The sequence below is a fragment of the Hemiscyllium ocellatum genome, unplaced genomic scaffold, assembly GCF_020745735.1.
Source record: "Hemiscyllium ocellatum isolate sHemOce1 unplaced genomic scaffold, sHemOce1.pat.X.cur. scaffold_3039_pat_ctg1, whole genome shotgun sequence".
In the NCBI taxonomy this organism is placed as follows: domain Eukaryota; kingdom Metazoa; phylum Chordata; class Chondrichthyes; order Orectolobiformes; family Hemiscylliidae; genus Hemiscyllium; species Hemiscyllium ocellatum.
The window spans coordinates 1-58,994 of NW_026868288.1; the positions used below are offsets into that span (position 1 = coordinate 1).

Here is a 58,994-nt window from a genome sequence, read left to right on the forward strand (position 1 = left end):
TTTGCAGCTGTGATCTCCAGCATCTGCAGACCTCATTTTTTACACGACATTGGTTAGGCCACATTTGGAATATTGTGTGGCAGTACTGGTCTCTCTGCTGTAGGAAGGATGTCATGGATGTTGTGAAACTTGAAAGGGTTCAGAAAAGATTGGCAAGAATGTTGTCAGGTTTGAGCTGAACAGGATGGGGCTGTTTTCCCTTGAGTACCAGAGGCTGAGGGGTGACCCTACAGATTACTATAAAATCATGAGTGGCATGGATAGGATAAATAGACAAGGCATTTCCCTGGAATGGGGGAGTCCAGAACTAGAGGGTAATAGGTTTAGGGTTGGGGGAGATTTAAAAGGGCCCTAAGGGGCTACTCTTATATTCAGAGGGTGGTGTATGTAAGGAATGAGGTGCCAGAGGAAGTGGTGGAGGCTGGTACAATTACAGCATTTAAAAGGCATCTCGCTGGGTATATGAATAGAAAGGGTTTAGAGGGATGTGGGCCATGTGCTGTCAAATGGGACTAGATTGATTTAGGATATCTGATTGGCATGGATGAGTTGGACCGAAGGGACGATTTCTGTGCTGTACATCTGGTAGACAATGGTCCTCAAAATTCTGTTCCCATTAGGCTCTCCCTTAGCTCTATTGCACATGATAGCCAACCCAATTTAGTCCCAGCTGCCAGCACCCGGCCCATATAGGGGCCAAGTGATGGCAAACGTGACTAGATTAATTTAGGATATCTGGTCAACTCGGACAGATTGAGCTAAAGGGTCTGATTCTGTGCTGTGTGACTCTAATTGTCTTCAGTGAAAGCAGAAGTGTGGTTGTGAAGGCTGGACTTTCAGAGCATGTTTTGCCCTGACTGGAAGCAGCTGAAAATGTGTTGCTGGAAAAGTGCAGGAGGTCAGGCAGCATCCAAGGAGCAGGAGAATCGACATTTCAGCGTGAGCCCTGCAGTCCTCCCTTTCTCCTGACTGGGAGCAGAAGAGTTTGACTGAAGTGTATTGGTGTTAATGCCTTGATGTCTCATTTTGCTCCCACCTTCCTGGGGTCGTTAACCATTTTGTGTCTGGTCCTTCCTCAAGAAGCTGCATTGCAGGTTCACCCTGAATTGACTTTTTTTTGCTTCCAAAATCAGACCTGCTCACTCTTAACAGTATCCCAGTGTGGTGAAAGATATTAACTTTCAGGTGGAGGCATCAAAAATTCAGAGAGATGTCAGTCTTGAAGTTTTTGCTTTTTCTGTCCCTGTAAGATCCTGAATCAGCACCTTCAGGGGAATTAGTTAGAGCGGAGTGAGAACAGAGGGGAGAGAGTGGGATAGTGCTTTCAATTTTGTGGAACAGCAAAAGAATATTCCACAGAAAGTAGAATTGCTTGTTCTGAATTTCTACCCTGCACTGATAGTGATGACTTTTGTAATCTTTTTGCAGAGTATTTGAAAATCTGAAGACCTGAAGTTTCAAAATCAGCAGATGAAGGGCTTATGTCTGAAACGTTGACTCTCCTGCTCCTCGGATGCTGCCTGACCTGCTGTTTTTCCAGCGCCACATTTTTTGACTGATTCTCCAGCGTCTGCAGTCCTCACTTTGATGTCAATGTCTGACAGTCACTCAATCCATCGGGACCACAACAATTTTTGACTGTGTGATTTCTGTGAGAGGGATCAACGCTTTTTGGTTCCTGTTTTGAGGACGTTTTCAGCATCAGGTGGGACTGGGCGAGAGACCCCACTGTTGCAGCGCAGTGTGTGTGGAGCCTGAAACAGTTATACGGCCTGGGAAGGGGATTTCACGGCAGGGAGGGGCTCTACACGTGTTTGTGTGCAGCTGAAGCTGTGGCCATGGAGAAAGCTGAGGAATCCCGCCCTGTGGAGAAACCGTGGAAGTGTGGTGACTGTGGGAAAGGCTTCCGTGTCCCCTCTGCCCCGGAGACTCATCGGCGCAGTCGCACCGGGGAGAGGCCATTCCCCTGCACCGAGTGCGGGAAGGCCTTCAGACATTCCTCCCACCTGCTGGCCCACCAGCGGGTCCACACTGGGGAAAGGCCCTTCAGCTGCCCAGAGTGCGGAAAGGCCTTTACCAACACCTCCTCCCTGATGAGGCACGAGCGGATCCACACTGGGGAAAAGCCCATCAGCTGCCCCGAGTGCGGGAAGGCCTTCAGGTATTCCTCCAACCTGCAGAGCCACCGGCGCGTCCACACAGGGCAGAGGCCCTTCAGCTGCCCCGAGTGTGGGATGGCGTTTACCCACGTCTCTGCCCTGCGGTGCCACCAGCGGATCCATACAGGGGAGAGACCCTTCAGTTGCCCCGAGTGTGGGAAGGCCTTTACCCACGTCTCTGCCCTGCGGTGCCACCAGCGTGTCCACACCGGGGAGAGGCCCTTTAGCTGCTCTCAGTGCGGGAAGGCCTTCAGCGATTCCTCCCACCTGCTGACCCACCAGCGGGTCCACACGGGGGAGAGACCGTACACCTGCTCTCAGTGTGGGAAGAGCTTCACCTGCTCCTCCAACCTCACAGCCACCAGCGGATCCACACGGGGGAGAGGCCCTTCAGCTGCCCCGAGTGTGGGAAGGCCTTTCGCGATTCCTCCATCCTGCTGAGGCACCAGCGGATCCACACCGGGGAGAGGCCGTTCATCTGCTCTCAGTGCGGGAAGGGCTTCACCTACTCCTCCCAACTGCGGAGGCACCAGCGAGTTCACGTGCCTTCACAGGGGGATTGAAGGAGTGACAGCGAGACCCATTATCGATTGGACTATCAACCCGGTTCCGGGGACTCCCGGGTTTGAATCCCGCCACGACAGATGGCAGAATTGGTATTCGGTCAGAAATGTGGACTTCGGAATCTAACGATGAGACCGTTTCAGGGAGGGGGTGGTGCAGGGGAGAAAGCCCCCATCTGATTCCCTCTCTCCCTTGTTAGGGAAGGGAACCGCCATTGTGGGAAAGGATACACTCAGTCGTTCCAGCTGCATCCTTTACCCGGTCTGGCCTACACGTGACTCCAGACCCACAGCAGTCTGGTTGACTCTACACTGCCCCTTCCTGGCAAAGGAGCGGGGAGAAACTTACTTGGAGACAGGGTATGGGTTGAAATTGCTGAGTGAGGCAATACTTCCTTCGGGTTATGGCTGTACCAAGGATTCAATTACAAAGGGACAACTTGGTGCTGATCAATAGTAAAGACAGTGAGGGGGGGCACAGGGGAGGTGTGGTGTGTGGACTTTCACCTTGAGCTGTTAAAAAAGCAACTACTTTTTGCTGGGGGGATCTGAAGCTGTAACAAAGTTGGGTTGCAATAAAGGTTACCTGAACTTACCACCAGGCTCAGACTCTCATTGAAAGCTTTGAGCTCCAAGAGGTTTTTGTTTTAAAGCTGCTCATTTCTTTCAGCCTCTTGCACTAAGTTTAGAACATAGAACAATCCAGCGCAGAACAGGCCCTTCGACCCTCGATGTTGCGTTGACCTGTGAACTATTCTCAGCTCATTCCCCGACACTATCCCAAAATCATCCATGCGCATTATCTAAGGATTGTTTAAATCTCCCTAATGTGACTGAGTTGACTACCTTAGCAGGTAGGGCATTCCACGCCCTTACCACTCTCTGGGTAAAGAACTTGCCTGTGACATCTGTCTTAAAGCTCTCGCCCCTCAATTTGTAGTTATGCCCTCTCGTACAAGCTGACATCATCATCCTAGGAAAAAGCCTTTCTCTGTCTACCCTATCTAATCCTCTGATCATCTTTAATGTCTCTATCAAATCCCCCCTTAGCCTTCTTCTTTCCAATAAGAACAGATACAAGTGTCTCAGCCTTTCCTCATAAGACCCTCCCTCCAGACCAGGCAACAACCTGGTAAATCTCCACTGCACTTTTTCCAATGCTTCCCACATCCTTCCTGAAATATGGGGACCAGAACTATGCACAATATTCCAAGGGTGGCTGCACCAGTGTTTTGTATAGTTGCAGCATGATATTGCGGTTCCGGAACTCAATCCCTCTACGAATGAAACCTAACATACCGTATGCGTTCTTAACAGCACTATCCACCTGGGTGGCAATTTTCAGGAATCTATGCATGTGGACTCCAAGATCACTGCCTTCCTGTTATTCTTCCCAAAATGAATCACCTCACATATAGCTGCATTGAACTCCATTTGCCACCTCTCAGCCCAATTCTGCAGTTTATCCAAGTCCCCGTGCAACCTGTAACATTCTTCCAAACTGTCCAGTACTCCACCGACTTTAGTGTTGTCTGCAAATTTACTAATCCATCCACCTATGCCTGCGTCTAAGTCATTTATAAAAATGACAAACCGCAGTAGTCCCAAAACAGATCCTTGTGGCACACCACGAGTAACCGGACTCCAGGCTGAATATTTTCCATAAACCACCACTCGCTGCCTTCTTTCAGAAAGCCAGTTTCTAATACAAACTGCTAAATCACCCTCAATCCCATGCCTCTGCATTTTCTCCAACAGCCTGCCATGTGCAACCTAATCAAAGGCTTTACTGAGGTCCATGTAAACCACGTCAACTGCCCTACCCTCATCTACATGCTTGGTCACCTTCTCAAAAAACTCAGGGGTTTGTGAGACATGACCTGCCATTGATGAAACCATGTTGACTATCTGAAATCAAATTGTTGCTTGCTAGATGATTATAAATCCTATCTCTAATATTCCTTTCCAAAAGCTTTCCTTCAACCGAAGTAAGGCTCACTGGTCTATACTTACCTGGGTCATCTCTGCTGCCCTTCTTGAACAAGGGCACAACATTTGCAATCCTCCACTCTGGTACTAAACCCGTAGACAATGACGACTCAAATACCAAAGCCAAAGGCTCTGCTATCTCCTCCCTCGCTTCCCAGAGAATCCTCGGATAAATCCCATCCGGCCCAGAGCACTTGTCTACTTTCACTCCTTCTAGAATTGATAATACCTGTGTGCAACTAACCTCGATCCTTTTCAGTCTAATATCTTGTACCTCATTCTTTTCCTCTCCAATATTCTCCTTTTCCTGAGTGAAGACCGATGAGAGATATTCATTAGCACCTCTCCAAGCTCCACAGGGCCCACATTCACTTTCCCACTTCTGTCTTTGATTGACCCTATTCCTACCCTAATCATCCTTTTATTCCTCAGATACCTAGAGCAAGCTTTAGGGTTCTCCTTTATTCTATGTGTTAAAGACTGCTCATGTCCTCTCTTTGCTCTTAACTCTCTCTTTAAATCCCTCCTCGGTGATCTGGAACTCTCCATCGTCTCATCTGAACCATCTTGCCTCATCAACACATCAGCCTCCTTCTTCTTTGTAACAAGAGATGCAATTTCTGTTGTAAACCACGGTTCCCTTACCTTATCACTTCCTCCCTGCCTGACAGGGACATACCGATCAAGGACACGCAATATCTGTTCCTTAAACCAGCTCCACATTTCAATTGTCCCCATTCCCTGCATTTTGCTACCTTATTCTATGCATCCTAAGTCTTGCCTAATTGCATTATAATTGCCCCTGCCCCATCGATAACTCTTGACCTTTGGCATGGTCGTATCCCTTTACATCGCTAAATGAAACCTAACTGAATTATTGTCACTCTCTCCAAAGTGCTCACCTACCACTAAATCAAACACCTGGCCTGGTTCATTACCAAGCACCAGATCCAGTGTGACCTCCCCTCTTGTCGGCCCTTCGACATACTGTGTCAGAAAACCCTCCTGCACACACTGGACAAAAACTGATCCGTATGACGTACTAGAGTGAAAGCATTTCCAGTCAATGTTTGGGAAGTTAAAGTCCCCCAAAATGACCACCCTGTTCCTTTCATTCCTACCCAGAATACTTTTGCTAATCCTCTCTTCCACCTCCCTGGAACTCTACGGAGGCCTATTTAAAAAAAAAACTCCAAGCAGTGTGACCTCTCCTCTCCTGTTTCTAACCTCAGCCCACATTACCTCAGTAGACGAGTCCTCATCAAAAGTTCTGTCAGCCACCGTTATACTATCCTTGACTAACAAGGCCATGCCTCTCCCTCTTTTACTGCCTTGCCTGTTCTTAATGAAAGATCAAAACCCTGGTACCTGCAACATCCATTCCTCACCCTGCTCTATCCGTGTCTCCGAAATGGCCACAACATCCAAGTCCCAGGTACTTAGCCGTGCTGCAAGCTCACCGACCTTATTGCAGATACTCTGGCGTTGAAGTAGACACACTTCAAACCACTTCGCTGTCTGCCAGCACATTCCTGTGACCCTGAAATCCTGTCCCTGTCCTCCCTACTCTCATCCTCCTGGGCACTGCAGCTACACCCCCGGTTCCCATCCCCCTGCTGAGCTAGTTTAAACCCACCCGAATAGCACCAGCAAATTTTCCCACCCAGGATATTAGTACCCCTCTGGTTTAAGTGAAGACAGTCCTGTTTGTACAAGACCCACCCTCCCCAGAATGAGCCCCAATTATCCAAAAGTTTGAAACCCTCCCTCCTGCACCATCCTTGCAGCCATGGGTTCAGCTGATATCTCTCCCTATTCCTTGACTCGCTATCACGTGGCACGGTTAACAAACCAGAGATAACCAATCTGTTTGTTTTAGCCCTCAGCTTCCACCCTACCTCCCTGAAATCCTGCCTTACATCCCTATCCCCCTTTCTACCCTATGTCGTTGGTACCTATGTGGACCATGACTTGGGGCTGGACACCCTCTCCCTTCAGGACCCCATAGAAATGATCTGAGACATCATGCACCCTGCCACCTGGGAGGCAACACACCAACCGTGAGTCTTGTTCGTTCCCAACAAACCCTCTATCTGACCCTCTAACTATTGAGTCCCCAATGACTAACACTTTCCTCCTTTCCCTCCTTCCCTTCTGGTGCAACAGGGACAGGCTCTGTGCCAGCGACCTCAGTCCCAGTGCATACCCCCGGTAGGTCGTTTTCCCCCCTCAACAGTACCCACTGACTTATACAGCAGGAAGGAAATAAAAATAAATCGTCCCTCCTCTCCAAGGAACTTCTGCTCTCCGACTTCAAATTTAAAATCTCAAATCAGTGACTCCCCGCTCCTGGGTTGCTGCTGCTGCTGAAAAATAGAAAATGTCAACTTTTTTTGTGGTTAGCACTGCTGCCTCACAGCACCAGAGCCCCGGGTTCAATTCATTCCCCCACATCTGCGCGGGTATCCTCCCACAGTCCAAAGACTGCGCGGGTTAGGGTGTTTGGCCACGATAAATTGCCCCGTAATGTTAGGTGACCGGGAATGGGGCTGGGTGTTTTGCTCTTCGGCGGGTCGGTGTGGACTTGTTGGGCCAAAGAGCTTCTTTCCACACTGTAGGGAATCTGCTCTAAAGTTCTGGAATTTATATATTGATGAACTGAAACCTGCAACCCATTCTAAAAGATGAAGGACTCAGTAGCAGTCCAGGTTTGTTCGAAATATTGCATCGGTTGCATGACACTGTGATCTTTTGCTATTAATTCTGTGTCTTATGATCCTGCAGCACAGCTCCCCGCAGAAGGAGCAGCGCTGCAGAAGCTAGTGCTTCCAAATACACCTGGGTGGGCGGGGTTTACGGAGAGGCGGGTTTTAGCGGGAGGGCGTGCTCATTGGCGGGGCATGTCTCGTGAGAGGGTCGCGAGTTAGTAGGCGGGGCGAGGCTCAGCGGTAGAGCGGCGCGTCGATCCTGGAGGCGACGGCTTTGTGGGCGGTTGCGCGTGGGGGAAGAGGGCGTGGTTTAGACATCGCGCGTGGAACGCGGCGAAGGGGCGGGGATTGGTGCGAGGGGGAAAGAGGTTTGGTTCCAAGAGGCGGGACTTTGTCTCGAAGGGGCGGGGTTTACGTCCACTGTTCGGAAGGGCGGGGTTTACGAGCAGCCTTCCGAAGGGGTGGGGTTTACGTGTTTCATTGGCGCCGGAGGGGGCGTGGCCATCCCGAAGACGGAACTGTGTCCGCGGCCTATTGCCTCCGCTGGAGTCTCGGCTGCAGCAAGTAAGGTAAAGCTTTATCAATATTTCCTTTTACAGAGTTTGTATTCAATAACCAGTAATGGCTACTCAATATCATCATAAGGTCCCAAAATGCCATTCATTTCAATCCATTGCAGATAAACACTAAGAGTTAATTTTCTACGGGATTCAACAGCCTCAGCACTAAAATGGTCTCACAAGGGAACGGCTGTGAATGTTATTACTTGGTGTCCTGTTCACACAGATTCACCGATGCTGAGACAAACCTTCTTAATTGCCTTACAGTATCCTGTTATCACTTGGTGAGCCCAGGTGTCCCTATCTTTAAGTTCTCTCCTCTTTCTGAGCCTTCCTGCCTGTTTATTTTCTAGTGCAGTAAATGTATTCAATAATTCAGCATTACATTATAGTCTGAATGTTTAATGACAAGTTTTAAGGCTGGAGACTTTATCACCCAGATGCCCACACCCTCATTCCTGCATTTGATTGCACCGCGATCACTGAAAGAGAAGGCTAGTCCAAATGAATGCCCTTCAAGGTGGTCCAGCCATCAACATCCTGTAGAGCGGCACCACCATCTTCGCAGCTCATCTGGTCATATTTATCATCACCATCGACATGTGTGGGTGAGCCATCGGAACGCAAAAGGAGCATCTTCTGGGACAAATCTATATCACTAAGGGACCTCATAAGTTTAACAATTAAACACCTAACAAGAGCAATACTGACAAACAGAGGAAAAGTATTCTACCATACATGGCTAAATTGATAAGCCAATTGTACCATGAGCCCAATCTGCAGTTTCCCCAACTGGTCTCTTCAGTCATTCTGTCAAGGAATACCTAGATCTCTTCTTGTATCTTAGTAATATTGCCAGTGAGATCAGGAATGCCCATAGTGCATTTATCTTGGACAATGGTGCAGACCTCACCCTCCCGGGCGAGTATATAGTCTAAGGCATACCGATTCTGCATAGAGTAAAGACACAGGTCTGATAATCCCACTTTACTCTGTTCCAGAGCCTCTTTAGTCTTATTTTCTCGAATGGTCAGGCCACAAAAGAGGGAATTGCGGTTCTTTTGACTTGTCACCCCTGCCGAACCTTCCAACCTCAAGGTATTCTGGATTCTGCATCCTATTGGGTGTCCTGTATTGTCACCCAGTCTGTTCCAGATCCATGTGCCACATAAGGCCTGCTGTACCCCAGCTAGTGTTACACCAGCTGTTTGTATACACAGACCGGAGCTATTGGAAAGTGATATTTCTCTTCACAGGGTCGGCAGTAGCAAGTCTGACGAATAGAATGGAATCGGGGACTGGGGACAGGGCAAGTAAGTCATCTCCCGATAGAGAGGAGTAACATACTACTGCCTCTGGGGTGAAGAGCGTTCTGTGGGCCTGTATAAATCAGTTGTTTGTGGATTGTGGAGTTTCCCCTATCAGGCTTCTCTTTTCTCGAGTCGGCCCGTCCTGCAAAAAGGGATGGTATTCCTGGGCGCCCTTAAAATATTTACCATAATAACGGGGTTGATCATTTTTATCCTCACTAGGCTTGTGTCTGCAGGTAAAATTTTTAAAAATGGTAACAACATGGTAACTGCCACTGATTTCTACTGTCCAGATGGACCATCTGGTCTTTCTGATGTAAGAGTCCATTGCAATAATCAATCTTCATCACGTCCCACACGTCAAAGGCGTCTGTTCCGGTGCACTGGACGACATCTCCTCAGCATGGGTGGTGGATAATCTCTGATCATTCCTGGTCGCATCCATACTTAGTGGCTTTCCCCATCAGGATGTTGTACATGATCAGAAAGATGAAGTGATAGGCGATCCCCCACATGTCCCTCCTCTTAGTTCAAGTATCTGTAATAAGGTTAACATTAGAACAACAGCAAAATTCAAAAACCCAAATAGACATGGTCCACTCCTTTTGTTGGGATTCCAGTATTCTCTCCTCCTCTTTCCCCAATTTTGATTGGTGCGAGCAATCAAATTACAATGGTGCAGTTGGACCCAAGCCGAGAGCCCAGCGACTTTGACTGTCGTAGGGGTGGGAAGTAAAACCTGGAAGGGGCCATCCCAACGAGGTTGGAGACCTTTGCCAGTCCAGGTCTTGACGAGCACCAATGAACCAGGCTCTACCCGTGACAAGGCTGAAAGGGAGGGAACATCGCTGTTGGCCGCACGCTCCTGGGATTGAAAGGCACACGTGACACTAATTAGAGCAAGAATATTACCAACCATTGCTTCGGTCATGTAGTGGATGTGGACTGAGTAGGGAGCCGAATCATTCCAAGGAGTATGGACGGGGTGACCAGAGAGACTCTCTCCTGGAGACAGTCGTGTCCTGCCCGCAGACATGGATCGCATCTGAAATAAGGCCACAGGGATTAGCATAACCAGGAAAGGCCAGACTCAGCCTGCAATCTCCTTCCTGACCTCTCTGCCCCCACCCCACTCCAGCCTATCACCCTCACCTTGACCTCCTTCCACCTATCACATCTCCATCGCCCTCCCCAAGTCCCTCCTCCCTACCTTTATCTTAGCCTGCCTGGCACACTCTCCTCATTCCTGATGAAGGGCTCTGGCCCGAAACGTCGAATTTCTTGTTCCTTGGATGCTGCCTAACCTGCTGTGCTTTAACCAGCTACACATTTTCAGCTCTGATCTCCAGCATCTGCAGACCTCACTTTTTACTCAGCCATTAATTTGGCAAGTTTCGTCTTGACTCTGGTTAAAACATTCACCGCCTGAGGATGATAAGCACCATGCAGTTGCCGACAAATACAAAGCTGGGAACAGAGTTTTCTGTTAATATTACCTACAAAGTGTGGTCCATTGTCCGAGCTAATGCACGCAGGTATACTGAAGCGGGGAATTATTTCCTTCAACAAAATCTTCACCACAGTCTCAGCAGTAGCGTTAGGAGGAGGGTAGGCTTCAGTCCACTTCGAAAAGACATCAACAATAAGCAAAACATATTTATAGCAACTCAACTCATTTCTACAACTCAATGAAGTCCAGTTGAAGTGTCTCCAAGGGACCCTCCAGCAAGGGAGTTCTCGTAGAGATACTTGAACTAAGAGGTGGGGGATCGCCTACCCACAGACCTGTTTGATCACGTACAACATCCTGATCAGGAAAGCCACTGACTGACTATCGATGTGATCTGGAACGATCTGAGATTATTCTGATGTCATCTGGTGCACCAGACCAGACGCTTTCAACGTGGAGTCGCTGTGGAGTGGGTGTTATCAGTGGTGGGTGCTGGTACGATGACAAGTTAAAAGGCTCCTGGATGGGCATCTGAATATGAAGAGTTCAGATGGGTCAGGGCCAAGTGAATGCAAATGCGACTGGAGTCATAGAGATGTACAGCACAGAAACAGACCCTTCGGTCCGACTCGTCCTTGCTGACAAGATAGCCAACCCAATTTAGTCCCAGCTGCCAGCACCCGGCCCATATAGGGGCCAAGTGATGGCAAACGTGACTAGATTAATTTAGGATATCTGGGCAGGTTGGGCCAAAGGGTCTGTTTCCGTGCTGTGTGACACTAACTGTCTTCAGTGAAAGCAGAAGTGTGGTTGTGAAGGCTGGACTTTCAGGGCATGTTTTGCCCTGACTGGGAGCAGAAGAGTTTGACTGAAGTGTATCGGTGTTAATGCCTTGATGTCTCATTTTGCTCCCACCTTCCTGGGGTCGTTAACCATTTTGTGTCTGATCCTTCCTCAAGAAGCTGCATTGCAGGTTCACCCTGAATTGACACTTTTTTTTTGCTTCCCAAAATCAGACCTGCTCACTCTCCGCAGGATCCCAGTGTTGTGAAAGATATTAACTTTCAGGTGGAGGTATCCAAAATTCAGAGAGATGTCAGTCTTGACATTTTTGCTTTTCTGCCCCTGTAAGATCCTGAATCAGCACTTTCAGGGGAATTAGTTAGAGCAGAGTGAGAACAGAGGGGAAGGGAGAGTGGGATAGTGCTTTCAATTTTGTGGAACAGCAAAAGAATATTCCACAGAAAGTAGAGTTGCTTGTTCTGAATTTCTACCCTGCACTGATAGTGATGACTTTTGTAATCTCTTTTTGCAGAGTATTTGAAAATCTGAAGACTGAAGCTTCAAAATCAATGGATGAAGGACTTATGTCTGAAACATTGACTCTCCTGCTCCTCGGATGCTGCCTGACCTGCTGTTGTGCCAGCGCCACATTTTTTGACTGACTCTCCAGCGTCTGCAGTCCTCACTTTGATGTCAATGTCTGACAGTCACTCAATCCATCGGGACAAAACAATTTTTGACTGTGATTTCTGTGAGAGGGATCAACACCTTTTGGTTCCTGTTTGAGGACGTTTTCAGCATCAGTGGGACTGGACGAGAGACCCCACTGTTAGAGCTCACTGTGTGTGGAGCCTGAAACAGTTATACGGCCTGGAAAGGGGATTTCACGGCAGGGAGGGGCTCTACACATGTTTGTGTGCAGCTGAAGCTGTGGCCATGGAGAAACCTGAGGAATCCCGCCCTGTGGAGAAACGATGGAAGTGTGGGGACTGTGGGAAAGGCTTCCGTTCCCCGTCTGCCCTGGAGACTCATCGGCGCAGTCACACCGGGGAGAGGCCATTCCCCTGCTCCGACTGCGGGAAGGCCTTCAGAGATTACTCCCATCTGCTGGCCCACCAGCGGGGCCACACGGGGGAGAGGCCCTTCAGCTGCCCCGAGTGCGGGAAGGCCTTCATATTTTTCTCTGTCCTGTTGGTCCACCGGCGGGTCCACACGGGAGACAGGCCGTTCAGCTGCCCTGAGTGTGGGAAGGCCTTCAGCAATTCCTACAACCTGCAGAGCCACCGGCGTGTCCACACGGGGGAGAGGCCCTTCAGCTGCCCCGAGTGCAAGAAGGCCTTTACCGACCTCTCCGCCCTGGGGAGACACCAGCGTGTCCACACAGGGGAGAGGCCCTTCAGCTGCTCCGAGTGTGGGAAGGCCTTTACCCACGTCTCTGCCCTGCGGAGCCACCAGCGTGTCCACACCGGGAAGAGGCCCTTTAGCTGCCCCGAATGTGGGAAGACCTTTACTGACATCTCCTCCCTGATGAGGCACCAACGGATCCACACGGGGGAGAGGCCCTTCAGCTGCCCCGAGTGCGGGAAGGCCTTCAGCTATTCCTCCTCCCTGCTGACCCATCAGCGGGTCCACACCGGGGAGAGACCGTACACCTGCCCTCAGTGCGGGAAGGGCTTCACCAGCTCCTCCAACCTCCAGACCCACCAGCGGATCCACACGGGGGAGAGGCCCTTCAGCTGCCCTGAGTGTGGGAAGGCCTTTCGCGATTCCTCCACCCTGCTGACCCACCAGCGGATCCACACGGGGGAGAGGCCCTTCAGCTGCCCTGAATGCGGGAAGGGCTTCAACTGCTCCCCCCACCTGCGGAGCCACCAGCGGATCCACACAGGGGAGAGGCCCTTCAGCTGCCCTGAGTGTGGGAAGGCCTTTACCCACGTCTCTGCCTTGCGGAGCCACCAGCGGGTCCACACCGGGGAGAGGCCCTTCACCTGCCCTGAGTGCGGGAAGGCCTTCAGCTATTCCTCCACCCTGCTGATCCACCAGCGGATCCACACAGGGGAGAGACCGTACACCTGCTCTCAGTGCGGGAAGGCCTTCAGCAGTTCCTCCACACTGCTGATCCACCAGCGTGTCCACACCAGGGAGAGACCGTACACCTGCTCTCAGTGCGGGAAGGCCTTCAGCACATCCTCCCACCTGCGGAGCCACCAGCGGATCCACACCGGGGAGAGGCCGTACACCTGCTCTCAGTGCGGGAAGGGCTTCACCTATTCATCCAACCTGCGGAGCCACCAGCGAGTTCACGTGCCATCGCAGGGGGATTGAAGGAGTGACGGCCGAGTGCCATTATCGATTGGACAATCAACCCGGTTCCGGGGACTCCCGGGTTTGAATCCCGCCACGACAGATGGCAGAATTGGTATTCAGTCAGAAATGTGGAGTTCGGAATCTAACGATGAGACTGTTTCAGGGAGGGGGTGGTGCAGGGGAGAAAGCCATTATCTGATTCACTCTCTCCCTCGTTAGGGAAGGGAACCGCCATTGTGGGAAAGGATACGCTCAGTCGTTCCTGCTGCATCCTTTACCCGGTCTGGCCTACACGTGACTCCAGACCCACAGCAGTCTGGTTGACTCTACACTGCCCTCCCCCACTGGCAAAGGAGCGGGGAGAAACTTACTTGGAGACAGAGTATGGGTTGAAATTGCTGAGTGAGGCAATACTTCCTCCAGGTTACGGCTGTACTAAGGATCCAGTTACAAAGGGACAACTTAGTGCTGACCAATAGTAAAGACAGTGAGGTGGGGGGGGGGGGGGGGTGAGGAAACAGGGGAGGTGTGGTGTGTGCACTTTCACCTTGAGCTGTTCAAAAAGCAACTACTTTTTCTCTGCCTTTTTGCTGGGGGGATCTGAAGCTGTAACAAAGTTGGGTTGCAATAAAGGTTACCTGAACTTACCACCGGGCTCAGACTCTCATTGAAAGCTTTGAGCTCCAAGAGGTTTTTGTTTTAAAGCTGTTCATTTCTTTCAGCCTCCTGCACTAAGTTTAGAACATAGAACAATCCAGCTCAGAACAGGCCTTTCGGCCCTCGATGTTGTGCCAACCTGTGAACTATTCTCAGCTCGTTCCCCTACACTATCCCAAAATCATCCATGCGCTTATCTAAGGATTGTTTAAATCTCTCTAATGTGGCTGAGTTGACTACCTTAGCAGGTAGGGCATTCCACTCCCTTACCACTCTCTGTGTAAAGAACTTGCCTCTGACATCTGTCTTAAAGCTATCACCCCTCAGTTTGTAGTTATGCCCTCTCTTGAATAAGGGGACAACATTTGCAATCCTCCAGTCCTCAGATACTAAATCCGTTGACAATGACGACTCAAATATCAAAGCCAAAGGCTCTGCTATCTCCTCCCTAGCTTCCCAGAGAATCCTCGGATAAATCCCATCCAGCCCAGGGGACTTGTCTACTTTCACTCCTTCTCGAATCGATAACACCTGTGTGTAACTAACCTTGATACTTTTGAGTCTAATATCTCGTACCTCATTCTTTTCCTGAGTGAACACTGATGAGAAATGTTCATTTAGCACCTCTCCGATCTCTACAGTGTCCACACTCAACTTCCCACTTCTGTCTTTGACTGGCCCTATTCCTGCCCTAATCATCCTTTTATTCCTCACATGCCAATGGGAAGCTTTAGGGTTCTCCTTTATTCGATTTGCTAAAGACTGCTCGTGTCCTCTCTTTGCTCTTCTTAACTCTCTCTTTCAATCCTTCCTCGGTGATCTGAAATTCTCTATCATCTCATCTGTACCATCTTGCCTCATCAACACATAAGCCTCATGGAACAGCATCATAAAACACAGAACTTATATCAAAAGATCAGTGTCATGCAATTAATAGAATATATTGAACAAACTGAGATAGTCTTCATCTCTTAGAATGCGTGCGGGCTTTGGTTCATTAATATGTAACAATGTTCTTGAGATGACATAAGGTTTTATAAAAAAAGACATCTCCGCTCAGACAATGCATTAAAGGTGTGAGATTTGAACCTGTCAGTATTCCAATCTTGAATCAGACTGGTTCTGTTTCCAAAGTCGGAATTTGTAAAATATTAGATGCATTGACTGCCTGCAGATTGTGTGCTTTTTGAACAAAATTGAATGTATCTGCAAATATAATTCTGCCAATACAATTTCACCCCAAAGAGTGTGTGTGTGTGTGTGCATGAGAGAGTGAGAGTGTGTGCATGTGAGTTTGTGTGTGAGTGTGCACAGAAGTGTGCGTGTGCATGCTTGGGAAAGGGAAGTGTGATGGAGTATGAGGCTGCGAGTGTGAGAGAGTGTTGAGGGGTGTGTGTGTGTGTGTGTCTGTCTGAGAGATAGAGTATGTGTGTGAGAGAGAGCCTTAATCAAAGCAAGGGGTTGCATTTTTGTTAAAACAAGGACTTGTACAGATAATGATCGGGCCATGAATCGTATTAGAGAACAGACAGACATGGGGGAGGTGGGGGGTCGTGGTTTTCAGATAATGATCGGGCCATGAGTTGTGTTAGAGAACAGACAGACATGGGGGAGATGGGGGGTCGTGGTGTTCAGGTACATAGTTCTGTGGAAGTTGCATCACTGCTCGACAGGGTGGTTAAGGCAGCATTTCGCAACATTCCCTTCATTGTTCACACCATTGAGTATAGGGATTGGGACATCATGTTGAGGTTGTACAGGATGTTGGTGAGGTCACTTTCAGAGTACTGAGTACAGTTCTGGTGGCCCTGTAATAGGAGAATACTATTAGAGAGGGTTTAATAAAGATTTACCAGGATGTTGTAAGGATTGGAGGGTTTGAGTTATAAGGAGACTTTATTCACTGGAGCACAGGAAGTTGGGGGGTGACCTCATTGAGATTGATAAATTCATGAGGAGTGGAGGTAAGTGAATAGAAAATGGCTCTTGTTTAGCGTAGGGGAACTCAAAACTCGGGGGACTTTTTTTTAATATGAGGAGAGAGATTTAAAAGGAACCGGAGGGGCAACATTTTGAAAGAGGGTGATTTGCATGTGGAATGAACTTGCTGAGGATGTGGTAGATGCAGATACAATTACAACATTGAAACAGCATTTAGATGGGTACATGAATAGAAAGGTGTAGAGGGATATGGGCCAAATGCAGGCAAGTGGGACTAGATTAGTTTGCAATCCTGGTCGGCATGGACGAATTGGACCGAAGTGTCTGTTTCTGTGCTGTATACCTCTATTGAAACCAGTAGAATTCTGAAAGGGGCTTGACAGGATAGATGCAGATAAAATGCCCCTTTGAGGGGAGGGTCACAGAATCCTGACAATGTGGAAGCAGGCCATTCAGCCCATCTATTTCACTCTGGCCTCTGAACAGTATCCCACCTATATCCAACCCCTGACTCCGTATTTTCCATGGCCAATCCACCCTAACCTGTACATCCCTGGTCACTATGGGTAACTTAGCACGGCCAATTCTCCCTAACCTACACTCTAATCTATAAATTACCTTCTCAAGAATGTAATTTAAGTGCAGAGCTTTTCTAAGAAAAATGTCAGTCTGACTCAACATTGGGACACAGACAGAATTCACACCGATTGTCTCTACTTATAAATAGGGCAACGTCTCTTCGAAATGTAGATTCATTTAGATATAACTGCGTCACTTTACATATTAAGACATCCCTTTGAATGTGCCACATCCCTTTGAAATGTAATCTCGTCCATTTACATCTCTGTATTTGCGGAAATACCTGTTAAAATGTCCACGTCCCTTTAAAATGCAGATTGCCCCCTTTAGATATGAGGCCGTTCCGTTAGATGTCGGAATATCTGTTTAAATGGAGCCGTGAGCTTTCCCAATGTAGACAGGGCTCCTCGAAACGTGGCAGTGTCCCCCCTGCAGCTGCAGAGCGAGACAGGAGAGTTTGTTTTTGTGAATGAGCAGTTGTAGCGCGAGGTGGCTGTTGCTTGGTGACGGTGAGGCTCCCCCGGCCCCGCCCATCCCCCCGTGCAGACGTCACGCGGGGGTGAAGGCGGTTGGGAGGAGAAGTCGCTCGAGCGGGGGAAGCGGCGGCCGTTAGGAAAATGGCGCCGTGCGGCCGGGGCAGACCCCCGTCACTGGTCACCGCCGCCTTCCTGGTGCAGCTGCTGTGTCACGGCCACACCGGCCGGCTGTACAGCAGGCAGGAGCCGGTGACCATTCTGGAGGCGGATGGGGTTAAGGGCCTGCTTGGGAACTGGTCGGCCGCCTGGGTGGTGGAGTTCTACTGGTCGTGGGGCGGCCCCTGTGTTAACTATGGGGCCACCTGGAAGGTACTGGGCCCGGGAGGTGAAAGGTGAGGCAGGTTGTGGGGGGGACGGAGGGGAAGGAATGTGGGGCCTGTCCTGTCATAGTCACATTTTACACTCACTTTCCATCTGCTTTTACTGGCGCTTGTGCTGTTTACCCCTCACTGTTTTTAATCCTTGTGCTGTTTACCCCTCACTGTTACTTGTGCAATTGCTGAGGGTAGTGTGTAAATACTAGTGAAGGATACTATGCACCAGCATGTATATGTTCCTCAGTCATTGAAGGGGCAGGACCTGTTGAGAACGGTTAGTAAAGCAGGTTGTGCACTAAGTCTTGTTAACATGGATATGTTCATTGGAAAAGTTGACTTTTTATTATTTAGAGTCGTAGAGATTTTCAGCACGGAAACAGATCCCCTCAGTCCAACCTGTCCACGCCAACCAGATATCCTACATTAATCTAGTCCCCATTGCCAGCACTATATCCCTCTACACCATTCCTATTCATATACCCATCCAGATACTTTTTAAAGGCTGTAATTATACCGGCCTCCACCACTTCCTCTGGCAGCTCATTCCATACACACACCACCCTCTGCATGGAAACATTGCCCTTCAGGTATCTTTTATATCTTTGTGGCCTCACCCTAAACCTATGTCCTCTAGTTGTGAAGGTCACCCCAACACTGAGGAAAAGTCTTAAAAATATTGATTGCTTTTGCATTTGTTTGGCTGCTCAAATATCGAGCCACATGGGGGAAAAAATATCGCTCTGCCATTTTTGATCTCCAATAGACATTTGGAAACTGAAAATCTGTCAATAACACCAGCATTGCTACAGAGCATATTGTGTACACTCCTCGGTGTCAACAAGCAGGGCACATGTTTGCCAGTGTCACCAAAACATTGGGCGTGTTCCTCGCTGTCAGCAGAAAAGGGGCGAAACCTACTTTTGATGGACAAAAAAGGCTCACTGGAGGACCAGAAGGAGACTTGTCCTCCTGCCATTCGGAGCTCCCCTATTGGTGAATGCGGAAGTTGGGCCATGAGGTTCTGAAGTTCCTGCCCCTCCCCTCTCTCAATGAAGATTGAGCTTCACTCAGACTGCAGCTTCCTTCCTCTGTCCAACATCTGTGAGTACAGCACTCTCTTTTCTCACCCCCTTTTCCATTAACGTTTCATTCTGGGGTTCAATTGTTGACTTGGTGCAACTGAAAGGAATGGGAGTGAATCCAGTGAGGGGACAGACTCTGGAAAAAATAGTCCAAGCCTTTGTCTCAATTGACAAAATAGACAGGCAGGAGACTGGAAGAATGCAGCAAGCCAGGCAGTATCAGTAGGTGGAAGAGTTGAGGTATCTGGTGGAACCCTTGTTCAGGATTGGGGGTGGGTATAGGGAGAGCTGTGGAACAAGGGTGTGCTGGGGGCAGGGTGATGAAGCGAGGATAGGTGGAGACAGGTAGAAGGTACAATAGACAATAGGTGCAGGAGTCAGCTCTTCTGCCCTTTGAGCCAGCACCACCATTCATTATGATCGTGGCTGATCATCCTCAATCAGTATCCTGTTCCTGCATTATCCCCACAACCTGGTTGGTGAATGGGAGGAAGGAATCCAGTTGGAAGGGAAGAGTGGAAAGGGCTGGGAAGTGAGTTGGGGGATGGGATGGGAGATTATTTGAAATTGGAGAACTCAGTGTCGAATCCTCCGGGCTGTGGACTGCTCAGACAAGATGAGGTTTTGTTCCTCCAATTTGTCAGAAGGGGAGTGGGAAGGGGCATTAAAATGGGTGGAGACTGGGAAGTCCGCAAAGCCTCTGCGGACCCGGCTGTGATGCTCGGCAAACCATTCCCCAAGTTTACGGTTGGTCGTCCTGACGTAGAGAAGACCATAACTGGCAAAGCACAGTGGGTCGAGCAGTAGGACAGTCGTAGTTTGAGGCACAAGCTCTTCATCAGGAATGATGCGTGGATGTTCAGAGGGGCATCAGCGTCCTTCTGTGCCAGTTGTCAGACAGGTGCAGCAGGCAATGAGCAAGGCAAGTGGCATATTAGCAAGAGGAATTAAGTTCAGAAGTGGGAATGTCTTCCAGCAGTTAGGAGGTCATAGAATATATTCAAGGCTGAGTTCACGTGATTTTTATGTGGATGCTTGTGGGGGAAGGCAAAGAAATGGTTGTAAGACCAGTATCCAGTTTTAAGACAGTTCCAGAGTCAGACAGCACAGAAACAGACCCTTCAGTACAACTAGTCAATGCTGACTATGTTCTCAAACTAAACCAGTCCCACCTGGCAGTGTTTTGGCCCATATCCCTCCAAACCTTTCCTATTCATGACGTTACTGTACCTGCATCCACCACATCCTCTAGACATTTAGTCCTCACGTGAACTACTGTGTAAAAAAAAATTGTGCCCTTCAAATCTTTTTAAAATCCTTCTCCTGTCACCGTCAAAATTTGCTCCCTAATCTTGAAACCCCAACCCTAGGGGGAAGGACACCCTTTGTTCACCTCATCTCTCCCCTCATGATTTTATAAACGTTGATAAGGTCACATCTCCACTTCCAATGCTCCAGTGAAAAAGTCCCAGCCCATCCACCTAGATGAAGGTAGAATCCTGTCCCTTAGGATTCCCTCCAACAACGTGCCCACCACTGATGTCAGGCACACTGATCTATAGTTCCCTGGCTTGTCCTTACCACCCTTCTTAAACAGTGGCACCACGTTAGCCAACCTCCAGTCTTCTGGCACCTCACCTGACATGCACAGTATGCTCTATGGAGATGCTGTTTTTGATGGATTTAAAATGTCCAAATGCCACAATTTCTCCCCCACTCACTTGACATAACCGTGCAGGTTCCTCGCTATTTGATGTTCATGTTACTTAGAACCCTCATGATCATATCAATCTCAATGAGGTCACCCCTCAACCTCCTGTGCTCCAGTGAAGACAGTCTCAGCTTCTCCTTATAACTCAAACTCTCCAGTCCTGGCAACATCCTGGTAAATCTTTACTGAACTCTCTGTAATAGTATTCTTCCTATTACAGGGCCACCAGAAGCCTTCTCAGTACTTTACAAGTGACTTCACCAACATCCTGTACACCTTCAACATGATGTCCCAACTCCTTTATTCAATGGTGTGAACAATTAAGGTAAGTGTGCTGAATGTTTAACATCAATCTACATTTGTCAATATATCATATCAGTTGCATGACACTGTGACCTTTTGCTCTTAACTCTGCGTCTTATGATCCTGCTCCGCAGCTACCCGATGAAGGAGCAGCACACCGAAAGCTAGTGCTTCCAAATAAATCTGTTGGACTATAACCCACTGTTGTGATTTTTCAACCTTGTCCCACCTAGTCCAACAGCAGCACCTCCACCTCCTTTCTAATGAACACAGCCCATACCTCCCAGTGCTGCCAGTAAACTGCCGATGAAATGATGCAGTGCCTGCACTCCTGAAAAGTTTATAATTTCTAACGAAACCAGCTACTCATTCACTGCTCCACCTGATACACGACTTTGGAAACTTAGTGCAGGAGGCTGCAAGAAATGAGCAGCTTTAAAACAAAAACCGCTTGGAGCTTTCAATGAGAGCCTGAGCCCAGCAGTATGTTCTGGTTACCTTTATTGTGGCCCAACATTGTTACAGCTGCAGATGCCCCCAGCAAAAGGGCAGAGAAAGAGTAGCTGTGTTTTAGACAGCTCAACAACAGGGGGAGGGGCAAGGGGCAGGGCAAGGCCAACGGCAGGCCCCCGCACTACGCCTGCGTTGCCTTGCACAGTTTACAAAAATCCCTTCCCCTTCAGAGACTCCCCACAGTGTGGAAGCTGGCCACTCGACCCAAAGACTACACACCGATCCTCCAAAGGGTAACCCACCATGCAATTCCCCTACCCCTATTGCTCAACATTTACCCCTGACTAATGCACCTAACCTGCACATCCCTGGGCACTATGGGTATTTCAGTACTGTCAATCCACCTGAACCTGGACAACTCGTATATGCCAACCAGATATCCCAACCCAATCTAGTCCCACCTGCCAGCACAGGGCCCATATCCCCCCAGTTGCCTTTTAAATGTTGCAATTGTATCAGCCTCCACCACTTCCTCTGGCAGCTCATTCCATACACGTACCACCCTCTAAATGAGAAGGTTGCCCCTTAGATCTCTTTCATATCTTTCCTCTCTCACCCGAAAACCTATGCCCTGTAGTTCTGGACTCTCCCATCCCATAGAAAAGACTTTGTCTATCTATCCTATCCATGCCCCTCATGATTTTATAAACCTCTATTAGGTCACCCCTCAGCCTCTGACGCTCCAGGGAAAATAGCCGCAGCCTGTTCTGTCTCTCCCTATAGCTCAAATCCTCCAGTCTTGGCGACATCCTTGTAAATCTTTTTAGATTAGATTAGATTAGATTACTTAGTGTGGAAACAGGCCCTTCGGCCCAACAAGTCCACACCGACCTGCCAACGCATATATCACCCAGACCCATACTCCGGGAGTTTGCAAGGACTGCCACAAACACTACATAGGACAAACAGGAAGAAAGTTAGCCACCTGGATACACGAACACCAGCTAGCCACAAAAAGACACGACCTTCTATCCCTCGTAGCCCAACATACGGATGAAAAAAAAAACACCACTTCGACTGGGACATCTATCCTGGGACAGGCTAAGCAACGACATGCCAGAGAATTCCTAGAGGCCTGGCACTCCAATCACAACACCATAAACAAACACATAGATCTAGATACCATCTATCAACCCCTCAGAAAATGAACAGGAAATGACATCACCACAAACCCCAGGAACCCTATCCAGGCCAAACATATAAATCGAAAGCAGGAGACAACAGCGTCGCTTCATTTGGAGGTCGCCACTGATGACGTTCCCGAGCCAGGTAATGAAACGTCTGGATATCAAACCTACAGCTCAGCGAGCAAACCTACACCCTAATCCTCAACCTGAGCTACAAACCTTGCAAAGTAGAATGTATTTGCAAACATCATGCTGCAAATACAAACCCACCCCCATGGATGATCTATCTCGTGTGTGCATGAGATAGAGAAACAGTCTATTTCCGTGCTGTTTATCTCTATTTGATAACCGTTGCTTTATTTCTGTTGGTGTAAATGTTGTTGTAATTCATAGCTGGATCCTCATAGGTGTAAGGGTGACAGAATTCCTCAAGTAGGGCACTGGAAGATTCCTGGGAGACCCCTATTTCTGGTTTACTTCCTCATGAACAAACATTAAGCACGTGTACCTATTTATTTACGATTTTGTTTTATTTTTCTTGTTTGATTCCCTGCTATGACTACACCTTGTATTAGGATAGTTGACAGGCTGGGAGATTGTGGCTTGGGTCTTGATTGAATATTTTATCGTTCCAGAAGTTATAAAAGGCGGGGTCAAAGCTTTAGCAGAAATCCAGCAGAGCTGAGAACAGACCGACATCTTAGTCTGTGGGAACAGGGAGATCAACAGAGGATAGAGAAATCAGGTCCTGAAACCAGACCACCCGGTGATCAGTGCTTTGATTAGAGGCATCCTTCTACATCAGTCAATGCCAGTTGTCAGACAGGTGCAGCAAGGCAAGTGGTATATTAGCAGGCTGAACTGAGATTAGAAATGGGGATGTCTTCCTGCAGTTAGGGAGTCATTGAATTTATTCAAGGCTGAGTTCATCTGATTTTTGAACAACAAAGTGTGGATTTTTATGTTGTGTGGATGAGGTGTGTTTTTTTTGTGGTTTATGTTTTGGATACAGGAAGAGTAGACATTTTTAAAGTGGAAGGCAAGAAAATGGTTTTAAGACCACGACAGAACAGTTATGGTCAGACAGCACAGAAACAGACCCTTCAGTCCAACTATTCCATGCTGACTATGTTCTCAAACTAAACTAGTGCCACTTGCCAGTGTTTGGCCCATATACCTCCACACCTTCCCTATTCATGTACTTATCCACATATCTTTTAAACGTTGCATCTGAACATGTATCCACCACTTCCTCTTTACATTCACTCAATACATGAAACACTCTGTTATAAACAAACTTTTCCCAATTCTGTCCATTCCATGGATTCATTCTCTTTCCTTTCAGTTGCTGCAAGTCATAAATTGAAGCCCAGAATGAAATAAATGGAAAAGGAGTTGTGAAGAGAGTACCCTACTCACAGATGGTTGACACAGTAAGGAGGGTGGAGTCTGGAGCAAACCCGAAATGTCGATTTTCCTGCTCCTCGGACGCTGCCTGACCTGCAGTACTTTGCCAGCACCACTCTAATCTTGACCCTGATCTCCAGCATCTGCAGTTCTAACTTTCTCCTGTAAGAAATCAGCAGTTTTAAACCAAAAACCTGTTGCAGTTTAAAGCTCTCATTGAGAGTTTGAGCTCAGTGTGAAGTTCAGGTAATCTTTATTGTGACCCAACTTTGTTACAGCTTCAGAATCTCCCAGCAGAAAGGTGTAGAAAAAGTAGCAATTTTTTAAAAACAGCTCAAGGTCAAAGTGCAACTCCTCACTTTCTTCATTATTGGTCACCACCGAGTTGTCCCTTTGTAATTGGATCCTTGGTGTAGCCTTAACCTGGAGGAAGTACTGCCTCACTCAGCAATTTCAACCTGTATCCAAGTAAGTTGGATGAGCAGCATAGAGTCAACCAGACTATTGTGGGTCTGGAGTCACGTGTAGGCCAGAGCGGGTAAAGGATGCAGCTGGGACGACTGCTCTAATAACTGCTCAAGTCTTCCCTAAAAAAGAACTGAGTGACTCAGAAGGGGGTTTTTTTTCCACCCCCACCCCACCGACAATAGTTTCACCGTTAGATTCTGAACTCCAGATTTCTGACCAAATTCCAATTCCGCCATCTGTTGTGGGAATCGAACTCGGGAGCCACTGGAACTGGGTTGATAGTCCAGTTGGTAAAGGCACTCGGCCGTCTTTCTTTCAATCCTCCTGCAATGCCACGTGATCCCGCTGGTTGGTCAGCAAGGAGGCAGCCTGGGTAACGGCCTTCCCGCACTCGGGGCAGCTTAAGGGCCTCTCCCCCATGTGGATCCACTGGTGGGTCTGGAGGTTGGAGGAATCGCTGAAGTCCTTCCTGCAGTCAGGGCAGGGGAACGGCCTCTCCCCAGTGTGACTGCGCCAATGAGTCTCCAGGGCAGACGGGAAACAAGCCTTTCGAACAGTCACCACACTTCCGTGGTTTCTCTACGGGGCGGGATTCCTCGGGTTTCTCCATGGCCGAAGCTTCAGCCGCACAAACGCATGTGGAGCTTCTCTCCACCGTGAATTCCTCTTTCCAAACCGTATAGCTGTTACACGCTCCTCACTCAGTGCACTGCAATGGTAGGGTCTCTCATCCAGTCCCACTGATGCTGAAAACATACCCAAACAGGAACCAAACAGCTTTGCTCCTCACGGAATCATAGTTGCAAACTGTTGCGGTCCCGATGGATTGGATTGAATGACTGTCAGACATGGACGTCAAAGTAAGGACTGCAGACGCTGGAGAGTCAGAGTCAGAAAGTGCGGCGCTGGAAAAGCACAGCAGGTCAGGCAGCATCCGAGGAGCAGGAGAGTCAACGTTTTGGGCATTAGGCCTTCATCTGTTGATTTTGAAACTTCCATCTTCAGATCCTGAAATGTAAAAAGAGATTACAAAAGTCATCACTGTCAGTGCAGGGTAGAAATTCTGAACAAGCAATTCTACTTTCTGCGGAAAGTTCTTTTCTTTTGTTATTTCACAAAATTGAAAGCACCATCCCACTCTCTCTCCCCACCTCTGTTCTCACTCTGATCTAACTAATTCCCCTGAAGGTGCTGATTCAGGATCTTCCAGGGGCAGAAAAGCAAAAACGTCAAGACTGACATCTCTCTGAATTTTGGATAACTCCACCTGAAAGTTAATATCTTTCACAACATTGGGATACTGCTGGGAGGTGAGGAGGTCTGATTTTGGGAAGCAAAAAAAAATAATGAGTTTGTGCCAATCCCTTCCCTTCAGAGAATCCCCAGAGTGTGAAAGCAGGCCACTCAGCCCCACAAATCCATACCGACCCCCTAAAGGGTAACAGACCCACACCTATTCCCCTACCCCTATTGCTCAACTTTTACTCCCTGATTAATGCACCTAACCTGCACATCTCTGGGCATGGTCAATCCATCCTAACCTGGACAAAGTTAAAAATCACACCACCAGGTGAGTGTTCAACAGGTTTATTTGGAATGACTCGCTTTCAGAGCGCTGATCCTTCAGGTGGTTGTGGAGAATAAGATCTTAAGACATAACTTATAGAAAAACATTATCGCGTTCTGCCACCGAAATGATATGTTGAACAAACCTGGACTGTCAAGTCTTTTATCTTTTAGACTGGATTGCAGCTATCATTCACATGTAAATCCCAGACCTTCTTGCAAGGCACCTTATCAAGATAACTCGAGGTTTTATAGCAAAATGTGACATCTCAGTTCACATAATGCATTAAAGGTGTGAGGTCAGAGTCTGTCTGTGTCCCAGTCTTGAGTCAGACTGGTTCTATTTCCAAAGTGGAATTTACAAAATATTACATGGATTGACTGCTTACTGATTGTGTATTTTTTGAGCAAAATACACAATGTATCTGCAAATATCATTCTGCAAATACAAATAGAGCCTTATTTCTGGTTTACTTCCTAATGAATAAACATTAAACGCGAGCACCTATTTATTTCTAATGTTGTTTCATTTTTCTTGTTTGATTCCCTTCTGTGACTACACTGTGCCTGGATGGTTCACAGGCTGGGAGATTGTGCATTGGGACTTGATTGACTGAATGTTTTATTGTCCCAGAAGGTGTAAAGATAGTTGTTGGGGGGGGTGTCAAAGCTTCAACAGAAATCCAGCAGAGCTGAGAACAGACTGACATCCATATGCCTTTTAAATGTTGTAATTGTGCCAGTCTCCACCACTTCCTCTGGCAGTTCGTGCCATACATGCACCACCCTCTATGTGAAAAGATTGCCCCTCAGACCCCTGTTAAATCATTCTGCTCTCACCTCAAACATATGTCTTCTAGTTTTCTTGGACTCCCCTACCCTGGGGAAAAGACCTTAGGTTTCCTCCCCTATCCATGCCCATTACAAAGGTCTATAAGTTTACCCCTCAGCCTCTGATGCTCCATGGAAAATATCCCTGGCCTATTCAGCCTCTCCCTATAGCTCAAATCTTTTCTGACCCCTTTCAAAGTTTCATAACATCTTTCCTACAGTAGGGAGACCAGAACTGAACGCAGTATTCCAAAATTGGCTTAACCAACATCCTGGACAGCCACAACATGACCTCCCAACTCATCTACTCGATGCTCTGACCAATAAAGGCCATCCTACCAAATGCCTCATTCATTATCCTGTCTACCTGAGACTCCACTTTCAAGGAACTATGGAACCTGCACTCCAAGGTCTCTTTGTTCTGCAACACTCCCCTTAACTCTGTCAGTCCTGCCTGAATTGCTTGACCAAAATGCAACAACTCGAATTTCTCAAAATTTAATTCCATCTACCACACTTTGGCCCATCCGATCAATTCTAATTTATAGCAAACCCTCTTTTCTCTCTCATTCCCAAGCTGAAAATCTCCAATCCACACACTCTCCCTCCATTCTCATTTTGCTGACCCCAATCCCTGGTGTACCTCATCCTGAATGGTCTGGTTCATGCTGATTAAAAGACCCACACTCGGGGGGGGGGGGGGGGGGGGGGTTCTAATTGAAACATACATAATCCTGAACAGCCCAGACAGAGTGGATGTTGCTAAGATGTTTCCATTGGTAGGACAGACTCAGACCAGAGGGCAGCGCTTCAAGTAAAGGGAAGTCCTTTTAGAAAGGAGAAACTTCTTCAGCCAGAGAGCAGTGAATCTGTGGAATCTATTTCCATAGAAGGCTGTGGAGGCCAGGTCACTGGGAATATTTAAAACTGAGACAGATAGGTTCTTGAGTATCAAGGGTTAAAGGAGAATGGGGTTGAGAAACCTAGCAGCCACGATTGAATGGGGTGATTAGACCTGATGGACTGAATGGCCTAATTTCTGCTCCTCTGACTTAGGGCCTCTTGCTGTCCTGGACACAGAGTGAGAGAGTTGGGAGCAAGACTAGGCCATTCGGTCTTTCGAGTCAGCACCAGCATTGAACAATTCATAACTGGATATGAATATACCTACAGCTGGGTGGATAGGCTGGGACTTTTTTCACTGGAACACATGAGGTTGAGATGTGACCTTAAAAGGAGGTTCATAAAATCATGGAGGGTAGATGAGGTGAACCGCAGGTGTCCTTTCCCTAGGATGGGGGTTTCAAGATTAGGGAGCAAATGAGGAAGGTGAGTGAAGAAAGATTTTCAAAAGACTGGAGTAGCGCCTTTTTTTTGAGAGTAGTTTGTGTGTGGAATCAATGTCCAGACACGGTGGTGGATGTAGGTACAGTAACAAGGTTTAAAAGACATTTGGATAAGTACGTGAATAGGAAAGGTTCAGAGGGATATGGGCCAAATACACACAGGTGGGACTAGTTTAGTTTGTGAACACAGTCAGCACGGTTTAGTTGGACTGAAGGGTCTGTTTCTGTGTTGTCTGACTCGAACTGTTCTAAAGTGGGCTTAAAACCATTTTCTTGCCTTCCGCAATAAACATCCACTTCTTTCTTGTTCAAAAATCAGATTAACTCAACCTTGAATTTATTCAAATGACCCCCTAACTGCAGGATGACATTCCCATCTCTGAACTCAATTCCTCTTGCTAACACACCACTTGCCTTGCTCATTGCCTGCTGCACCTGTCTGACAACTGGCATAGAAGGACACTGATGCCCCTCTGAACATCCACGTATCATTCCTGATGAAGGGCTTGTGCCCGAAACTTCGACTGTCCTACTGCTCGGATGCACCTTGAATGAATCTACCGTCCCTACCTCTGCTGGCAATGCGTTCCAGGCACCTATCACCCTCTGAGTAACGTACTTTCTGTGTGCATCTCCAACATGATGTCCCAACTCCTGTACTCAGCATGTGAACCATGAAGGCTAGTGTGTTGAACACCTTCTTCACCCCCCTCTACCAGTGATGTAACTTTCAAGAACAATGAACCTGAACACCTCCATGTCTCTGTTCTACAACATGACCCAGGGCCCTACCATTACCTGTTCAAGTCTTGCCCTCCTTTATTTTAGCAAATGCAACCCCTCACTTATATCCATATCCCTCTCATACACACACGCTCTCTCTCAGACATACACACACACCACCCCCTCAAAACTCTCACCCTCTCGCAGACTCATACTCCATCACAATCACACTTTATCAAGCAGGCACACATGCAAAAACATACTCACAGCGCACAAACACACACACCCCCACACACACACACACACACTTCCCTGAAGGGAGTTTCCCTGAAACGTCAATTTTCCTGCTCCTCGGATGCTGCCTGACTTGTTGCTGCACCACACGCTCGATCCTAAACTTATTACCCTCTACTTCTGGACTGCCCCATCCAAAGGAAAATACCATGTTTATTTACCCTATCCATGCCCCTCATGATGATATAAAAGTGTATAAGGTCACTCCTCAGACTCTGGCAAGCTACGGAAAAAAGTCCCAACCTGAACTTCTGTCTCTCCTCACCCGGGTAACCAAGACACATACCTGAGGTCCCAAAGTCTGCTCCCTCGCTGGATTCACTCCAGTTGCTGCAAGTGAGCCTGCTCCGTCATTCATTAAGATCATGGCTGATCTATCCATCGTTTCATCTTCTCCTCCCTGCACTGTCACAAGGAACCCCTTAATTCCCCAACCAGGCCAAATCCCACCCAACTGTATCTTGAATATACTTAATGAAGCTGCCTCTATTGCTTCCTTAGCCAGAGTATTCCCTAGATTTTGATGAAGGGCTTTTGCCCGAAACATCGATTTTCCTGCTCTCTGGATGCTGCCTGACCTGCTGTGCTTTTCCAGCACCACTCTAATCTAGACTATTCCATAGATTCACGACCCTCTGGGAAAAGCAGTTCCTCCTCATCTCTGTCTGAAAGCTACTCCCTCTAACCTTGAGGCCTCGTCTCACCCACCAGAAATTACTGGACAGGCTAGGGCTTCATCCCCACAGTGCAATGACATTGGGAAGATGTTTTCATTGGTAGGAGAGACTAGGACTAGAGGACACAGCTTTAAGAATAAAGGGAAGACCTTTAGGAACAGAGATAAGCGATGTCTCCTTTTCTGCCGACAGCGAGGAGCATGGACAATGTACTGGTGACACCAGCGAGCAGGTGCGCTGTTGTTCACACCGAGGAGCAGACACAATGTGCTCTGTGGCGATGCTGGTGTTATTGACAGATGTTAAATGTTCAAATGCCAAGAGGAGAAATAAAGGGTAGAGCCACAGTTCTTTTTCCCCATGTGGCTCAACATTTTATCGCTTTTGTCTGGCTGCTCAACATTTTTTTAAATGTCTTTTCCCCAGAATAGGGGTGAGGTTCACAACTAGACGGCATAGGTTTAGGGTGAGAGCAGAAAGATATTAAAGGTACCTAAGGGGCAACTTTTCCATGCAGAGGATGGTGCACGTATGGAATGAGCTGTGAGAGGAAGTAGTGGAGGCCGATATAATTACAGCATTTAAAAGGCATCTGGATGGGTATATGAACCAAGTGGTGACAAATGGGACTAGATTAATTTAGGATATCTGGTTGGCATGGACAGGTTGGACCAAATGGGTGTGTTCATGTGCTGTACATCTTTATGATTCTAAATAATAAAAAAGTATATTTTTACAAATACCAAACTATCTCCAAGTTAACAAGGCTTAGTGCACCACATACTTTACTAACCATTCTCAACAGGTCCTGCCCCTTCAATAACTGAGGAACATATACATGCTGGTGCATAGTATCCTTCACTAGTATTTACACACTACCCTCAACAATTGTACAAGTAACAGTGAGGGGTAAACAGCACAAGCGCCAGTAAAAGCAGATGGAAAGTGAGTGTAAAATGTGACTATGACAGGACAGGCCCCACATTCCTTCCCCTCCGTCCCCCCCACAACCTGCCTCACCTTTCACCTCCCGGGCCCAGTACCTTCCAGGTGGCCCCATAGTTGACACAGGGGCCGCCCCACGACCAGTAGAACTCCACCACCCAGGCGGCCGACCAGTTCCCAAGCAGGCCCTTAACCCCATCCGCCTCCAGAATGGTCACCGGCTCCTGCCTGCTGTACAGCCGGCCGGTGTGACCGTGACACAGCAGCTGCGCCAGGAAGGCGGCGGTGACCAGTGACGGGGGTCTGCCCCGGGCCGCACGGCGCCATTTTCCTAACGACCGCCGCTTCCCCGCTCGAGCGACTTCTCCTCCCAACCGCCTTCACCCCCGCGTGACGTCTGCACGGGGGGATGGGCGGGGCCGGGGGAGCCTCACCGTCACCAAGCAACAGCCACCTCGCGCTACAACTGCTCATTCACAAAAACAAACTCTCCTGTCTCGCTCTGCAGCTGCAGGGGGGGACACTGCCACGTTTCGAGGAGCCCTGTCTACATTGGGAAAGCTCACGGCTCCATTTAAACAGATATTCCGACATCTAACGGAACGGCCTCATAATCTAAAGGGGGTAATGTGCATGGACATTAAAGTAACATGGACATTTTAACGGGGTATTTTTGCAAATAAAGAGATGCAAATGGACGAGATTACATTTCAAAGGGATGTGGCACATTCAAAGGGATATCTTCATATGTAAAGTGACGCAGTTATACCTAAATGAATCTACATTTCGAAGAGACGTTGCCCTGTTTATAAGCAGAGACAATAGGTGTGAATTCTGTCTGTGTCCCAATGTTGAGTCTGACTGACATTTTTCTTAGAAAAGCTCTGCACTTAAATTACATTCTTGAGAAGGTAATTTATAGATTAGAGTGTAGGTTAGGGAGAATTGGCCGTGCTAAGTTACCCATAGTGACCAGGGATGTACAGGTTAGAGTGGCTTGGCCATGGGAAATATGGAGTAAGGGGTTGGGTATGGGTGGGATACTGTTCAGAGGGCCAGAGTGAAATAGATGGGCTGAATGGCCTGCTTCCACATTGTCGGAATTCGATGACCCTCCCCACAAAGGAGCATTTCATCTGCATCTATCCTGTCAAGCCCCTTTCAGAATTCTATTAGTTTCAATAGAGGTATACAGCACAGAAACAGACACTTCGGTCCAATTCGTCCATGTCGACCAGGATTCCAAACTAAACATAGAACATAGAAGGATACAGTGCAGTACAGGCCCTTCGGCCCTCGATGTTGCGCCGACCGAATCCTCCCTAACCTGTACTAGCCCAATAACTTCCAAATGCCTATCCAATGCCCGCTTAAATGACCATAAAGGAGAGTTCACCACTGATACGGGCAGGGCATTCCATGAACTCACAACCCGATACAAACCAGTCCCACTTGCCTGCATTTGGCCCATATCCCTCTAAACCTTTCTATTCATGTACCCATCCAAATGCTGTTTCAATGTTGTAACTGTACCTGCATCGACCACATCCTCAGCAAGTTCATTCCACATGCAAATCACCCTCTTTCAAAATGTTGCCCCTCCGCTTCCTTTTAAATCTCTCTCCTGACATTTAAAAAAATGCCCCCTAGTTTTGAGTTCCCCTACGCTAAGCAAGAGCCATTTGCTATTCACCTTACCTCCACTCCTCATGAATTTATTAATCTCAATGAGGTCACCTCCCCCCCCCCCCACCTCCTGTGCTCCAATGAATAAAGTCCCAGCCTCTCCTTATAACTCAAACCCTCCAGTCCTTACAACATCCTGGTAAATCTTTATTAAACCCTCACTAATATTATTCTTCCTAATACAGGGCCACCGGAACTGTACTCAGTACTCTGAAAGTGGCCTCACCAACATCCTGTACAACCTCAACATGATGTCCCAACTCCTATACTCAATGGTGTGAACAATGAAGGCAATGTTGCGAAATGCCGCCTTAACCACCCTGTCGAGCAATGATGCAACTTCCAAAGAACTATGTACCTGAACAGCCCCCACCTCTGCTCCCCCACCCCCCATGTCTGTCTGTTCTCTAACACGACCCATGGCCCAACTGTACAAGTCCTTGTTTTAGCAAAAATGCAACCCCTTGCTTTGATTAAGCCTCTCCCTCACACACATACTCTACCTCTCAGACAGACACAGACACACACCCCTCAACACTCTCTCACACTCGCAGCCTCATACTCCATCACACTCTCACTTTCCAAGCATACACACACACACTTCTGTGCACACACACACAAACTCACATGCACACTCTTTCATGCACACACACACTACTTTATGGGGTGAAATTGTATTGGCAAAATTATATTTGCAGATACATTCAATTTTATTCAAAAAGCACACAAACTGCAGGCAGTCAATGCATATAATATTTTACAAATTCCGACTTTGGAAACAGAACAAGTCTGATTCAAGGTTGGAATACTGACAGACTCAAATCTCACACCTTCATTGCATTGTCTGAGCAGAGATGTCTGTTTTTTATAAAAGCTTAAGTCATCTCAAAAACACTGTTACATATTAATGAACCAAAGTCCGCACCCATTCTAAGAGATGAAGACTATCTCAGTTTGTTCAATATATTCGATCAGTTGCATGACACTGATCTTTTGATACAAGTTCTGTGTCTTATGATGCTGTTCCATGAGGCTTATGTGTTGATGAGGCAAGATGGTACAGATGAGGCGATAAGAGAATTACAGATCACCGAGGAAGGATTGAAAGAGAGAGTTAAGAAGAGCAAAGAGAGGACACGAGCAGTCTTTATCAAATAGAATAAAGGAGAACCCTAAAGCTTTCTATAGGTCTGTGAGGAATAAAAGGATTAGATTAGATTAGATTACTTACAGTGTGGAAACAGGCCCTTCGGCCCAACAAGTCCACACCGACCCGCCGAAGCGCAACCCACCCATACCCCTACATTTACCCCTTAGCTAACACTACGAGCAATTTAGCATGGCCAATTCACCTGACCCGCACATCTTTGGACTGTGGGAGGAAACCGGAGCACCCGGAGGAAACCCACGCAGACACGGGGAGAACGTGCAAACTCCACAGTCAGTCGCCTGAGTCGGGAATTGAACCCGGGTCTCTGGTGCTGTGAGGCAGCAGTGCTAACCACTGTGCCACCGTGCTGCCCAGATGATTAGGGTAGGAATAGGGCCAGTCAAAGACAGAAGTGGGAAGTTGAGTGTGGACACTGTAGAGATCGGAGAGGTGCTAAATGAACATTTCTCATTGGTGTTCACTCAGGAAAAGAATGAGATATGAGACATTAGACTCGAAAGGATTGAGGTTAGTTACGCACAGGTGTTATCAATTTGAGAAGGAGTGAAAGTAGACAAGTCCCCTGGGCTGGATGGGATTTATCCGAGGATTCTCTGGGAAGTGAGGGAGGAGATAGCAGAGCCTTTGGCTTTGATATTTGAGTCATCATTATCGACGGGTTTAGTACCTGAGAACTGGAGGATTGCAAATGTTGTGCCCTTGTTCAAGAGAGGGCATAACTACAAATTGAGGGGTGATAGCTTTCAGACAGATGTCAGAGGCAAGTTCTTTACACGGAGAGTGGTAAGGGAGTGGAATGCCCTACCTGCTAAGGTAGTCAACTCAGCCACATTAGGGAGATTTAAACAATCCTTAGATAAGCGCATGGATGATTTTGGGATAGTGTAGGGGAACGAGCTGAGAATAGTTCACAGGTCGGCGTAACATCGAGGGCCGAAAGGCCTGTTCTGCGCTGGATTGTTCTATGTTCTAAACTTACTGCAGGAGGCTGAAAGAAATAAGCAGCTTTAAAACAAAAACCTCTTGGAGCTCAAAGCTTCCAATGAGAGTCTGAGCCCGGTGGTAAGTTCAGGTATCCTTTATTGCAACCCAACTTTGTTACAGCTTTGGATCCCCCCAGCAAAAAGGCAGAGAAAAAGAAGTTGCTTTTTGAGCTCAAGGTGAAAGTGCACACACCACACCTCCCCTGTTTCCCCCGTCCCCCCACTGTCTTTAATATTGGCCAGCACCAAGTTGTCCCTTTGTAACTGGATCCTTGGTACCGCCGTAACCCGGAGGAAGTATTGCCTCACTCAGCAATTTCAACGCATACTCTGTCTCCAAGTAAGTTTCTCCCCTGGAACGACTGAGTGAATCCTTTCCCACAATGGCGGTTCCCTTCCCTAACAAGGGAGACGGAATCAGATGGGGGCTTTCTCCCCTGCACCACCCCCTCCCTGAAACGGTCTCATTGTTAAATTTCGAACTCCACATTTCTGACTGAATACCAATTCTGCCATCTGTCATGGCGGGATTCAAACCCGGGAGTCCCCGGAAATGGGTTGGTAGTCCAATCGATAATGGCACTCAGCCTTCACTCCTTCAATCCCCCTGCGATGGCACGTGAACTCGCTGGTGCTTCCGCAGCTGGGAGGAGTAGGTGAAGCCCTTCCCGCACTGAGAGCAGGTGAACGGCCTCTCCCCGGTGTGGATCCATTGATGCCTCAGCAGGGTGGAGGATGTGCTGAAGCCCTTTCCGCACTTGGGGCAGCTGAAGGGCCTCTCTCCCGTGTGGATCCGCTGATGGGTCAGCAGATGGGAGGAATACCTGAAGGCCTTCCCGCACTCGGGGCAGCTGAAGGGCCTCTCTCCCGTGTGGACCCGCCGGTGGGTCAGCAGATGGGAGGAATACCTAAAGTCCTTCCCGCACTGAGAGCAGGTGAAGGGCCTCTCCCCCTTGTGGACCTGCTGGTGGGTCAGCAGGTGGGAGGAGCAGTTGAAGCTCTTCCTGCATTGAGAGCAGCTGAACTGCCTCTCCCCCATGTGGATACGCTGGTGCCTCAGCAGGGTGGAGGCCTGTGTAAAGGCCTTCCCACAATCAGGGCAGCTGAAGGGCCTCTCCCCCGTGTGGACCCGCTGGTGCCTCAGCAGGGCGGAGGAGCAGGTGAAGCCCTTCCCGCACTGAGAGCAGGTGAATGGCCTCTCCCCCGTGTGGATCTGCTGGTGGGTCAACAGGGTGGAGGAATTCCTGAAGGCCTTCCCACACTCAGGGCAGCTGAAGGGCCTCTCCCCGGTGTGGACCCGCTGGTGGGTCAGCAGGTGGGAGGAATCACTGAAGGCCTTCCCACACTGAGAGCAGGTGAACGGCCTCTCCCCCATGTGGACCCGCTGGTGCCTCCGCAGGGAGGAGGAATCGCTAAAAGCCCTCCCACACTCAGGGCAGCTTAAGGGCCTTTCCCCTGTGTGGACCCGTCGGTGGGTCAGCAGGTGGGAGGAATTGCTGAAGGCCTTCCCACACTCTGGGCAGCTGAAGGGTCTCTCCCCCGTGTGGACATGCTGGTGGCTCCGCAGGGCGGAGGAGCAGGTGAAGCCTTTCCCGCACTGAGAGCAGGTGAATGGTCTCTCCCCCATTTGGACCCGCTGGTGGGCCAACAGGGTGGAGAAATTGCTGAAGGCCTTCCCACACTCGGGGCAGCTGAATGGTCTCTCCCCTGTGTGGACTCGCTGGTGCCTCAGCAGGTGGGAGGAATACCTGAAGCCCTTCCCGCACTGAGAGCAGGTGAAGGGCGTCTCCCCCATGTGGACCTGCTGGTGGGTCAGCAGATGGGAGGAGCAGGTGAAACCCTTCCCGCACTGAGAGCAAGTAAACGGCCTCTCCCCCGTGTGGACCCGTTGGTGGGTCAGTAGGGTGGAGGAATGTCTGAAGCCCTTCCCACACTCAGGGCAGCTGAAGGGCCTTTCCCCCGTGTGGACACGCTGGTGCCTCAGCAGGGAGGAAGCCTGGGTAAAGGCCTTCCCGCACTCGGGGCAGCTGAAGGGCCTCTCCCCCGTGTGGACCCGCTGGTGGGTCAGCAGGGTGGAAGCCTGGGTAAAGGCCTTCCCGCACTCGGGGCAGCTGAAGGGCCTCTTCCCCCATGTGGACCCGCTGGTGGGTCAGCAGATGGGAGGATGTGCTGAAGGCCTTCCCGCACTCTGGGCAGCTGAAGGGCCTTTCCCCCGTGTGGTTCTGCTGGTGGGCCAACAGGTGGGAGGAATGTTTGAAGGCCTTCCCGCAGACAGGACAGGAGAATGGCCTCTCCCGGTGTGACTGCGCCGATGAATCTCCAGGGCAGACGGGACACGGAAGCCTTTCCCACAGTCACCACGTTTCCACGGTTCCTCCACAGGGCGGGAATCCTCAGGTTTCTCCATGGCTACAGCTTCAGCTGCATACAAACATGTGTAGAGCCCCTCCCTGCCGTGAAATCACCTTTCCAGGCCGTATAACTGTTTCAGGCTCCACACACAGTGCGCTGCAAAAGTGGGGTCTCTCGTCCAGTCCCACTGATGCTGAAAATGTCCTCAAACAGATACCAAAAAGCGTTGATCCCTCTCACAGAAATCACAATCAAAAATCGTTACTGTCCCGATGGATTGAGTGACTGTCAGATATTGACATCAAAGTGAGGACTGCAGACACTGGAGAGTCAGTCGAAAAATGTGGCACTGGCAAAGCACAGCAGGTCAGGCAGCATCCGAGGAGCAGGAGAGTCAATGTTTCGGGCATAAGCCCTTCATCCATTGATTTTGAAACTTCAGTCTTCAGATTTTCAAATACTCTGCAAAAAGAGATTACAAAAGTCATCACTATCAGTGCAGGGTAGAAATTCAGAACAAGCAACTCTATTTTCTGTGGAATATTCTTTTGTTGTTCCACAAAATTGAAAGCACCATCCCTCTCTCTCTCCCTCTGTTCTCACTCCGCTCTAACTAATTCCCCTGAAGGTGCTGATTCAGGATCTTACAGGGGCAGAAAAAGCAAAAAGATCAAAACTGACAACTCTCTGAATTTTGGATACCTCCACCTGAAAGTTAGTATCTTCCACAACACTGGGATCCTGCTGAGAGTGAGCAGGTCTGATTCTGAGAAGCAAAAAAAAGTGTGTCAATTCAGGGTAAACCTGCAATGTAGCTTCTTGAGGAAGGACCAGACACAAAATGGTTAACGACCCCAGGAAGGTGGGAGCAAAATGAAACAACAAGGCATTAACACCAACACACTTCAGTCAAACTCTTCTGCTACCAGTCAGGGCAAAACATGCTCTGAAAGTCCAGCCTTCACAACCACACTTCTGCTTTCACTGAAGACAATTAGAGTCACACAGCACGAAAACAGACCCTTTGTCTCAACCTGCCCAGATATCATTTATGCCACTCATCCACAGATTCTATCAACAAACACATTGACCTGGACCCAATATACCGGCCACTGCAGCAGACAGCTGGAACTGACAACCGGAAGCAGCAGAGACAAACCACTATAAATGCCGGAGGAAACATCACAGAAGCGATGTGGAGGCTCCCAAGCACTGAGGATGTCACCTAGACAGGGGACGAAACGTTTGCAACACAAATTCCCAGCTCGGCGAACAGAACCACAACAAGATACAAGAAGGAGATCCAGGTATTCCTTGACAGAATTACTGAAGGGACCGGTTGGGGAAACTGCAGTTGGGCTCATGGTCCAATTGGCTGATCAATTTAGCTATGTATGGTAGAATACTTTTCTTCTGTTTGTCGGTATTGCTCTTGCTAGGTGTTTAATTGCTAAGATTATGAGGTCCCTTAGTGATATAGATTTGCCCCAGAAGATGTTCCTTTTGCAATCCGATGGCTCACCCACATGTGTTGATGGCGATGATAAATATGACCAGATTAGCTGCGAAGATGGTGGTGCCGCTCTACAGGATGTTGATGGCTGGACCACCTTGAAGGGCATTTGTTTGGACTAGCCTTCTCTTTAAGTGATCACGATGCAATCAAAGGGAGGAATGAGGGTGTGGGTATCTGGGTGATAAAGTCTATAGCCTTAAAACTTGTCATTAAACATTCAGACTAAAATGTAATGCTCAATTGTTGAATACATTTACTGCACCAGAAAATAAACAGGCAGGAAGGCTCAGAAAGAGGAGAGAACTTAAAGATAGGGACACCTGGGCTCACCAAGTGATAACAGGATGCTGTAAGGTAATTAAGAAGGTTTGCCTCAGCATCGGTGAATCTGTGTGAACAGGACACCAAGTAATAACATTCACAGCCGTTCCCTTGTGAGACCATTTTAGTGCTGAGGCTGTTGAATCCCATTGAAAATTAACCCTTAGTGCTTATCTGCAATGGATTGAAATGAATTGCATTTTGGGACGTTATGATGATATTGAGTAGCCATTACTGGTTATTGAATACCAACTCTGTAAAAGGAAATATTGATAAAGCTTTACCTTACTTGCTGAGGAAACAGGCCGCGGGCACACTTCCGGTTTCGGGGATGGCCACGCCCCCTCCGCCGCGACACATAAACCCCGCCCCTTCCTAACGCGGCACGTAAGCCCCGCCCCTTCCAAACGCTGCACGTAAGCCCCGCCCCTTCGGGACAAAGTCCCGCCTCATGGAAACAAACCTTTTTCTCCCTCCGAGCACCAAACCCCGCCACTTCGCCGCGATCCCCCCGCGAGTCAAAACCACGCCCCCTTCCCCCTCGCGCAACCGCCCACAAAGTCACGCACCTTCAGGCTACACGCACCGCACTGCCCGCTGAGCCTCGCCCCGCCAACTAGCGCGCGACCCTCTCACGAGACACGCCCCGCCCTCCCGCTAAAAACCGACCCAGGCTAAACCCCGCCCCTCCTGGTAAACCCCGCCTCCCCAGGTGTATTTGGAAGCACTAGCTCCTGCAGCGCTGCTCCTTCTGCCGGGAGCTGTGCTGCAAGATCATAAGACACAGAATTAATTGCAAATTGCAATATTGTGAACAAACCTGGACCGCTGCTGAGTCTTTTAGAATGGTTGCGGGTTTCAGTTCATCAATATATCAATTCCAGAACTTTAGATCAGATTCCCTACAGTGTGGAAACAGGCCCTTCGGCCCAACACGTCCACACCGACCCGCCGAAGAGCAAAACACCCAGCCCCATTCCCTGTCACCTAACACTACGGGGTAACTTAGCGTGGCCAATTCTCCCTAACCTGCAGGTCTTTGGACTGTGGGTGGAAACATACACGGACGTGGGAGGGGAATTGAACCCGGATCTCTGGCGCTGTGAGGCAGCAGTGCTAACCACAAAAAAAGGTGACATTTTCTGTTTTTCAGCGGCAGCAGCAGCAGCAGCAGCAGCAACCCAGGAGCGGGGAGTCACTGATTTGAGGTTTTAAATTTGTAGTCGGAGAGCAGAGGTTCCTGGGAGAGGAGGGACGACTTATTTTTATTTCCTTCCTGCTGTATAAATCAGTGTGTACTGTTGAGGGGGGAAAACGACCTACCAGGGGTATGCACTGGGGCCCAGGGCTCTGGCACAGAGCCTGTCCCTGTTGCACCAGAAGGGAAGGAGGGAAAGGAGGAGAATGTTAGTCATTGGGGACTTGATAGTTAGAGGGTCAGGTAGAGGGTTTGTTGGGAACGAACACGACTCGCGGTTGGTGTGTTGCCTCCCAGGTGTCAGGGTGCGTGATGTCTTGGATCGTATCTTTGGGGTCCTGAAGGGAGAGGGTTTCCAGCTCCAAGTCATGGTCCACATAGGTACCAACGACATAGGTAAAAATGTGAGAAACAGAACTCACTCCCAAATCAATCAGCCTGAGACAAAGCCTTGGAAACAAGAACAATTTATTACAATCTTGCAAGTACCGGACACTTTTGCAATCAAGCAGAAATGCGCGCCAAATGCAGGATTTCATTGTAACGTCTTCTGCTCCCATTAAGGGCAAAACATCTTTGAAAGCTGCTCTGAAACTCTAGCCTTCACAATCACACCTCTGCTTTCACCGAAGAAGATTAGAGTCATACAGCACAGTAACAGACTGTTTGATCCAAGTTGTTCGGCCAAACAGATATCCTAAATTAATCTACTTCCAATTTGCCTGCATGTGGCTCATGTCTCTCAAAACCTTCCTTTTCATGTACCCATCCAAATGCCTTTTAAAATTCCCCCTCACCTCAAACATGTGCTTTCTAGTTTTGGACTTTTCTACTTTGGTGAAAGTAACTTGGGTATTCACCCTATCCATGTTGAGAGAGAATGGGGAGAGGGGAGAGAGAATGGGGGAAAGGGAAAGAGATTGGGGGCGGGGAGAGAGAATGGGGGAGAGGGTGCAGAGAATGGGGGAAAGGGGAGTGAGAATGGGGAGGGGAGAGAGAATGGGGAGAGGGGAGAGAGAATGGGGAGAGGGGGAGAGAATGGGGGAGGGGAGAGAGAATGGGGGAGAGGGTGGAGAGAATGGGGAACGGGGAGAGAGAATGGGGAGGGGGAGAGAGAATGGGGAGAGGGGAGAGAGAATGGGGAGAGGGGGAGAGAATGGGGAGGGGAGAGAGAATGGGGAGGGGAGAGTGAATGGGGGAAAGGGAAAGAGAATGGGGGAAAGAGGAGGGAGAATGGGGGAAGGGGAGAGAGAATGGGGAAGGGGAGAGAGAATGGGGGAATGGGAGAGAATGGGGAAGGGGAGAGAGAATGGGGGAGGGGAGAGAGAATGGGGGATAGGAGAGAGAATGGGGGATATTATTGTGTATCTTAAGTGTTAAGGTATATCTGGCATATAGAGAGATGGCTTTGGTTGTTGGAGGTCAGTCATCTCAGTTCCAGGACAACTCTGCAGGAATTCATAGGGTAGTGTCTTAGGCTCAACCATCTTCATCAATGACCTTCCTCCATCATAAGGTCAGAGATGGAGATATTCGCCAATAATTGCACAATGTGCAGCACAGTTCACAACTCCTCACAAACTGAAGCAGTTCAGTTTGAAATGCAACAAGATCTTAACAATATCCAATGGGCTGATGAATGGCAAGTAACATGAATGCCACCCCAATGCCAAACAATGACTCATCCCCAAAAGAGATAATCTGACCACTGCCCCGTGATATTCAACAGTGTTACTGTCACTAAACACCCCACTATCAACATCCTTGGGGTTTGCCATTGACCAGAAACTCAACTAGACTAATCACAGACACAATGGCAACAAGAACAGGCAACAGGTCAGGAATACTGTGGCGAGTCACTCACCTTCTGACTCCCCAAACCCTGTCCATCTTCTACAAAACACAAGTCAGCAGTGTAATGGACTACTCTCCCACCAGCTTGGATGGGTGCAGCTTCAACAACATTCAAAAAGCTTGATACCATCCAGAACAAAGTTTCCTGCTTGATTGGCACCATCTCCACATACATCCACTCCCTCTGCCCACTGTTAAGAAGCAGGAATATGTACGGTGTACAAGATGTACCATGGAAATTCACCAAAGAACAGATAACAGATAGATTAGATTACTTACAGGGTGGAAACAGGCCCTTTGGCCCAACAAGTCCACACCGAAGCGCAACCCACCCGTACTCCTACGTTTACCCCTTACCTAACACTACGGGCAATTTAGCATGACCAGCATATCTTTGGACTGTGAGAGGAAACCGGAGCACCCGAAGGAAACCCACGCAGACACGGGGAGACTCCACAGAGTGGGTCGCCTGAGGCGGGAATTGAACGCGGGTCTCTGACGCTGTGAGGCAGCAGTGCTAACCACCGTGCCGCCCACAAATACTTGGGAACACAACCTCTTGCAAGTACCCCTCCAATCCACTCACCATCTTGACTTGGGAAACATATTGCTGTTCCTTCAGTGTCCCTGGGTCTATATCTTGGAATTCCCACCCAAGGACATTGTGGTTCACCGTTCCATTATGGATCACAGCAGTTGAAGAAGGCGGGTCACCACCACCTTCTCAAGGGAACTAAATGCTGGCCAGCCAGCGATGTACATGTACCATGAGTAACTTTTAATAAATGATTGAAACAGAGATTTGGAACCCACAAACTAAACAAAAATCGAGGTTCAGGTGGAACAGATATAGGGCTTTGATTCTGTCCTGATGTGAGGACAAATAAAGAGTGCTGCACTGACACCAAATTGGAAATAGTGTTTAGAGTTGAATGCCTACAGTGTTTCACTCAGTGTATCAATCTAATATCGATTAAAGATTAGTTCCTGACGTATACGTCACCAACATACGAAAAAGGACGGTTAAGAGGGCATATGGGACACTTGAGTTCATCTCTTTAATGGCTGATGTAGCACCCACAATCCCATGCGATCATTAAACCGTTCTATTGGCCGTGAGCAGTGTTGATGGTGCGCATGTGTGAAATCGATTTGGGGCCCCGCCCCTCGTCGCTCTGATGGACAGGGAGACGAACCTTTGGGAAACCCTGAAGGACCGGAAGGAGCCTGGTCTTCCTGCCAATCAGAGCCCTCCTATTGTCTCAATGCGGAGGTTGGACCATGAGCTTCTGAAGCTGCTATTTCTGCTCCTGTCTCTGAATGAAGATTGAGCTTCACCCTGACTGTAAATTCCTTCCTCTGTCCAAGATCTGTGAGCACGGCACTCTCTTTTCTTGCCCCCTTTTCCATTTCTTTTTCCACTGTGGTGTTCAATTGTTGACTTGCAGCAACTGAAAGCAAAGGGAGTGAAACCGGGAGGAGACAGAGTCTGGAAACATTGGTCTGAGTCTGTGTCTCAATTGGCAAAATAGACAGGCAGGAGGCTGGAAGAACACAGCAAGCCAGGCAGCATCAGGAGATGGAGAAGTCGACGTTTCGGCTGTAACCCTTCTTCAGGACTGGGAATGGGTGTAGGGGGAGATGCAGATAAAGGGGGTGTAAGGGGCAGTGTGGTGAAGTGAGGATAGGTGAAGACAGGCCGAGGGTATGACCTGGTTGGTCAAGGGGATGAAGGAAACTGGTTGGTGGCAGGGAGGATTGGAAATGAGGGGTCGGGGCTTTGAAGGTAGTTGGGGATGGGAAGTGAAGTTATTTGAAATTGGAGAACTCAATGTTGAGTCCTTCGAGCTGTAGGTTGCACAGGCGGGAGATGAGGTGTTGTTCCTCCAAGTTGTGGTTTGGTCTGGTGTGGCAACGGAGGAGGCCAAAGATGGTCATGTCAGGAATGGAGTGGGAAGGGGAATTAAAATGGATGGTGACTGGGAGGTCCGGTTGGACTCTGTGGACCCAGCTGCGATGCTCGGTGAACCGTTCCCCGAGTTTATGCTCAGTCTCCCCGATGTAGAGAAGACCACCATTGACAAACACATGGCAAATGCAGTACCACAATGTGAAGTTAGAGCCTTTCTGTGGAAATAAAAGCAGAAAGGCGGTATATTGTTTAATTGGTGATGGAGTGGGATGTGGAGAAAGTGAGAACTGCAGATGGTGGAGACCAGAGTCAAAGTGTGGTACTGGAAAAGCACAGTAGGTCAGGTAGTATCCAAGGAGCAGCAGAGTTGACATTTCGGGCACGAGCCCTTTATTAGGAATGATGTGTGGACATACCAAGGGGCCTCAGCGTCCTCCTACACCAGTCACTGCCAGTTGTCAGACAGGTGCAGCAAGCAATCAGCACGGCAAGTGTTATATTAGCAAAAGGACTTGAGCTCAGAAGTGAGAATGTCTCTCTGCAGTTTGGGGGTCATTGAATATATTCAAGGCTGAATTCATCTGATTTTAGAACAACAAAGAAGTGGATGTTTATGGGGGAAAGCAAGAAAAGTGGGCGGCATGGTGGCACAGTGGTTAGCACTGCTGCCTCACAGCGCCAGAGACCCGGGTTCAGTTCCTGACTCAGGTGACTGACTGTGTGGAGTTTGCACATTCTCCCCGTGTCAGCATGGGTTTCCTCCGGGTGCTCCGGTTTCCTCCCACAGTCCAAAAATGTGCAGGTCAGGTGAATTGGCCATGCTAAATTGCCCGTAGTGTTAGATAAGGGGTAAATGTAGGGGAATGGGTGGGTTGCGCTTTGGCGGGTCGGTGTGGACATGTTGGGCCGAACGGCCTGTTTCCACACTGTAATTAATCTTAATCTAATCTAAAATGATTTTAAGACCAGTACAGAACAGTTATAGGGTCATACAGCACAGAAACAGACCATTCAGCCCATCTAGCCAATGCTGACCTTATTCACAAACTAAACTAGTCCCACCTAGATTGGCCCAATTCCCTTTGAACCTTTCCTATTCATGTACTTATCCAAATGTCTTTTAAATATTGTTACTGTACCTGCATCCACCACTTCCTTTGGACATTTACTCCACACACTAACTACTCTCTGTGTTGAAAAAAAGGTGCCCCTCCTGCCTTTTTGAAATCTTTCTCCTCTCGCCTTCAAATCTGCTGCCTAATCTTGAACCACCCACCCTAGGGAAACAATACCTGGCGGTCACCTCATCTATCCCCCTCATGATTTTATAAACCTCTGTACGGTCACCTTTCAACCTCCTGTGGTCCATTGAACAAGTCCCAACCTATTCATATAGATGTTGGCAGAATCACAACTAATCCTTTGAATGTTGGTGCAGATTTGTAAGACCAGATGGCCTACTCCTGCTTCCAATTCTCTCTCACTGTCCAGAACAGCAAGAGAACATAAGACATCGGAGCAGAAATTTAGGCCATTCAGCCCATCAGGTCTGCTCCATCATTCAATCATGACTGATAAGTTTCTCAATCACATTCTCCCACTTTGTCCCCGTAACCCTCCATTGCCTTGATACTCAAGAACATCTCTATCTCAGTCTTAAATATCCTCAGTGACCTGGCCTCCACAGCCTTCTGTGGCAGTGAATTCCATAGATTCACCACTCTCTGGCTGCAGAAGTTTCTCCTTACGTCCATTCTGAAAGATCTTCCCTTTACTCTAAGGCTGTGCCCACTGGTTCTAGTCCCTCCAACCAATGGAAATATCTTCCCAACTTCCACTCTGTCCAGGCTGTTCAAGATTCTGTATGTTTCAATTAGACCCTCCCCCCTCCTGAGTGTGGGCCTGTTAATCAGCATGAACCAGACCCTTCAGGATGAGGTACAGCAGGGATTAGGGTCAGCAAAGTGAGAATGGACGGAGTGTGTGGGATGGAGATTTTCAGCTTCTGGGGAATAAGAGAGGAAAGTGAGTTCACTATAAATTAGAATTGACTGGATGGGCTGATGGGCCAAGGAGTGACAGATGGAGTTGAATTTGGAGAAATGTCAGGTTTGCATTTTGGTCAAACAATCCAGGCAGAACTGACACCGTTAAGGGGAGTGTGGCAGAACACAGAGACCTTGGAGTGCAGGTTCATAGTTCCTTGAGAGTGGAGTCACAGGTAGACAGGATAGTGAAGAAGGCATTTGGGATGCTTTCTTTTATTAGTCAAAGCATTGAGTAGATGAGTTGGGTGCTCATGTTGCGGCTGTACAGGTCATTATTTGGACCATCTTTGGAATACTGCATTCAGTTCTGGTCTCCCTGCTACAGGAAATGTGTTGTGCAACTTTGAAAGGGATTGGTAAAGATTTGTGAGTCTGTTGCCAGAGTAGGAGGGTTTGAGCTACAGGAAGAATCTGAATAGACCAGGATATATTCTTGGCACATCGGAGGCTGAATGGTGACCTAACAGGTTTATGGGGTGAACACCCAAGGTCTTTTCCCCAGCTTATGGGAGTCCAGAACTAAGATGGGCACAGGTTTAAGGTAAATGGGGAAAGGGAAGTGAGGGGCAACTTCTTCACACAGAGGGTGGTGAATGTATGGAACAAGCTGCCAGAGGAAGTGGTGGAGGCTGGTGCAATGACAACATTTAAAAGGCACCTGGCTGGGTCCGTGACTAGGAAGGGTTAAGAGGGATGTGGGCCAAATGCTGGCAAATGGGACGCGATTAATTTAGGATATTTGGTCGGCATAGACGAGTTGGGATGACTGATCTGTTTCTGTGCCGTATGACTCTAATCATCTTTGGTGAAAGCAGAAATGTGGTTGTGAAGACTGGACTTGCAGAGCAGCTTTCAAGGATATTTTGCCTTTAATGGGATCAGAAGAAGTTAAAATGAAATCTTTCATTTGTGAGCCAGCAACTGAGTGAGTGAGGACATCTGGGATTTTGTTGGAAAGTGGGAATTGATTGCACTGTGGAGATGAAGCCCTACCCTATCGAGTCATTTCTGCTGGTGGGTGAAACTAGGCCTCAAGGTCAGAGGGAGTGGATTTCGGACAGAGATGAGGACAATTTGCTTATCCCGGAGAGTAGTGAATCTATGGAATTCTCTGGTCAAGGAAGCAGTAGAGGCAGCTTCATTAAATATATTCAAGACACAGTTGAATGGGTATTTGCAATGGTAGGGGAATGAAGGGTGGTTGGGACAATGCAGGGAGGAGGAGCTTAGACAATGGATCGATCAACCATGACCTTAATGAATGGCGGAGCAGGCTGGATGGGCCAAATGGCCTACTCCTGCTTCTATTACTATGAAACTATAACCCTGCATTTCCCATGGCTAACCCACCTAACCTGTACATCCCTGGACGCTCTGGTCAATTTAGCACGGCCAATCCAAATCAGGCCTGGTGAGCAGTGAGGTGATGTGGAAAATGAACATCAGAGAGTGATAGAAAAGGGACAAGGAGAGTAAATGTACCAGCAATCAAAACTGGACTTTAAAGATCACCAAAATTGAAACTAAAAATGGTGTCTGAATGTGTGCTGCATTGTAACAAAAGTGAATAAATTGTCTGCACACATTGAAGTGAATAATTATGATCTGAGACTCCTTACAGAGACACGGCTTCAGGATGACAAGGATTGGATCCTCAATAGCGAGGGGGTAGTCAAATGGGAAGCGAGGTAAAGGTAGAGGGTTGGCATTGCAAATCCAAACACTGATCACAGGATAGTCTGGTGTCAGCTCAGGTTTCAGGTCCTGATTTCTTTGTCCTCTGTTGACCTCCCTGTTCCCCCGGAGTATGATGTTGGTCTGTTCTCAACTCTGCTGAAGTTTTGACCCCCCTTTTACACCTTCCAGAAGAGTAAAACATTGAGACCCAACCCACAATCTCCCAGCCTGTCAACCATCCAGACACAGAGTGTAGTCATAGCAGGGAATCAAACAAGAAAAATGAAACCAAATTCAAAATAAATAGGTGCTCGTGTTTAATGTTTGTTCATGAAGAAGTAAACCAGAAATAGGACACTCTCAGGATTCTTATGGTGCCCTACTTGAGGAATTCTCTCTCCCTGCCATCTAACTATTAGTTGCAAATGTGTTGCTGGTCAAAGCACAGCAGGTTAGGCAGCATCTCAGGAATAGAGAATTCGACGTTTCGAGCATAAGCCCTTCATCAGGAATAAGAGAGAGAGCCAAGCAGGCTGAGATAAAAGGTAGGGAGGAGGGACTAGGGGGAGGGGCGATGGAGGTGGGATAGGTGGAAGGAGGTCAAGGTGAGGGTGATAGGCCGGAGTGGGGTGGGGGCGGAGAGGTCAGGAAGAGGATTGCAGGTTAGGAGGGCGGTGCTGAGTTGAGGGAACCGACTGAGACAAGGTGGGGGGAGGGGAAATGAGGAAGCTGGAGAAATCTGAATTCATACCTTGTCGTTGGAGGGTTCCCAGGCGGAAGATGAGGCGCTCCTCCTCCAGCCGTCGTGTAGTTGTGTTCTGCCGGTGGAGGAGTCCAAGGACCTGCATGTCCTCGGTGGAGTGGGAGGGGGAGTTAAAGTGTTGAGCCACGGGGTGATTGGGTTGGTTGGTTCGGGCGGCCCAGAGGTGTTCTCTGAAGCGTTCCGCAAGTAAGCGGCCTGTCTCACCAATATAGAGGAGGCCACATCGGGTGCAGCGGATGCAATAGATGATGTGTGTGGAGGTACAGGTGAACTTGTGGCGGATATGGAAGGATCCCTTGGGCCTTGGAGGGAAGTGAGTGTGGAGGTGTGGGCGCAAGTTTTACATTTCCTGCGGTTGCAGGGGAAGGTGCCGGGGGTGGAGGTTGGGTTGGTGGGGGGGTGTGGATCTGACAAGGGAGTCACGAAGGGAGTGGTCCTTGCGGAACGCTGATAGGGGAGGGGAGGGAAATATATCCTTGGTGGTGGGGTCCGTTTGGAGGTGGCGGAAATGGCGGCGGATAATACGTTGTATGCGCAGGTTGGTGGGGTGGTAGGTGAGAACCAGTGGGGTTCTGTCTTGGTGGCGGTTGGAGGAGCGGGGGCTCAAGGGCGGAGGAGCGGGAAGTGGAGGAGATGCGGTGGAGGGCATCGTCGATCACGTCTGGGGGGAATCTGCGGTCCTTGAAGAAGGAGGCCATCTGGGCTGTGCGGTGTTGGAATTGGTCCTCCTGGGAGCAGATGCGGCGGAGACGAAGGAATTGGGAATATGGGATGGCGTTTTTACAGGGGGCAGGGTGGGAGGAGGTGTAGTCCAGGTAGCTGTGGGAGTCAGTCGGTTTATAATAGACGTCTGTGTTGAGTCGGTCGCCCGAGATAGAAATGGAAAGGTCTAGGAAGGGGAGGGAGGAGGCTGAGACAGTCCAGGTGAATTTCAGGTCGGGATGGAAGGTGTTAGTAAAGTTGATGAACTGTTCAACCTCCTCGTGGGAGCACGAGGCAGCGCCGATACAGTCATCGATGTAGCGGAGGAAAAGGTGGGGGGTGGTGCCAGTGTAGTTGCGGAAGATGGACTGTTCCACATATCCTACGAAGAGGCAGGCATAGCTGGGGCCCATGCGGGTGCCCATGGCAACTCCTTAGTTTGGAGGAAGTGGGAGGATTGAAAAGAGAAGTTATTCAGGGTGAGGACCAGTTCAGTCAGTCGAAGGAGGGTGTCAGTGGAAGGGTACTGGTTGGTGCGGCGGGAAAGGAAGAAGCGGAGGGCTTTGAGTCCTTCGTGATGGGGGATGGAGGTGTACAGGGACTGGATGTCCATAGTGAAAATAAGGCGTTGGGGACCGGGGAAGCGAAAATCCTGGAGGAGGTGGAGGGCGTGGGTGGTGTCCCGAACGTAGGTGGGGAGTTCTGGGACTAAAGGGGACAGGACCGTGTCGAGGTATTGGGAGATGAGTTCGGTGGGGCAGGAGCAGGCTGAGACAATGGGTCGGCCGGGGCAGGCAGGTTTGTGGATTTTGGGCAGGAGGTAGAAACGGGCGGTGCGGGGTTGTGGGACTATGAGGTTGGAGGCGGTGGATGGGAGATCCCCTGAGGTGATGAGGTCCTGGATGGTCTGGGAGATGATGGTTTGGTGGTGGGAGGTGGGGTCATGGTCAAGGGGGCGATAAGAGGAGGTGTCCGCGAGCTGGCGTTTGGCTTCAGCGGTATACAGGTCAGTGCGCCAAACTACCACCGCGCCTCCCTTGTCTGCGGGTTTGATGGTGAGGTTGGGATTGGAGCGGAGGGAGTGGAGGGCTGCACGTTCTGAGGGTGAGAGGTTGGAGTGGGTGAGAGGGGTGGACAGGTTGAGTCGGTTGATGTCACGGCGGCAGTTGGCTATAAAGAGGTCGAGGGCGGGTAGGAGGCCTGCACGGGGTGTCCAGGTGGTTGGGGTGTGTTGGAGGCGGGGAGAAGGGGTCGTCAGAGGGTGGGCGGGAGTCTTGGTTGTGAAAGTAGGCACGGAGGCGAAGGCGGCGGAAGAATTGTTCAATATCTCGCCGCGTGTTGAACTCATTAATCCGAGGGCGTAGGGGAACGAAGGTGAGGCCCCTGCTGAGGACTGATCTTTCATCCTCAGAGAGGGGGAGATCTGGAGGGATGGTGAAAATCCGGCAAGGCTGGGAGCTAGGACCTGGTGTGGGACTGGAGCTGGAGCTGGAGCTGGGGGCGGGGTTAGGGGCGGGGACAGAGATCGAAGTAGGGGCGGAGTTGGACGTGGTGACGTTGCTCGACGTGGGGCGGGGTCATGCGTCGTGACGGAAATAAGCGTGGGGGCGGGGTTACGTGAAGCGACGGGAGATGGCGTGGGGGCGGGGTTATGCGTAGTGACGAAAGACGGCGTGGGGGCGGGGAAACCTGAGGATTTGTGCTCCTGCAGGTTAGTGATGTCAGTGGGGGCGGAAGTGGCTGCGTCGACGGCAACCGGAGGGGCGGAAATGGTTGCGGCGACGGAGGAGTGGTGGTCATTCCCGGTGGCCGCGTGGGTCGCGGGTCCGTCGGCGATCGTGGAAGCGGTTGTGTGTGTGGTGGTCACCGGGGCAGTTGTAGGGGCGGCGATCGCGGGGGCGGAAGTGACATCACGGTCGGCGGCGGCCTTTGGTGCCGCGGGCGCTGTGGAGGCCACATGTGTAATGGCGTCCGACAGGCCTGTGGAAGATTCTGGAATAGTTGAGGGGCCACGAGTGTGGGGGTAAGTACATGAAAGTTTTTGGTACTTACTGTCTTTAATCTCTGATAGGGCTAGGAAGAACTGTTCTGTGGGGAGAGAGAGAGTTTGAGTCCAGTGTTACTCCTCTTCAGAACTGGCTGGGCTTCCTTTTAGAATATTAAAATAGGTTTGGAATTGTAAAATAAGTTTCAAAATAAAAATAAATAGCATTTTGAATAGATAAACTTCAGGTTAAATTACCCAGCTAAGATTTACAACAATATTTACATCAACAGAAGTAAACCCTCTGTGTTAAAAGGTTGTCCCTTAGGTGTCTCATAAATCTTTCTGGTCTCACCCTAAATCTATGCCCTCTAGTTCTGAACTCTCCCTACCCTGGGGAAAAGACATACAAAAGTTGAGTAGCCATTAAAATGCGAAAAGAATACAATGTTGAGCCAATGGGGGAATAAAAAAAAATGACTTTTGAACTCCTATTAGCATTTGGACACTTAAAATCTGTCAGTAACACTAGCATCTCCACAGGGAATACTGCGCATGATCTTCGGTGTCAGCAAGCACTGCACATGCTTCTCGCTGACCGCAGAAAGGGCGCGCGACCTTCTTTTGACGAACCAATAGGACGACCTGGAGGACCGGAAGGGGATGGGTCCTCCTGCCAATCAGAGTCGCCTTATTGTCTGAATGCGAAAGTTGGACCTTGAGTCTCTCTCTTTCCTTCTCTCTCTCTTTCTCTCAACTTTTTTCCTCCATACAATATCCTTCTATCTCGCCCAATGTTTCCCAGTGCAGTTCAGTCGAAAAGAGTGGTGCTGGAAAAGTACAGCAGGTCAGGCAGCATCCGAGGAGCAAGAGAGTTGATGTTTCAGCCACGAGCCCTTCTTCAGGCATGGCCAATTCACCTAACCAGCACATTTTTGGATTGTGCGAAGAAACCCACGCAGACACGGGGAGAACGTGCAAACTCCACATAGAGAGTCACCTGAGGCAGGAATTGAACCCAGCTCTCTGGCGCTGTGAGGCAGCAGTGCAAACCACTGTGCCACCTTGCCACCCACGTTAGGGGGTCATTCAATGAGGCAGCCCCTCCTGCCCGAAATGTTGATTTTCCTGCTCCTCGGATGCTGCCTGACTTGTTGTGCTTTTCCAGCACCACTCTAATCATGGCTCTGATCTCCCACATCTGCAGTCCTCACTTTCGCCGAGCACAGAAACAGACCCCTTCAGCCCAACTAGTCCATGCTGACTATATTCACAAACTAAACTAGTCCCAGCTGCCTGTGTTTGACCCGTATCCCTTCTGAACCTTTCCTATTCATGTACTTATCCAAATATCTTTTAAATGTTCACCTCATCTACACCCCTCATGATTTTATAAACCTCTGTAAGGTTACCTGTGCTCAAGTGAAAGTAGTCCCAGCCTCTGCACCGCTATGTAGGGAGATCCATATCCATTTATCATCTGTTCAATGCTGGTGCAGGCTTGAAAGACCAAATAGCCTACTACTGCTCCCAATTCTCACTCTGTGTCCAGGACAGCAAGAGACCATCAGACATAGGAGCAGAAACACAATCTCCCAACTCCTGTACTCCTGGAGGGCAAAAAGACACAGCTTTGGCGCATATGGTGAAGGAGAATCCAAAGGGTTTTACAAATACATTAAGGGCAAAAGGGTAACTAGGGAGAGAATAGGCCCCCTCCAAGATCAGCAAGGTGGCCTTTCTGTGGATCCGCAGGAGATGGGGGAGATAATAAATGAGTATTTTGCATCAGTGTTTACTGTGGAGAAGGACATGGAAGATATAGAATGTAGTCAAATAGATGGTGACATCTTGAAAAATGTTCATATTAGAAAGGATGTGGTGCTGGATGTCTTGAAATGCATAAATCCCCAGGACCTGATCATGTGTACCCGAGAACTCTGTGGGAAGCGAGGGAAGTTGCTGAGATATTTGTATCATTGATAGTCACAGGTGAGGTGCCAGAAGACTTAGGTTGGCTAACATGGTGCCACTGTTTAAGAAGGGCAGTAAGGACAAGCCAGGGAACTATAGACCAATAAGACTGATGTCGGTGGTGGACAAGTTGTTGGAAGGAATCCTGAGGGACAGTATTTACACATTTGGAAAGGCAAGGACTGATTAGGGATAGTCAACATGGCTTTGTGCCATGGGAAATCATGTCTCATGAACTTGATTGAGTTTTTTGAAGAAGTAACAAAGAGGATTGATGAGGATAGAGTGGTGGATGTGATCTATGTGGACTTCAGTAAGGTGTTCGAGGTTAGATCTCATGGAACACAAGGAGAACTTGCTCAAAGGTAAAAGGCAGAGGGTGGTGGTGGAGGGTAGGTTTTCAGACTTGAGGACTGTGACCAGTGGAGTGCCACAAGGATCGGTGCTGGATTCACTACTTTTCATAATTTACGTAAATTATTTTGATGTGAACATAGGAGGTATAGTTAGTGAGTTTGCAGATGACACCAAAATTGGAGGTATAGTGGACAGCGAGCAAGGTTACCTCAAATTTACAACGGGATCTTGATCAGATGGGCCAATGGCTGAGGAGTGGCAGATGGAGTTCAATTTAGATAAATGTGAGGGGCTGCATTTTTGGAAAAGCAAATCAGAGCAGGACTTATACATTTAATGGTAAGGTTCAGGGGAGTGTTACTGAACAAAGAGATCTTGGAGTGCAGGTTCATAGCTCCTTAAAAGTGGAGTTGCAGGTAGATAGGATAGTGAAGAAGGTATGCTTTCCTTTATTGGTCAGAGTGTTGAGTATAGGAGTTGGGAGGTCATGTTTCAGCTGTATCACACCTCGGTTAAGTCACTTGTGGAATATTGCATGCAATTCTGGTCTCCTTCCTTTTGGAAGGATGTTGTGAAACTTGAAAGGGTTCAGAAAAGATGAACAAGGTTTGAGCTATAGGGAGAGGCTGAAGAGGATGGAGCTATTTTCTCTGGAGCATCAGAGGCTAAGGGGTAACTGTGTAGAAGTTTATAAAATCATGGACAGGGTAAATTAGACAAAGTATTTTCCTGGGGCGGGGGGAGTCAAGAACTAGAGGACATTAGTTTAATGTGAGGGGACAAAGATGTAAAGTCCCCCACCATAACCACCGTATTATTCTTACTGATAACTGAAATCTCCTTACAAATCTGTTTCTCAATTTCCCGCTGACTCTTAGGGGGGTATATAATACCATCCCAATAAGGTGATTATCCCTCTCATTTCAGTTCCACCCAAATAACTTTCCTGGATGTATTCCCAAGAATATTCTGCTTAAATACAGCTGTAATACCAACCCTTATCAAAAACACCACTCCCCACCTCGCTTGCCCCCTTTTCTACCCTTCCTATAGCATTTGTATTGTGGAACATTAAGCTGCCAGTCCTGTCCATCACTGAGCCACGTTTCTGTGATTGCTGTCATATCCCATGCCCTGACTTCATCTGCATTTCATGTTAGGCCTCTTGCATTGAAGTAAATTCAGTTCAATTTACCAATCCTAACTTGTTCTCTGCTTTGTCCCTACCTACCCTGACTGCTTGACTCACTCCTTTTCCCAATTGTACCAGTCTCAGATTGATCTCTTTCCTCACTATTCCCACCTAACTAGTTTAAAACCTCATGAGCAGCTCTCACAAATCTCCCTGTCAGTATATTAGTCCCCTTCCAATTCAGGTGCAATCTGTCCTTCTTGTACACATCACTTCTACCCCAGAAGAGAATCCAACAATCCAAAAATGTGAGCCCTTCTCCCCTGAACAAGGTCCTCAATCATATATTCATCTTCTCTATTCTCCTATTCCTACCCTCACTAGCTTATAGCACCGAGAGTAACCCAGGTATTACGACCCTCGAGGACCTTCTTATTTCAATTCCTGCCTAATTTTCTTTGACCCTTCAGAATCTCATCTTTTTCCCTTCCGATGTCATTGGTTCCAGTGTGTACAATGACGACCTGCTTGTCCCTCTCCCCTTTTGGAATATTCTGCACCCTCTCCGAGACATCCTTGATCCTGGCACGAGGGAGGCAACACACCATTCGATTATTCGCTGCTGGCTGCAGAAATGTCTGTCTGTGCATCTGACTAGAGGGTCCCCTGTCACAATCGAACACTTGGACCCCAGCATGCCCCTCATTACATTAGAGCCTGTCTCAATACCAGAAACTTGGCTGTTCATGCCACGTTCCGCTGGGAGTCCATCACCCCATACATTTTCCAAACCAGTATACTTGTTTGAAACGGGTATAGCCACAGAAGATTCCTGCACTAACTGTTTACCTCTCCTACCTTTCCTGGTGTTACTCCATCTATCTGACTGTATCTGCAGCTTTTCTCACTTCCTATAAGTATCTATTACACCCCCTAGCTCTTGTGAATTCCTCATTGCCTCGAACTTTTGCTCCAACAGATCCAGTCGATCTGATAGGATTCGTGACCAAGGACACTTGCTGCAGACAATCCTCAGTAACATGGAAACTCTCCCTAATCTCTCATTTCCGACAGGAAGAATATATCGCTATACTAAAGGCCATTTTTGCTCATCCAAAATCTGCAGACCCAGATAACAACAATTTCTTTTTGCTCTTAAAAAGACGCACTCCAGGCTAAGTTAGCACTTATCACTTTTAATAAATTTTAAAATTTAATAGGCATTTTAATAAAACATTGTAATCAAGAAAGAATCCATTCTGCTCACTTCTGAACAGGCTGAAAATTGAATAAAAAAAACTACCTTCGAACCCAAAAGAAACCCAACTTTTAGGGGCGGGGGCGGGCACAACTATCGCCCCGCCCCCTATTGTGTCCGAATTCTTGGAGGACTCCTCCAACCACGCCCCCTAAACTGGCGAAGACGTCACTCTTTATGACCCCGCCCCTATACGAGCTGGCGCATGTGCAGTGTAGCTCCCGCAGCCGGACGGCGGCCGAAGGAACAAGGACCGAAACCGCTGGGTCCAGCAGCGCGTTCCGGGTCCGGGGATCCTTCTTCAGAACACGGACAGGTCTCAGAGACATCCCGGGGGAGGTCACCAGGCCCAAGCGCCAAGACCTGGCTCCTGCCCCCGGGGAGAGATGGTGAGACAGGGTAGGATTGGGAACCGGGGGAGGGGGGGTGGGATTTATAAACTCCTCGGGTCTCCAATAAAAGCCGCCCAGGCCCACTGTTTACTTCACCGGCGAAGGACCCCTCGGGTTGCCCGGGCAACCGACGGCCATCTTTGTGAGGGTCAGGCGGAAGTTGTCTTTGGGCCGGGCTGGCGGGCGGCCATCTTGGTGAAGGCACCGTTCGCCGTCATTTCCGGGAGGTAATTCCAACCTCGGGGCATCCTTTGTGTCAACTAGAATTTCCTCATCTCACTCTCTGGGAGACCTGGCCCTGAGCTCGGTCTGTGTGCCCTTAAAACAGGAAAAGGAAGTGGGAGACAGGTCCAGAAAAAAACAATACTTAGATGGGTTGTGAATTTGAGGTGAATTAATGTGATAATTTGTGCCACTGGAACAGGATGTGGGTGTTTCCGAGATGGCAGTGAGCAGGAGGGCATTGACGTGTTGGTGTTAGTTTCAGTTTGTAGACAAGAGAAAAGGGCGAACACCAGGAGTGGAGGAAAGACATGAGGATGGATTTGAATTTCAATGCAGGGGGAGGGATAATATGTAGGATTCGAATTTAATACATTTAGCAAGTGGATAGGAAAAGTGTTCTGTAGAAAGTTGAACTGTCCCCTCAGTCTTTTTTCCATCTTGTGCGCACAGTGATGTCTTTTGGACATTTCTTTTATAGGATGATGCAAGTTTCAGATGGGAAACTCAAGACAAACATCATAGCATGGAAACAGACCCTTCAGTCCAACTCATCCATGCTAACCATATATCCCAACCTAATCTAAATCCACTTGCCAGCAGCTAGCCCATATCCCTCTGAACCCTTCCTAGTCATATACCCATCCAGATGCCTTTTACATGTTGCAATTGTACTAGCCTCTACCACTTCCTCTGGCAGCTCATTCCACACATGCACCATCCTCTGAGTGAAAAAGTTGTCCCTTGGGTCTCTTTTATATCTTTCCCCTCTCACCCTAAGCCTATGCCCTTTAGTTCTGGATGTCCCCACCCCAGGGAAAAGACTTTGTCTATTTATCCTATCCATGATTATGATTTTATAAACCTCTCTATAAGGTCAGTCTCCAATGCTTCAGGGAAAACAGCCCCAGCCTATTCAACTTCACCCTATAGCTCAAATCCTCCAAACGTAGCAACATTTTTGTAAACCTTTTCTGAACCCTTTCAAGTTTCACAACATCCTTCCGATAGGAAGGAGACCAGAATTGCATGCAATATTCCAAAAGTGGCCTAACCAATGTCCTGTACAGCCACAACCTGACATCCTAACTCCATTAATTAATACTCCAACTAATAAAGGAAAGCATGTCAAACACCTTCACTATCCTATCTACCTGCAACTCCACTTTCAAGGAGCTATACACCTGCACTCCAAGGTCACTTTGTTCAGCAACACTCCCTGGGACCTTACAATTAAGTGTATAAGTCCTGCTAAGGTCAGCTCAAGATTTGACAATTGGATGACTTGGGCCATAGTCTGGCGTTTGGATCACCAGATGCTGGGGATTTGTAAACTTTTAATCCCATCAATTTCCCCCAACACCATTTATACACAACTGCTCATTTCCTTCAGTTCTGCTCTCAATGGACCATGTGTTCCCCAACATTTTGGGGATGTTACTTGTGTCCTCCTTTGTGAGGATCAGAGCAACGTATGTGGTGAATTGGTCTGCCATCTCTTTATTCCACATGAGACCTTTGCCTGTTTCTAAGTGTAATTGTTTTCACTAATGCTTTTTTTGCTTCTTCACTTACCCCATTTCCCCTTTTCATCAATCCTTTTGCTGAAACCTGAACTGCTCCCAGTCTTCAGATCTGCTACTTTATTTTTAGCCAATTCGTACGCCACTTCTTTGATTAGATTAGATTAGATTAGACTTACAGTGTGGAAACAGGCCCTCGGCCCAACAAGTCCACACCGACCCGCCGAAGCGCAACCCACCCTTACCCCTACATTTACCCCTTACCTAACACTACGGGCAATTTAGCTTGGCCAATTCACCTGACCACACATCTTTGGACTGTGGGAGGAAACCGGGAGCACCCGGAGGAAACCCACGCAGACACGGGAGAACGTGCAAACTCCACACAGTCAGTCGCCTGAGTCGGGAATTGAACCCGGGTCTACAGGCGCTGTGAGGCAGCAGTGCTAACCACTGTGCCACCGTGCCGCCCTCTAAATGCGATCCTTAATGTCCCTTGTAAGCTGTGGCTAGGCCACTTATCGTGTTTTATTTTGTCAGACAGGATGGAACAACTGTTCCTTCTGGTGCTATTTAAATGTTTGTCATTTCTTTCAATAATGTTCCCTCATTTGTTGCAGCCTGTTCTTGTTTCTGCCATTGCTTTAGATTGAAGTCCCCAGTCTCTGAATCAACTCTGTTCCTCTTCATCTGAATGGAATGTTCTCTCACTCAGTTCTTCACTCTTCTACAAGGGGCCTCTCACAGCTACATTGCTGATTATTCCCTTCTCATGGAGGAATTAACACTTTGGAATTAAACCACCATTATCCAACAGAACCACAGCCACTTCTGCAATATTGTGTCTCCCTCCTATTGGAAGGATGTTGTAAACATGAAAGGGTTCAGAAACGATTTTATTAGGATGTTGCCGGGTTGGAGGATTTGTGCTATAGAAAGAGGCTCACAGGCTGGGGCTGTTTTCCCTGGAGCGTTGGAGGCTGAAGTGTGACCTTATAGAGGTTTATAAAATCATGAAGAGCATGGATAGGGTAAAATAGGCAAGGTCTTTTCCCTGGGGTGGGGGAGTCCAGAATGGGAGGGTAATTGGTTCAGGGTGGGGGAGAGGGGCAGGTGT

At 48.6% G+C, this 58,994-nt stretch overlaps 1 protein-coding gene, 1 long non-coding RNA gene and 1 pseudogene across 2 annotated transcripts; 1 reads left to right on the forward strand and 2 right to left on the reverse strand.

Annotated features, from left to right (window-relative positions):
- Window positions 1-1,658: 1,658 nt before the first annotated feature.
- LOC132812801 (zinc finger protein 721-like) lies at window positions 1,659-14,165 on the forward strand (annotated as a pseudogene).
- On the reverse strand, window positions 8,424-31,218 carry LOC132812802 (uncharacterized). Its single transcript, XR_009643787.1, has 4 exons — window positions 30,928-31,218; window positions 24,015-25,478; window positions 10,206-10,334; window positions 8,424-9,827 (listed from the first exon to the last, which is right to left on the reverse strand). It is a non-coding gene; the product is annotated as an uncharacterized LOC132812802 (long non-coding RNA).
- A 3,554-nt stretch (window positions 31,219-34,772) lies between these two features.
- On the reverse strand, window positions 34,773-36,977 carry LOC132812800 (oocyte zinc finger protein XlCOF7.1-like; the record flags this gene model as incomplete). The annotated part of the gene is given in 2 exon segments (XM_060823018.1): window positions 34,773-36,814; window positions 36,816-36,977. Coding segments are annotated over 2 exon segments (1,686 nt in total), but the record flags the coding sequence as incomplete, so codon positions are not given.
- Between the last annotated feature and the right edge of the window lie 22,017 nt (window positions 36,978-58,994).